At 38.6% G+C, this 72,089-nt stretch overlaps 2 protein-coding genes across 22 annotated transcripts in view; both read right to left on the bottom strand.

Annotated features, from left to right (window-relative positions):
* Positions 1-903: 903 nt before the first annotated feature.
* On the bottom strand, positions 904-34,348 carry LOC132988586 (HMG box transcription factor BBX). Of its 5 annotated transcripts, none has more exons than XM_061056057.1 (16): positions 34,219-34,348; positions 30,110-30,188; positions 23,082-23,253; positions 22,705-22,962; positions 18,742-18,946; positions 18,590-18,657; positions 18,293-18,367; positions 16,899-16,979; positions 13,897-13,962; positions 11,312-12,164; positions 11,044-11,176; positions 9,793-9,944; positions 9,535-9,624; positions 8,140-8,337; positions 7,399-7,597; positions 904-6,169 (listed from the first exon to the last, which is right to left on the bottom strand). In XM_061056057.1, exons 2-16 carry the CDS (start codon positions 30,172-30,174, stop codon positions 6,091-6,093), a joined length of 2,694 nt encoding a protein of 897 aa, XP_060912040.1. In that variant the 5' UTR covers positions 30,175-30,188; positions 34,219-34,348; the 3' UTR covers positions 904-6,090. The 5 variants fall into 5 exon arrangements, with proteins under 5 accessions (XP_060912040.1, XP_060912041.1, XP_060912039.1 ...); XM_061056058.1 differs by lacking the exon at positions 34,219-34,348 and adding an exon at positions 31,451-31,596 and having other exon boundaries at positions 22,705-22,959; XM_061056056.1 differs by lacking the exon at positions 34,219-34,348 and adding an exon at positions 31,451-31,595.
* Positions 34,349-50,153: 15,805 nt separating this feature from the next.
* Positions 50,154-72,089, bottom strand: part of dlg2 (discs, large homolog 2 (Drosophila)) — a 159,755-nt gene continuing 137,819 nt past the window's right edge. For 6 of the 17 annotated variants that reach the window (XM_061056067.1, XM_061056066.1, XM_061056062.1 and 3 more), the window contains 12 exons: positions 70,420-70,464; positions 66,270-66,384; positions 65,737-65,913; positions 64,465-64,540; positions 62,377-62,473; positions 60,785-60,835; positions 59,052-59,153; positions 57,960-57,983; positions 55,496-55,668; positions 54,710-54,819; positions 52,833-52,924; positions 50,154-51,569 (listed from right to left, as the gene is read on the bottom strand). In XM_061056067.1, coding sequence (XP_060912050.1) covers positions 51,463-51,569; positions 52,833-52,924; positions 54,710-54,819; positions 55,496-55,668; positions 57,960-57,983; positions 59,052-59,153; positions 60,785-60,835; positions 62,377-62,473; positions 64,465-64,540; positions 65,737-65,913; positions 66,270-66,384; positions 70,420-70,464 — 1,169 coding nt within the window. In that variant the 3' untranslated portion in view covers positions 50,154-51,462. Of the gene's footprint in view, positions 51,570-52,832; positions 52,925-54,709; positions 54,820-55,495; positions 55,669-57,959; positions 57,984-59,051; positions 59,154-60,784; positions 60,836-61,917; positions 61,964-62,376; positions 62,474-64,464; positions 64,541-65,736; positions 65,914-66,269; positions 66,385-70,419; positions 70,465-72,089 lie in introns of all 17 variants that reach the window. The other 11 variants (XM_061056078.1, XM_061056077.1, XM_061056065.1 and 8 more) reach the window with 6 other exon arrangements.

A 72,089-nucleotide genomic window follows, 5' to 3' on the forward strand; every position in this document is an offset into this window, starting at 1 on the left:
TCTGAAAACAGTTCCTGGCCTCAGTGGTGTTGATAGAACATTTGCTCTATTTTGATGTTTCATGTTGTCAATGCTTCTGTCCTTGGAGTCCAAACATTATAAGCTGAGTAGAACAGATAGCTTTGTAGTGACAGTATGGATTTTGATCATAGCAGGTGGACTCACCTCTGTACCGACTGGTGTGTAAATTGTGAAGACAGGTTACCTATTGTAATGTTATTTGCGTCTTATATGTTATTGCTTAATCTCCAATCCAACCACTGCAATAGTTCACTCCTTTCTTAGTTCATATGGGAGCTCTGAGTTGTATCATCGATGTGATCCATCACAAATAGAGTGTCTTATATCTTAACAAGAATAACCTGAGGTCATATGATTATATACATTTTTTTTCTGGGTATAAATTAATTTCTGCGTCTCCTCTTTCTTCTTCTCCCGTTTTCCGTCTTTTCTGTCTCTTTATCTTCCTCCTTCTCCTCTGCCTAGTCTTTGGCATTTTCATCTGTAGCATGCATCTCTGTAATCTCTGTTTTCAAGCTCTGATTTCTGTGATCTGATTGGATACAGGAGTCTTTGCATGTGCAGTCTGAGTTCAGGTGATTGCTAATTGAGTGTTCTGTCTTCTGTCATACAGGCTTTCAGTTGGTGTGTGTAGAGAAGTGTGTTTTCCAAAACACTGTGTGAAGTGTTTCGCAAAAAGTGTGAGGATGAGAATGTGCATGAGTGTGTAAATCGGGACTGTCATTTTGTGTGTCCAGTGTACCTGTACAGTTGGGAGTAAAGCTTCCATTACAAGGCTAAACTAAAATGACATCCTGAAATAACGACCCGTGTCCTGTCCAGCTGCAGCAGGTTAATAATACTGTTTGAATAAATCATCAAAAACAACATATGTTCACACAGTTGGAGTAGATGCTATTTTAATAGGTGTTCAAGAAGTAATAGTTGCGTCAGCAGAAATTGTAAAAGGAATAATAGTTGCATCGGCAAACAGTGTTATGACATAAAAGTTGTGAGTGGGGTCGGGGGGGGTGTTGTGGCATACAGAGGGCGCACAGGTGACTGAGGGATCCCTCACAAAGCAGGGGGTCCAGTAAGGCAAGGCTGCATTTAACAACTGGGCTGCAACAATCATAAAACATATCAGTCATGATGATTACTAGTGACATAAATAAGTTTTAACACGTACAAACTATCAGAGGAAAGAGACTTCAAAGATCTGGCTATAACCTCTTGTTCACAAAAAAAGCCATAATCTACATTCCAGTAAAGGGTAGATACTCTTATACATGGTCATGTATAAATGGATGCATATTCAGTTCAGTATATTTTATTGTTTTTTTTTTATTATTCAGCTAAACCTTTAAAAAGGAACAGTAATAAATAAGTTGAAACTCAAGCATTCAGTCGTTCTGTGATTGCAGGAGCGTCCCTGTTTTATAAACTGTCCTGAACAGACTTTCACTTTTACCAAAAAAAGGAAAGAGAAGTAGCAAATCAGGAAAAGCTGTTTTCCTACCATTCAAAAAATGCAAGAATCTCTCACTTAGCAGTCTCAACGTACAGTAAGTCATTTGGACCTCAAATCACAAATTTCCATCAAGTTCGCAGCACAGCAGCTATCCTGTTGGTCGTAACGAACTCTGCACCTAAGGAACAGTACATCATTATAGCATACATACAGTACAATCAAGACTGAATTAGAAAAATACAGGTACAAAATGATTACATTCAAGAAGACAGTACTAGCACAATAGGGTGTTATAGTCATTTTGGTAACTAATATAGGAATTCGACTTTATAGAAGCATTTTCTAGAAAAGTGAGGCCAAGGGGGGATGACATTATTATGGCTGTTTGGTTGATGTGTGGATTTGTTATCGACTTGATTCTCATATATAGAATAGTTAAAATGCATAATTTTCATAGAGAGGGTAAAAATTATATATTTTTTTCAAATACCATGATTATTTTGGTTTGGGTCATAAGGTGCAAATACTGTATATTAAAAGAGGCATTTAGTGGTGCCTTGTTGTTGCACTTCCAACTCTGGGTTCAAATACTGAGTCCTTTAAGATACGCAGGATGAATTGTGCTGATATTGTTACCTGAAGATTTACACACCTAAAAAAAAAGCAGTGCAATCGTTATGTTTACTTTCTATCAGAAAAAAAACAACTAAACAGGTTCTCTTTTCATTAGACCTTTCCCTTTTCTTTGGCAAATGTCAATAAACTCACTTCCTAAAAGCAAATATATTTCTTTATTTTTTTTAGGGGGGAAGACAATTTCTTTGTCTTTGCAAAGAATTACACTAATGTCCACCAGTGGAAGAACCTTGATGTTATTTTTTATCTCATATCTTAAAAATATATATATATAATTATTATTAGGATTATTGTAAAGCATTCTGTCATTTCCTTCAGTTTAGTTGGGAAACATATGCGCTAGATTTGAAACATAAATTTAGAGAGGAATCATAGATTCTTTGCACGTACTATTTGCACACAAGGGCTTACACAAGCTAAACATCATTACTATGTAACAATGCCTTCATTTAGGAAAATACTATCTTAAGATAAACAAACTTTTTTTTGTCTGTCCTGTCAGAAAGAGTCAAAAAAAGCACTCGGAGCACCTCTACACACTTATCAAAAAAACATGAAGCAGTTACAGTCAAACACACACCTCCAGAGGTGAAGAGACTGTGCATGTATCTCAGTGCCTGTTTGCTTACTGTAGCAGGTAAGCATAGAAACATGCATCATCTATGAACTTGATCTCTTTTGACAACATTCTTATCCAGTAATCTTGACCTCAGGGGAAAAAAAACATTGAACTTTAAAATACCTAAAAAAAAAGAAGAAAAAGGTTAAAAGGCCCTACTTTAAAGAGCATCACATATGCACACACTCAGACATGATCAAAGAGAAAACAAAGATCTAGAAAAGTTAGAAACGTGGTTAAACTTAATTTAAGTATTGGTCTACACAGAGGAACAGAGAGGCTGCTGGGCAAGGAGGTGAGGGGTATTGCTCGAGAGGAAGGCTATGTTCACACTGCAAGGCTGAACGCTCAATTCAGACTTATTGATGTGATACAATCATTTTGTTTGGCTGTTACTTTTGAAAAAAGAAGGCCTGTATGAGATCATGTGTGAACAGGACACTGAATGGATCCACATGCAGCACAGAAGAACAAAGACGTCACACAAAGCGCCATATGCATGGGTTCTGTTGGTTTATCTACTACACAGCAGACTGGAGTCTATTTCAACAGCTAAAAGAAAAACGTACAGAACGATTGGCATCATTAATAGATCCACGTTGACTGCACTGCATTAATAAACTGCTTGTTGGTTTACGCTCATTTACAGAATGTGGAGGATCTGATCATTCTATCCAGGTGAAAAATCACACTGTTTATAAAGTTAGAAATAGAGATAGGAGTTTTATCTGTGCGTCTTCTTTTATTCTCCCTGTACAGCTTTATGTGATAAACTGCTCACTGATCACATCTTTTACTTTAGTCTTCTCCTGCTCTTCCTTCCTCAATATGGGATTGTCCCGTAGTCTACCTCTCTAAATAAAATCACTTACACATCTGTATTTTTGTGCACAGGACCTCTAATGTCTCTCATGCTCAGGTTCATCGTAATGCATTGGAGCATTAGATGCTGTAGATGAAGATAAGCTATAGATGCTGTAAATCTAGTACTCCAATTACCCAGAATGCTCTAATGCATAAACAACAGCTTCCCATTGTGGAATGATATGACACATTATTAATACACCAGAGAAATATTTCACCATTTCTGCATGAGGAGGAGAGTTGACCGTTACTTCACATGAGCGTTGCCGTGGAAATGAGGAGACTCTAGCTCCACTGACTACCTCCATCACAGCTGTGATCCATGTTAGTGGCCCCATGCTGCCAGCGCAGAATACTGACATCACAGTCTAATATGTTCACACCTGGCTGTTGAGACTGAGGTGGTATTGATTTAGGATCACGATCATATGAATGTGGCACGAGCCTGATTTGAAAAAAAAAATCTGATTTCATGTGATTCATGCTGTTCATATCATGATTAAAAAAAATGGATCTGAGTGACATATTTGCATATAAATCAGATTTGGGTCTCTTTCTCTTGCAGTCTGAACATAGCCTCAGTGTAGCTCTTAGTTGACCTCCATTATCCCGCGGCAGCTCTTCCAGGTTCCTTCGACCCTCGGGAAGAAAACAAACCAGCAGCTTACAGTAACTGCATGCGTCCTTATTTTCACTACTACAGCTGATGAACTGTAAACAAAAGGTATGGCCAAGACAGAGGCGTGGAAATGGAATGATACGGACCTAATATCAACATAAGAATAAAGAACAAAAAAATCTCTTCAAAATATAAATACATCTAAAGATAACAACATTGATTGAATGTGACCTCTGAGTAGACCATTACTTGGCAATAAAATCTCAAAAGGCCAATAGGAAAAGAAGTGTGGGGGGGGGGGGTTGTTTTCTAATGCTCTGCCTCCATGTGAACCACTGAATAGCATGCTCTGATTTTAGTTATTTCCAAATCACTCATTTTATGAGTTATGTTAAAAATCATGTTTTGGATTGTCAAACTTCACTTTCATGTGTCCAGCTTTAGCCCGGTCCCCGAGGACACAGAAGACACTACTGAGGGGCTGTGTTGAAGAAACACTGTGACCGCTGGAGACAAAGCATTTCATCACACTTCCAAGAGCAACTTCGGCTACAAATTAGTGCAGTGTTTGTATCCTCTACAAACAAACCAAACCAAAAACACCTATTCCAGAAAAGACGTTTGCACACAAAGAGTTAACCTTCCTAACTGCTACGCAAACTGCAATAAGATCAAGTAGTGACAAAAACTGCATTTTAATATCCAAAATGTTTTTTACATCAAATTTAGGACTGTGATGGCATTGAGCAAAAAAGCTGGTCGCGAGCTGGTCGTGTGTGTGTGTGTGTGTGTGTGTGTGTGTGTGTGTGTGTGTGTGTGTGTGTGTGTGTGTGTGTGTGTGTGTGTGTGTGTGTGTGTGTGTGTGTGTGTGTGTGTGTGTGTGTGTGTGTGTGTGTGTGTGTGTGTGTGTGTGTGGGGGGGGGGGGGGGGAGGGGGGGGGGGGGGGGTGCAGATCAAGGCGGGAGGGTTAAGGCTATAATTAAATCACTTTCACACGACCTCCCCATCACAAGAAACAGTTCTTAAGCCTGACAGGAACTTTGTGAATCCACTAGTTCTGGTTAACATGACAAACAGCTTCAGCTATAGTCGACTCTAGTCCAGGTGCGTGGGGATGTGCAGGTCTCACACATTCAGTCTAACATGATTATACGGCGCTACTACGTACTGTGTTACAGTAGCATTATCTTAACAAACACTCCACCATGATTTCCTAGTTAGTTTAAGAACACCACATGAGTGCACCAAAGGGACACACGCAGTGGGCAGTTTGTAAATGGAAGTCATTTACCCTGGTTAAAGTCATTTTGGGTTGAAGCTGGAAGGAAAGGGATGGAGTAGAGCTTTTTAAATACAGAGGTATTCTAGCAGAGGTGGAGGGAACTCTTCAGTAGGCGTGTGTGTGAGGTAAAAAGGTAACGGAAAGCTGTGTTTTTTTTATCTATAAAACCAATGCTGCGTTGTGTTTACCTAAAATGCTATTATTAAATTGCAAGACTTGACCTTAAAACAGGGTACAATTAACCCATGACATCCATCTCTACAAGGGAAGCCATGCACTGGGGGAACAGTTTGGTTCTTCCACAGGCCCTAACAGAGCATCTAAAGGGGGGGGGGGGGGGGTGAGGAGTTCAGAAAAGGCATCCTTCCTCTAGCCAAAGGAAGGCTTCAGGGGAAACACTGAGATAGCGAGGAGTACGGAGGAGAGGGGCTCGATCTCCAACATGAACCCCAGCTCAAGTAAATTCACCACAAGGGGGGAAGTTGGAGTCCATCCACACTTCCATATCAAGTCTCCCTTTAGCGTAGGGTTACCACCAGGGAAAGTGAAGCTCCACTTCCAGTGTCCATGTTGTGGCTTCTCCTAAAAGCAGCAGAGTTTCACTGATCAGCACAGGAGATGAGGACCGGAGTCTGGGCGAGCTCTTTCTTCTGACTGTCGGCCAATCCTCTCTGGCCTCTGAAACACAAACAAAAGAGTGAGGAGTGTGCTCACACCATTTCAAAAACAACTTTGTCAGGGAGAGAGAGCAAGATACTGCTGTGAAACATCAGCTGAGTGGACAGTCCTGTTGTCAGCATGCCAAGTGTAGCCCCCTGAAATAATGTTTGTGTAGGACTGTGTAAATGCAAAATGCATCTAAGTTATTTAAGTTTTTATTATACACAGCAAAATATACACGTGAAATAACAATGTGGATTAATTAGCACCTTGTTACACCATACCTGTCAGGTGGATGAATTATCTTTAAAACTAAAGTGCAACATGATCTGTTTTGACATCTTGAACATTTCCTGACAGCCTGCCCCTGAAATTCTTCCAAACTTGTTATTCAAACTCAGGAATAAGAACATGATGTAAAAACGACACTCAGAATGTTTACAACATAGTCACAGTCTGTTCCTCTATATCAACGCTTTGTGTGATTGGATGTATCAACTAAAAAGTAGAGAAGACCTAACTGGTGAGCAGAGACTATAAACTTCTTTTCATGCATGACCATCTTACCGGTGGCTCACTGGTTGGCAGAAGTATGGGAGAGTCAGGGTAAAAAAACAAACAGTTTTCGATCACACATGCAGCTCAAAGTTTTAGGATTTTTGTGCATTTGAGAAAACATAAAAAGATTTTCAAAAATTTGTTGATGAGTTTAAGAGGAAAGGGCCCTTAGACATTTTAGGAGATATTTAAAATGGGATCTTTAGACAGTAAGTGTACTTACTGTAGATAAAAATAAGATTCATCCGGTGCTGAAAGGTTAAAGCCTGAAAACTATCAGGTCTTTATTCTCCTCATAAGTGTTTTTACAGCCTGTAACATCTCATGGCTTTTCATAATTCAATAAAATGATAGTGAATGAGGGGCGGCTGTGGATCAGTGGTAGAGTCATCTTTCAACCAGAAAGTCATGGGTATGATCCCCTGCTCCTGCAGTCACATGTTAAAGTGTTCTTGGGAAATTGCTCCCGTTGCTGCATCTCTATGAATGTGTATGAATGGTAAAGACTGATGGGCAGTGTGGCACTACAGCAGCCTCTGCCATCAGTGTGTGAATGTGACTGTAGTGTAACAGCGCTATACAAGTCCAAGTCCAATCACTATGAACATTGAACAAAAATACATCATTAAACTGAATATAGATGTTAAGACTCTCAACAGTGTTGTGCAGAAGCACGGCTGTGTTCCCACCTGTGAACGTTTTCCATGGCTGCGACCTCAGCGAGGGCTGCCAGGCTGAAGAAAGCAGGTAGCTCCTGGGGTGCCATGCTCCTCGCCGCCTCCGCCTCCTCTGCCCTGGGATTACTGTAGCACCCTTCTTCATTGCATAAATTCTGTTGGGGTAATGGCTTCATATCCTGTTCCTGGGTCAGGTCCCTAGATTTTTCCTCTGTAAAAACAAAAGAGGGGTTCAATTACATAGAAACTGAATTTGACCATCTTGGTGAAAATCTTAATTTTTCTAGGTAAATTAAACTAGATCAAGACTAATAACTACTTTGACTAAAAAACATCTAATGAAACCAAATATTAGCATCTGCTATGCAAAGAAATATATCTGGTCGAGGTGGTTTGCAACTACTTTCTGTACTAACGTGACTTAGAGATAACGGTTTTGTACATTATATCTTCACATTGAGACAAACATCCAAACTGATCTCATCTCAAACTTATCAATCCATTGATGCTTTCACACTTACACAAAACTCCTGAAAACTTCCAGAAATTATCAGAGTGAGCTGCATGTTTGAACACATGCGGCCTAATTGTTACCTCAACTCTACCCAGAATGTTTCCTGCCAGCTCCCTAGTTAATACATTTTCTGTGTGAAGTCAGGGTGAGCTGGTGTGAGGAGGAAGCAGGAAATATTCAAAAAAATCACATCCTGCAGCCCAGACAATGTGAGAACAGATAATGACTGCTCAACTCACCCTCAGCTTGAGACACACTGCCATCAGCTGTGCGCACCAAGTGTGTGATCTTGGTCTTCCTTGCCTTCCTCTTCTGGCTACCAACTAGCATCTCCATACTAGTGGTGCCCTGCAAGTCGGGGCACATTGTGGTAACAGGGGCACATGATTTGGCTTTAGAAACTGAATCCAGTACACTGGGATCACTCTGTACTGCTGCTGTGGAGACAAGGTTCACAATAGATGTCAAAGACTCAACATTAGCACAAAGGCTGTGATGATTTTTAAACAACAGTTCTTTCTACATTTGTTTAGTCTCAGTGTATTTAAACCAGACTTTAAAGTCTGCACATGGGGCAACAACTTAACTTGATAATTCTCATGTCTTAAAATCTAAATGAGGTTCTCACTTCTCACTGGAGTGCATATACACTTGACCAACATTTTTTGTACGATTACTTTATCACATTTTTGTTTCCTGAATGACTTCTCTTAAGGCACTAACTTGTTGAACAAGAAAAGCTAAATGCAGCAGTTTTAACTGACCATTTGCAATTTAGCCAACGCAGCTTTTTAAGTCTTTTCAACTTTTTCAGGTTCTTAAATCCCCTGACTTGATGCTTCAGGGCAAATGAAATCTGTGCGTTCAGATAAGCTTTGCAGCTCGAGTCTATGCATGATACACAGTGTAAAGATGAGGGACCAAAGTCTGACGACTAAAGAAGACGTTATGAATTCACATGGTGTGCTTTTAGAGTACGCTGACTTGCTAAGAAGGGTTCAAAAGACTTGAAACTTGAAAATCTTTCTTCAGAGTTTTTACTGGTTTTAATTGTTTGGTCTGCTTGTTTTGGAGAGGAGGAAACTTCTGCAAATAACTCAGCTCATTGGTTGAAAGAAAGAAGCTGTGCTAATGTTAGCATTAGCAATGCCTGCAGCCCTTCCTGACGTCCCGTATCTATATCATTAAGTTATTTACAAGAAACATGCTTCATTCAGTCTGCATTACTGATGTTTACCTTTGAGGTGTAATGCTTTTTGGAAAATTTAACTCTTGCAATACACTCCATTGAAGTAAATAATTAAACTTCTTCACATACAGCAGTGTTAAAGAAGCAAACAAAAATCCATTTAAATCGCAAAATAGAACGAGAATATTCACACCTCAAATAAAATGAGTTTATTGTCTGAACTCTTAAAAATTACAGTTCAGAATAAGTTTATATTGAAACCTCAGTAAATGATATTTTTGGAATTATTCTTTCTCTTTGTTTGCCTTGTTGTGCTCTCAAGCTCAGCTCTGTAACTTCATATTTAATTTGTTTCAGATAAAATCCTGCAATGTTTGATTGCTAAAGGAAAATGAAGTTCACATCTCTGCTTTAATTTGCACAGAAACCAACATTTCTAATTCACCTTTTTCCACTGCATCTGGTTTCTCCTTTTTGTGTTTTTGCTTCCTAATAATCTTGTGGAATGAAGTCTTTTTCTGAGATGGAGATGACCCTGATACAGCAAAGAAAGAAAAGAAAAAAGAGCATGGAAATGCTATGTTATGGAGTCAGCACAAGAGTGAATAACATGACTCCACAAAAGGGTGCATAGAGGCTCATGGATGAAATGAACAGTTGTTTCTTTCATTAAGTGGAGAAATCTTTGTTGTTTTTTTTGTACCTTTTACAGCTTTGGAAACGTCCTCTGGGACAGTGCAGCTGTCACTCTTCTTCTTCTTCGCCACAGTTATCCCCTTCTTATCAAACGTCATGGGGCTATACTGGGGAAGGCTGTTAAACTTCCTCTCAAACTCCTCCTCCAGTTTCCCGAGGCTGACAAGGGGAATTAACAAAGTTAAACATATGATCTATAGTGGACATCAACATTCAAAACAAAGTGCAAAACCACAACATGTAGATGTTCCTACAGAGATCAGTGAAGTCTTTGTTAATGCCTGCAGGAGAAGCAATGAGAATATAGCTTCCTCCTTACTTTTAGAATTGTTTTTTAAAAAATGTTAAATGGTCCTCCTATACTCGGTATCTTGACTTTTAAAGACCAAATATGCTCAGAACAACAGAGGGATCCACCTATCTGATGAGGGAGCCCCCATATTTATCTCTATCTATCTTTGGGGTGGCAGTAGCTCAGTCTGTAGGGACTTGGGTTGGGAACTGGCCTGTGTGTAAGAAGCATGTCTCTATAAATAACAGAGTGTAAACCTGAATTTCCCTCAGGGATTAATAAAGGATATCAAAATCCCCCCCAAAAAATATCTGACTAGTGTAGTGCTCATGAGGCCTACCATCACTCACAGCTTCAGTGTCAGGGAAAGACACTGAAATTGTTCTCAAAAGTAGATCAAGCTAACTGACAACTGAGGCAGAGTTACCATGTGATGCAAATTTTAAGACAAAGGTTATGAATGGAGCTTTTTATACAGATAAGATCACCATCTGAGGTTGCTAAACTAGTAAACAACCTACGCCTGCTCTCTAACGTGCAAACATGCTCGGCAGGTGTAGGGAATCAGAGAGAGAGAGAAAAGTCTGCTATTAAGTCTCTCCTCAAATCCATGGGATATGGAGCAATGAAATCCTGAGTGAAACTTTTTACAACAGGAGTTGTGTTGGTATAATGAGGAAAGAGAGTGTATATTAAGAGAGGAAGAAAGTGTTTGTGGATATGAGAACTCCATAGACCATGCCCCTCCCCCCGTCAGCATGTATTTCACATGTATCCAGTTATTCTGTGGGAAAAACTGAGATGTGACAATTTAATCTAAAATATATTTTAAAAAAGATTGTGTTTAACCGGTGTGAAGTGATTTGTGCACATCTTTTGAATTCTGGACTATGTATGACCTCCCTGATAAAAAATAAAATTATAAAAAATAAAAAGAATATCCATCTCTGTTCTACATAGACTTACCCCTGTGATGAGTCATCTTTAGACTTTGACTTCTTTAGCTTCTTGGGGTTATTAGGTCCCATCTGAGAAGTTGGCCAGCTGTCATCACTCCAGTTTGCATCGTGGTCAGAGGCACGGAAAGCGCCCCTCTTACCTACAGACACACATGTAGTTCAGACAAACAGGAAAACATTATTCATCAAAATGATTTAACTACATGACACTGTAAAAAGAATGGGGTTATGTATGCCTTCTATTTTTCTTTTGTCAAGTGAATCAAATTTGATACCTCGGTCGATGTTAGCTCTCAGTGAAGTCAGCATCCCTTCAGAGACCAGGGTCTTATACAGAGCCCCTTTACAGCTCCGCTCGGACTTCCTGGAGCCGCGGTTCTCTGTGCTGGACTCAAAGGTCCCTTCACCTGACCTCTCCTTTCCTTTGTCCTCCTCTAAGAGCTTTGCAGGTGAAGAGCTGCAGGGGGAGTGATCGGGTTCTGCCATGCTGCACTGAAGGTCTGTGCTTCCAAATGTCACTTCTTCTGATTCTGCCTTGGTCCTAACGTCAGTCACCTCGTCCTTTAGCTCAGCTTCAGAGGAGGTGCCCTGCCCTCTGTTCTCCTCCATCTCCTCCTCCATCTCCTCCTCTTTGTCTTTGACCAAACTCTTTACTTTGGGCTTGCTCTTCTTTCTGGGCGTACCCGAGTTCCCACTATTAGGACTGCTCTGGACTTTCTTCTTCTTCTCCTCTGGCTCCTTCCACACTCCTTTGGCCACTGCCTCGATGGTGCTGAACACACTGTCCACGTTTGACTGTGCAGGATCACACTTTTTGATGAACTTCTTCGCTGAGCAGGAGGCCTCACCTTCATCGTTCGACTTGGCTGTTTCCTTTTTCTTGCTCTTGTTTTTGACACGAGCGTTTTGGCTGCTGAGTTGTGTAGGCGTAGCATCAGTGGAGGTAGAGAGGGAGAGCAGAGGTGAGAGGGTAGGAGTGGGAAAGGAAGGAGGACAGTTGTCATCGTCTGCTTTCTCCTCCTTGATCTTGGGTTGGGCTGCAGATTGCTTGAGAGAGGCTGAAGAGGAGCTGTCCTCAGGTTGAGATACCACTGTGTCCATCTTTCCAGCTTCGGATGCTAAGCACATCTAATGAAATACAAAAAGAAAGAAAGAAGATGAACACAAAATGACATCACTATACACTGTTATATGGTTTTCCTCCTTGCAGAAAACTCATGAAAATCTCCAGATATGTGAATGCAAACAGCCACATTTTTAGCTCGGACTTATATATACTGTATATGATTCTGCAGAAAGTCTGAGTGGGCTGATGTGAGAACGCAGCAGGATATTCTCCGGAGTATTCCCCTTGAGCGAGTGGGAGGTGGTGGTTATGTATATTTACTATGACTGCTGCATGGTGAATAGACTGTCTGGACCAGACCGCTAAAGGCCCTGACACACCAAGCAGACTGCAGAGAACTGGATGTGACGAAGGCCACCTGTCTTTTGTTTTGACCAACAAGTTGCACAAGATTAGAGCACACCGCAAAGACTACAGCCAAACAACAACGTACGTTCTGCGCATGTGCGAGAGGCAATAACTCTCCATGCCAGCAGGCGGCGCTAGTGTGTAAACGTCATTCCAAAAAGGGGAAACCGGAAAAGGACGAGGAAGAACGTGGATAAATAAACCATGGAGGTGATACGAAGAGACAGTTTTCTCAACGCTGTCGCTCAACACTCGTAATATAGGAACTTCTAATGGAGAATGTCTGATGAAAAGATGAAGATGGTGCTGGCGTTGTCAGCTCTTGGTCTTTTATTAGTGGAACAAGAATAGAAGAGGTGCTTCAATATTTCTTCTCGTGCACTGGTTCTCCTGTTTCGCTTCTCTGAACAGCCAATCGGAGAGATTCCTACCCCCAACAGCAACGGCGACGGCTCCTTCGATCCTTCGTGCACATACTTAAACGTTCATGAGGATGTTGTTCTCCACTCTTTTGTTGATAGTCTTATTCCGTTAAACTACATTTAACATTGATATAGAGACAAATATTCTCACTATAGCATCATATAGATCACTATTTTGCTTCGTCCTCTACTTCTGCATCGTTCCCCCCCCCCCCCTCGCTGTGAGGTGCATCTGTGAACAGCCAGGTCAGGAGATTATCTGGAGCAGTCCTCCTGAATTATCTGGATATTTTCAGGAGTAGTAGTGACAGCAGAGCAGAAGCGCCTATTACCATAACTTTTACTGTATAAGTTAACCGGATGAAGGATTTTATTCAGACAGCTCAAGTTGACAGTAGTTCTGCCTCTTCAAATTTGCATGTGGGCCAAAGAGCATGCTTTAGCTTACTTTTTTTTTTTTTAGCAACAGGTCATGTTGTGTTTGAGAGACAGAGAACTCTGTGGACAGTTGGGCTCCTGGTTGAAATATTGGTAACAATTAAGGAATCATATTTATTCTACAATGGCGCAATATTAGTGTCCCAGTCTGTTGTGTTGAAGTCAAGGCCAAGACTACCCGAGACCTTGAATGGTCTTGATTTAAAATCCAGAGTCTGTCCAAGACTGAGTAAAAAATAATTTAACAATTCTGAGAGGAGACTTAGACCTTCAAAAAGTGATCTTGAGACTAAGACCATTTTCTTGTACTGCACACAAGTCTGTGAATTCCCGATACATCACAGGGACATAAACATTGTGCTTTGAATGGGCAGCCTTAACACAGTAATAACACAAACACTCAAACAAGAAACTTCTCCACAGATGATCTGCATTGTCTGCTTTTAGGGGGCAGCCAGTAATAATCAGTTAAGTTAATGATGATGTCATAATATGAATGTGTGTTGTAAACGGTCAGATGTCTTACCTCAGCAAGCTGGAAGAGAGCCGACTGTCTGCATGGTTTCCCTTCAGGTGATAACGACGTAGACATCTGTGACCATAGAGAAAAATGTGTTTTAGTCAGACTACACTTCTTAGACCTGAAGATGTTTTTATAATTCAGCCTCGTTCACTTTAGAGCTCAGAGTTCCCCATGTTTGTTCTTCTTGTAGGACAGATTAAGTCTAGGTGCCTGCATCATGATGCCAGTTCAGCCACATCAATGGGTTAGCAGGAACCTCCTCACAGAGAGGCTCCTGACAGACGGGGATTCAAACCAGGAACCTCCTCACAGAGAGGCTCCTGACAGACGGGGACTCAAACCAGGAACCTCCTCACAGAGAGGCTCCTGACAGACGGGGACTCAAACCAGGAACCTCCTCACAGAGAGGCTCCTGACAGACGGGGACTCAAACCAGGAACCTCCTCACAGAGAGGCTCCTGTCAGACGGGGACTCAAACCAGGAACCTCCTCACAGAGAGGCTCCTGTCAGACGGGGACTCAAACCAGGAACCTCCTCACAGAGAGGCTCCTGACAGACGGGGACTCAAACCAGGAACCTCCTCACAGAGAGGCTCCTGTCAGACGGGGACTCAAACCAGGAACCTCCTCACAGAGAGGCTCCTGACAGACGGGGACTCAAACCAGGAACCTCCTCACAGAGAGGCTCCTGACAGACGGGGACTCAAACCAGGAACCTCCTCACAGAGAGGCTCCTGACAGACGGGGACTCAAACCAGGAAACTTTTTATTTTTTTCCTGCAACAGAGATTTTATACACTTGAATACAACTCTTAAATAAAGTGTCTGAGTACATATTTCCACTCTGCTAAATAAATTAACTTTTTATAAGTGGCTCATTTATCTGCACTCACAGATATTTCCATGCTGGTTTATCTGACAGTCGTTTATCAGCTACTCGTTTGTGTGATCATACTCTAGCTCAGCGTTTGGTGACAGTCTCTGTCTCTGCTACCGTCTCCTGGTAGGTGTGATAAGTCTTTAGCTACTTCTCTGACTGCCGCAGTGGTAAATGTGAGGCTTAGTGATTTAAAAATGTATATCTGCACCATAGAAACTAAAGGATTAGCAGTTTTAGCAGCTGCTGCTTCTACAGCCTGATTAACTGTAGCTGTGTGCAGCTCTCGAGGAGACGGTACAACACTCTGAAGTCGGGGTGAGAGTGTTCAAAGGAAGCATAGCACTAAGTAGAGGAAGCCCACTGCCCACCAACCACCTCTCCATGTATCAAACAGCTGCTCTGTTTCTAATATAAACTATAGGCAGGCCGCACAGTGCTGCTATCATTGAGAACATAAACTTGGGTTTAGCAGATTGGGTACTTTCAACTTGGTTTGCCAAAAATGGAGGCGTGTCTAAAGCCTGGCTCACACTGCAGGATAATCAGGCCGATTTGAGCTCCGATTCTTCCTTCCCAACAATCTCAGGGTCGCTCCCGACTCCAGGTTGCTCGGACCCGATTATCTGCTGAGATTATCTTGTAGTGTGAGCGGTACAAAGATCCAATCTTAACGTCCCAGATCTGCCCGGCGATCATTGGGGATTTATTTCAAACATGTTTGATATTTAGAATTTAAAATCTTGACGTTTACATCATGAAAGGGTCCGGCAGACGTTGTGTGTGACTACAATATAATCACAAGAGACAAGGGAGGACTGTAGTGATGGTGACCAGCGGCAGGATGCATTCAGGCGTTTTTTGTTTTTTTTTTACTTTTCAGTACAGATCATCAGTGCAGCACTTTTCTGAAACTTGTATCCATATATCTACGATTGTATCTTTCCTCTATCCTACAACAACTTCCACTTCCTTCTCTTTCACCAACCGTCGTCCATTGTTTTTTTCAAATGAAACTTTATTAACAATTGTCAACACTCCGTCTCGATTTCACTCGTACAGTGTGAGCTCTCCGGCCGTGCCCGACAATCAGGTCGTACAGTGTGAGCTGACATGCCACCCCGACTTTTATACAATCGGGGAAAAATCGCACAGTGTGAGCCAAAGAACTTAAGAACACAGTGGACTGCGAGGGTCAATAAGGGAGTCAGATACATGTTGGATTTGTTTATTTCCCTGTTCCTGGTGGATCATCTGTTCCCTGGAGTCAGGAGATGCCGGTGGAGAAAAGCCCAACTCTGACTTAAACCTACTGACTGACTTAAAAACTTCGGTACCGTGAGTACCTGGTGTGTCTCTTGTTTGTTTGTGTTTTGATTGTCGCACCGCGAAGAGAGACGCTGGTTTTCTTTTGAGTTTGTTTCCGCATTTGTTTTCGAGGCTGCGGTAAAACCCGGAGCGGAGTTTTTGTTTTGTATTTGAACTTGGATTGAAATGGACTGAACTGCGGGTTGTGGGTTACCGGAGTGGACTTTTGCTGGAAGGGACTGAACTTTGATTTACAAACACAGACTGTGAAACACGCACACACATTCATTTTGTTGCAGTGTGGTTGATACCTGTGAAAATATATATATTTGAAATCACATTGTTGTTTTGTTTGATTGTTTTGTGGCTCTTGCTTATTTCATATTTTGTGCAGGTTGACTATTTTTTGTTTGCATTTAATTTTTATTTGTCAGACTTGACTCTGACTGGCACTCCAAATTAAAACCTTGTCAAACCCGCTACAAGATATTAGAGTAGAAAATGTGGTCATTCAACTTAAAGAGTTTGATTAGTACTGATCGCAGCACCTGCCACTGGCATCTGACCTCACTTATCTTATTCACATAATTTAGATTTTTACCCACAATTGGAGAGTGTTAATATTAAACGCAGCTTCACAGACTGTCTACAAACCAGGAGTGACTGTTAGAGCAGGGACAGTATGATAGCAACTTCTTTCAACAACTGTCTGATAGTGATGTATTCAATAACAATTTTGACATTGACCAAAGAGGCTAGTAGGTTGTAAATACTGTCTCTGTATAGAGAGATAGTGTAGATAGTACACATCATGTCCTACCTCAACTGGCGGGGAAAGGGCAGACTTGACCGTGCTCTCAGTAACGTCAGCCGCTCTGTTGGGCATTGCCCCAGACATCATCTGCAAATTAAAATATCATTTAAAAAACAAAACTCAGTTTGGCTGTACATTTAAAATATTAAATCAATGTTACAAAGCAAGACCCCTTTTTCAAATCAATCAGCTGGTGCAGTCCTTTCAGTTAAAAGTGACATTCTCAATAATCAAAATGTCAAGAAGTCAACTCTAAGAAGGAATTATTTTACAGATCTACAGTTGTTCTCAAGTTAAAGATATCAAAAATGTAATGCTAGATATCTAAAAACCAAAGTTAAAATGAGATCACTGATATGGAACCAGTGTGCAGTGTACCAACGTGAAGCCCCAGTTTAACTATGTGACAGCCAATCTTTAAAATCTGCTAGTTCTTTGATTTCTAGTCAAAAATGTCATTAAATATGTCAAATAAGGAATTTAAATATATATAAATGACAAAGAAATGTTAAAAAACAAGTTTAGCTTTTATTTTATCAATACAATCAAACTGAATTTCCCCTTAGAGGATAATCAAGTAACCTTCATTTATCCTTTGGGGTTAAAATAAAAGCAGTAAACCTGTCTTTGAAATTGCACTATGCAGTTTTAGGAATCAGCAAAAGTAGAAGTCACTCTGTAGTAAACGAGGAGGAAGGATGTGAACTACGGGAGCCCAAGAGGAGTGGCAGAGTTCATTAAGAGAAAATTGTCTTTCATTTCATTTCTGAAAATCAAACTTTTCCACAAACCTGATTTATTGATAAAATTGATATATCACCCAGCCCTATGATGACCTAATGAGGGAGAAAAGCTGTATGTCCCAGCATGCTCTGTGCAGCAAAGGGGCTGATTGCAATAGACAAAGTATGGGGTTGCAAAAATTTTGTTCATGTCATGTTGATTGCAGTGGATGATGAGGGCAGCTGCACTTGATGTCACGGGGTTGCATGTCTCAGCATTTTATACTGCTATATTCATTGTGCAGATAGGACACCGCTCACTTTTAAAATGAATAATAAGTGTTATAAATGCGTCTTATACACCGATATTTACAGTATACTGTGGGTTTGTTGTTGTGCTCATAATCTCTATCCAGTATGTTGCCTTAGATACCTGTCTTAATGATTTTTTAAATATATTTTCAACATTTCAAATATGTTTTTACAGAGAACTCAAATAATCTTCTAATTATTGAGAAAATACATTTTGAAAGTTAAAATGTAACATGCACTGAAGAGAACTATTAAGCTACCACTGAGATATATTGTTAAAAGGGCTCTCTATACAACACAATGTTACATTTCTGGTCTCAAATATACAGAGTATAGGGAGAAGAGAAATATGGGCCCTGAACACACCTCCTCCTCATGCCCTGGATAGGAGTTCCCTTCGCTGGCTGTGTCAGGTAAACTAGGTTTAGTGCTGGAAGGGATCTAAAGAGATGAACACAATTGAAACCAGTGAAAAAGAATCTTAAAAAATCAAAATCACAACATAAAAAAACACCATGGTTTTTGGAGCTGCAGGTTAAACTAACATAAGATTATATTCTGAGGCCACCTACTGGACAGCTGGGGCATAACAACATTTAATTTCACTGTGTACTTGTATATGGTTAAAATAAAAAAAACGAGAACTTCACTTGAACAACCCACCTCTCTGTTTGTGAGGGCATGTTCACCAGCTAACAGCAGCATGCTAAGGCCTCCCATCTTCGTAGGATCTGTCAAAGGATGACAGTAGTTACTAAAAATAATCCTTCATTTAACATGTTGATTCTAAAAAAGAAAACTGTAGTCATACACACCTGCCATGGCAAAGTTTAACTGTGGCATGTTGTCCGCTTTGGGCACTTTCTTGGCAGTGGTGGAGTCCTTTGCTGAGTTGGAAGAGAAGGACCAAACTTTTTTGCGGGGATTACTTACTGGCTGACAAGAAGGACTCTTGACTGGTTTGCTGGTGGTGGGACACCACTTGTAGCCAGGGTTTGCTTTCATAAAGGCATCTTTGTACTGAAACAACATCAAAATATCATTTAATCATTTGTAGAACGTTCAGGTTACAAATACTTAAATCTTGTTTAAAGTGTATCTATAATCATTATTGTTAATATAAAAACATTGATTAAAGTTAAAGTGAAGGGAAACAAAGGTATGATCCATCCAGAGTTTAACAAACACAAAGCTGATACATCAGGACTGTGTGGGTGTGGTTTGACTACATTTGATTAAAAGTAACTTTGAAACAAAAACAAATGGCAAAGCTGCCTGTGTGTTAGGTGTGGTATGACATGGCTCAAGGAAGACACAACAGGGGGGCGGGGAACCAAATTCAATAAATAAAACATGTTGATAAAAGATCTTTTTGAACCTGTAAAAGTTTTTTAGAACTTTGGCCAATTTGGATCCAATATAGAATTTCAAAAAATAGAGATGAACTAATGAACAAGAAAACACTAAAGGCTTAACTGAGATACAAAACAGTATTAATGTTGCAGGGTATCATGTAGCACATCATCAGTAACAATACATAACAAGGCTTCCACACAGGTAAACTTAGTCAGACATTACCAATAGTCAGATGATTAAATGTTTGAGAAAGGACAAAGAGCTATGGGTTTCTTTATCATTCTTTTTCTTAGTTTGCATTCTGATAGAAGTAAAAATGTTGTATGTCTGGGGCACTGGTGGCGCAGTGGTTAGTGCGTGCGCCCCATATATGGAGGCTGTAGTCCTCTAGGCGGACGGCCCGGGTTCAAGTCCAGTCTGTGGCTCCTTTCCCTCATGTCGTTCCCTACTCTCTGTCTCTGATTTCAGACTCTATCCACTGACCTATCTCTACGTTAAGGGCACAAAAAAGCCCAAAAATAAATCTTAAAAAAAAAAATGTAAAAAAAAGAAATAAAATGTTGAATGTCAGTCATTTCAAGTCTAGCTCATGAAAATAATAAGGATACATTAAGGTGAACATTACCAACAAACAAGACCTGCACTGGTTGCACCAGCTATTAGCCTAGTTTGAACATCATTTCTAATGAACAGAGTTTAGGAACTACAAAACTGTAAGTTGTTTCAGATGCTGAGTAAGTCACAGTTCAGATCTTACACCTAGCTCCAAGTAGTTATAAAGTCCTCTGAAATACAGTTGTCCCAGTGTATCGTTATGAAAGGTGAATAACTTGGAGGATGAGGAGGAGTGAAAGGTTTACCGGTTGTTTGGTGTCTGCATTGCGTTAATAGATTACATCACTCTTTGATTTGAACACCTGCTTTTGTTTTTCATGAGTGGAGAACATTTCATCAATCCATTAATAGAGTATCATTACATTAGCTTATGTTTGAGTTGACAATTTAACCACTTGATGACTCTGCTGTTATTTTGCACTAGCTGTAGATAGATGCTGTGGGCTTTATTTATCACATAATCATAATGCTTGGTCATAGTTGACATACATTTCCACCAATGTTTGTTTAGTTCATGGAAAAGAGGTAACACTGTGGAAAACACTGGATTAAAAATGCTTTTCACTGATTGGTCACATCAAGTTCAATTGTCTCTTCCTTTTTTTTTTTTTCTTTCTCCGCGGCAGCACCCAGTGACTTCAAGACGGACATTACTGAGCTGGATCGCGGTCGTGGGTGCAGTTTTACTGAGGAGGCTACGATGGAGGGTCCAGTATGTAGTTTGTGTTTTTGAAATGTGTTTCCTGTACAGTACAGGCAAAGCGATACACTGACTGGCAGCCTAGCCTGTGAGCCTGGGCTCAGGGCAACAAACCCCACCAATGTGTTTGCAGATCGTCAGACACACATTTGAAGATATGTGTACGCATTTGTGGATCTTGCAGGGCAGGAGTGTTGTAAAAGTCACGTGTAAAATGACAGCCAATGGAGAGGCCCGCCTCAGTTGTAAGCAATCATTTGTGTGTATTTTCAGGATTTACACTTGAAAAAACTCACTGCTATTAATAAATAAGTAAATATTTTGAAATTGGTCTACATATTTGCAGATTAGTTTACATATTTATGGATCTTTTTACACATTTGTGGATCTGTGTACAAATACTCAAATAGTTGTGCCACAATAATAGCTCCATATCAATCCAGCACCAAACAGGAAGGACTTAGACCAGTAGAAGCATAGTAGAAAGAAGCAGTGACAGTTAGAAGCAGGAAGAAGGAGATGCTTCTCAAACTGCCAAAAGGCCAGCCAATCAAATATTATGGCCTTAACCACTGCAGATAAATCAAACAACTGCAGACACAATGGCAGCTTTGACCAAAAGCTACTTCTGTTTCTGCTCCATTGTTTGACTTTTTATTAATTTCAACCAGAAGAAAGATGAGAAATATCTCATCAGGAATCTAGTTCTACTCTTTAAAGAGTCACCCAACAAAACCCCCAAAGTCCTATTGTTGTCTTTTTAAAGACTATAGAGGACTATATAAGCATTGATGTCACTTTTCCACCGGACCACAGCCCGTCAGCTGGACTGAGCGCCATTAACACTCTGCAACATGGCTGCCTTAGGTAGGGGAAACGACGAGAAGGTGAGTAAAACAAATATCTGAATAAGTTCACAAAAAGATCCCTCCAGTCCACCAGAGACACAGTGGTCCGTACACACTGATGTGTGTATGTGCCTGATTTCAAAGCACAGTAAGTACACAGGAGTACATAACGCAGAGCCTGAGACACACAGAAGACAAGTCTGATCAGTTATGGACTTGTAACTAAATAAACTTGGCATAAAGTAAGGTTGTAGTGATTCAGTGAAGTCATTGCTTCAGCTTTCGGTAGTCAGCATAATGATCACTGTTGTTGAACAGAGGGGTTCAACATACCCAGGCTTTCTTTAAGTATAAGCTGGCTCCATTTTACCATCTAACAAACTGTTGGTGCTTCTCATTGATTTCTTATGTGACAACTGCACAGTGCAGCCCTTAAACTTCAAAGATTTGTCCAGTAAAAACAGGCTAGCAAACACCGTCAAAGTGACATGCAATGTGATTGGTGTGCAGCAAACTCAGCTGCAGGACATCTCTAGTGAGGCAGGGTGTCATCAGTAAGGTTCAACAGATCCTAAACTGTCCCGACCACATTCTTTTTGTTGTGTTTGATCTCCTTCCTTTCACCAAAACAAGAGTGGAAGACATTCTTTTATCCCTGTTTCTATTGAAAAGCTTCATTTGGTAGCCTAACTGAACTGTTTTTTTATGTGTATGTGAGTTAGAGAGATTTTTAGATTAGTTTTAGATTGTATACTGGACGATTTACTGATTATCTGTTCTTCTCTTATCTATTTAAGCTTGATTATTCATTATAACTACTGCATTTATTTTACCTACTGCACACCACTTTATTTGACTAAATGCACTTTTCTGTTCCGTCTGAACTTTTTCAGCCTCTGGCTCAGTGTGGCTGAAGTACCTTTGTTTTTCACCTGAGCTGTGGATTTTCTGTATGTCTGTGTTCCTGATGTTTTTCCTTTGTGTATGTGTTGTGTCTTGATGCCTGCTTGAGATCTAATTTCCTGTGGGATAATAGTAAAGTTGATGTTGACTTTTCATGATTCTTTGTCCAAGCATAAAAACATATTCGACCCCTATTGTGCCTAGATCCTGGGTCATCATGGTTCTTTACTCTTTGGTTGATCTGCTGCAATTTCAGCTCCAATGTAACAACAGGAAGGTTTCATTTGGTCTCATGTAGTGGAGAGTTAAAAAATGTTGGTGTTTGCACAGTTGCAAAAGTCAAAGAGCAGTCTTACCTCCTTGGCCATGTCGGTGTATTTCTGCTTTTCTTTGGGCTCCAGCACAGCCCACCAGTCAGCCAGGATCTTGGTGGCACCCCTGTTATCCAAGCGAGGGTGTTCCTGCCGCACCAGGGAGCGGTGGCGTTTGCAGAAGAGGAGGAAGGCATTCATTGGCCGCCGTGCACGCTGTTCATTGGAATCCTCCTCCACCTCCTCTGTTGTGCTTCCACACTGCACCTGCAGGCCCTGGTCTGGCCCACACAGCACTGGCTGCTGATAACATATTCAAATACTGTGAGATTCACTGCTGGATCAAATGGTCCATCCCATTCTGGGATTAACTGACACACCTGCTTTCATAGACAGAGCGGATCAAACGTCCCGTCACTAACCTTCTCCAGCTCCTCCTCATCCTCTTCTTCTTCCTCCTCAGAGAAATCCAGTGTCTTTTTGGAGAGAAGTGGGTGCCACTGCAGGCATTTGCGTTTGGGACGCTTGCCAGTGACCTCGCCTGCTACAGGTGGTTCCTTACCCCTTCCTCCCCCCTTCATGGTACTACCGCACCTTAAAAAAACAACAGATTTGGCCCAGATAAGGCCATATTTAAAGTTAAAACCGTCATCCTTACGTGCATCATGAATAATGGTTTTCAATGGAAAATGAAACGTTGTTTACACACACATATAATAGATGGTGTTGTGATAATAACTACTGGTGTTGTGCCATGGTTAGTTTAGAGAACTTAATGACTTCAAGAAGATTTGCAAAAAATATTTTCAATTGCATTTAATTATTAGTTGTAATATTTTGACTAATACTGAACTTGTGCTTAGACAATTAAAAAAACCCTCTTAACTTCTTATACCTCCTATCATTGGTGGTAACTGGATATATCGACAGTCTGGTGTATGTGTCTTAAAATGCTCCCATAATAGCTGACAAACAAGTAAATATTGGAAAAGTACCTGAAATAAAAAGAAACAAGAATGTGTGTTTCATTAAAAAGTCCAAACAAAGTCCAAGAAAACACGATAATTAATAGAAATTAATTAATTAAATAAAAAGTGTGTTCAAAAAGGTTCACATGTAAATTTAAAAAAAAAACAGAAATGCGTCAGAGGTCCCCTTGATGTAAAGAAAATCAGAAAGTGTGTGTCAAAAATGTCCCCATTTTGACAGGAAAACAAGAAATAGTCTCCAGAATGTTAAGAAAACAAGATAGAATGTGTGCCAGATATTGTGCCAACATCGTCATGGAAGCAGGAAAGTCTGTTTGAAAAAGTGACCTCATTTTCTTTTTTTAATGGAAGCTGTGCGTATATGAGAAAATGTCCACCCTGGACCTTTAAACCTAAAGTGTGTTAAAGACCTTTACTATTTGGATTGTGCAATGACCCCGCATCCGAACAACTCGCCAAAGGTACTTAAATGCTGCTTTCTAAGGACGTACTCATGCTAGGCAATCCATACTGGGTCCACCCACGTTTGACCCCCAAAGTCCAGTTTGTTTGACTAGTGTGAGTACCACAGTATACTTCCTTGACCCTGGCACATTTGGAAGCGGTAGGCTTCAGCACGGTATGGGTTTGAAATGTGGACATGACGTATAGTTGATTGTTTGCATAATTGAGAAATTCAGAAGTCTCATAGGGACGTATCTGACAAAAATGACTCAGAAAAAGCCATAAAGTTGTCAAAGTTTGCAGTCATGTTCTGTGAGTTGTTGTCCTTTGTGCTGACTCTGAGACTTTCTTGTAAACTAAAGGATGCACCAGGATACTGTAAAACCATGTGTGAGTCGTATGACGGCGTGATAAAGTATGTACAAGAGGTAACTGTTCTCAGGATCTGGTTAGGCCTGGAGCAACATGGGGGACTGGGGAGGGGGGGTATTCATGCTTCAGCACGGTACGGGGAAGCTGGGCCTAGTGTGAGTGAGCCCTGAAACAAATCATTCAAATGTCTGTCTACCTTAACTCATTAACTTATGTGATAAATATATAGAGACCTTAACGCATTCATTATTGTTTTTTAATCACATGACTTTTCTGCTTCATATGCAAACTTACACAGAGACTCATTCACCTTCATTTATTTTAAATAAACATAAAATGATGATAACAAATCATAATGCAGACTTGTGCTCTTGTTACCAAGCAGCAGAAGGTCATTACAGACTGAAGTGTGCACATGATATAAAACTTTGTTTGATCATGAAGCCTGATGTTTGTCATTGAAAAAAGACACGGCTCCTTTTACTGTGAAAACCAATCACACAGATCCCAGTGAAGAAATGTCTTATGTGTTGCTACTCTTGACGGTTACATCTCTCGATCTAATCAATTACAGCATGTGGAGATGTAGTTTATGCATCATGACAGGGTGATCTGACTTCAAAACTGTCACTTCAGTAGACAGGTAACATCTGTGCCATGCTGAAAAAAAAAGGCTTTTCTGTTTCACACGATAAGCCATTCATTGTCTTTAACTCTCAGGCAGTAAAAGACGGCTCAACATGCGCTCAGGTACTCAAGTAGGGGAGTTTTTGATTAATTATGATTTACCTCAATGAATATTCTCTTTATAAGATTGACAGCACTAGTTCTTTGATCAACACAAATTTTGCAATATCATAAATTGCCAACAAATAGTTGTGTTTTGTGCTGCAGACAGTCCTGAGAGTAGGGCTGGGAATCTTTGGATTCAATTTGATTTTGATTCTTGGGGTCACGATTCAATTGAGAATCTATTTTTGATTGAAAACGATTCTTCATTCATGATTGAAGTCTATTTTTGGAGTAGTTAGTACTTCAGGATCTACTCCAGTCATCTGAGAGATTGGCTGAACTTCTTGCTGCTCTATTTGGCATTGTGCTGAGTTAAAGAGCTAGCATTAGCACTTAGCAGGGAGTGACTGATTAGAAGTTATGAATCTATTTAAAATCCCAGAAGATAAGAATCTTGATTTTTACATAAATTGATTTTGTTCCAGCCTCTACCTGAGAGTATGCATACTATGAAGAACACACTGCTGTAGAAATAAATATGAAGTCGCCATCTTAAGACAACTCCATGTGTTGTGTTGTTTTTTATTTTAAATGAATATTGGAAAACAGATAAGCCAATATTACAACTGTTTCAAATGATTTAAAAACTAACTTAAAAAGAACATACAAAAATCACAAAATCAACTAGTGAAGCAAATTCATAAGATGGTCATTACAGTGGTAACTATGATTGAGTTATATAAAACCAACATAAACTGAAGGACGGTAAAAGGGAAAAAGTGATTAGAATGTATAGCGACATCAATGTAAAAAATGATTTATAGTATATATATAAATATTATATTTTAATTATTAATAGATTTAATCTGCGTAAGTCTGTAGTATAAAGATCTACCCAGGTATAACCAATAAGGGGGCTAGATCCCACCATGCAGAGAGACATGAAGACACTATGAAAGGCTTAGTCTCTCTACACCTTTGAACCGCAGCTTCTGTCTAAATTTGGTTCAATTTTACATAAGCAAGGGACCGACTGACAGAATAAATTTATCCCCCCACTGACCATCTTTTCATTAGCCTTAATTTGCTAATTTTCTCCTTTAAGTTGCCTTGGAGAATCTCACTACTGCAGGACCAAAGAGTGAAACAGAGCTGTACAGGATGGTGATTTAGAAGTGATGGACTCAGCAAAGACATTTAATGGCATACCATCCACTATGATATACGAGTCTATAAGATTACACAGCTGATATATCACAGAGAAGAATAGATAACAGAGACTATCATGTGGTATAGTAAAGTCCTACTCTGTGGTCCAGAGGAAATCAGGAACAATTCTTTTTATATTTTCATTTATTCCATATTTGCCAAAATACTTAGAGCTTTTGTAAACCAGCAGAGCAGGATTTGGGATATTATGAGCACTTTGCCCTGAAATCTGTTTGAAATAATAAATAAATATGATGTTGATTCATATCATCCAAAGATGTATTAGTGGTAGAAGATGGGATGAAACTATGGTTAAAATTAGGCAAAATTTTAACTGGACTATGTCAATTATAAATACCATCTGCTGCAATTTCAGTGCTAAGTGTTTGGAACTGTTTTACCAATATTTAGTTAAAATGGACTAATCAATTAAGAGGTCTACCAGAATAAAAGAAAATAAGCAGAAAGATCATGGTAGTTAAGATCGGTTTTGGTACTTTTTACATAATCATTTGAACACATTCGTCGACTTGTGGCTAATGTGTACAAAACACTTTTGATGGTGAAAAATGTATTCTGCTTTTCACAAATGTATTTAGAATTCAGGTACTATTAAACCTTGGCTCTATACATATTTATGATGTAAATGATTAACAGGTGAAATAAACATTTTAATAGAAGGGTATGCATGTTATGTATACCCTTATACTTATGTATCACTGATTGCACATCTCCCTATGTCAATACTGTCCATTTACAACTCTGTTTTTGCACATGTACATTTAATCTTTCCTATTTAAGACTAGTAATGCTAAGTTAAATCCTGGTTGTATATATTCTCATTCTTAGTTTTGATATTTTTAGTGCTGATTTACTTTGTATTTAATATTATATTGTGTTTTTTGCTCATATTGTGTGTTTGGATAACCTGCTGCTGTAACGCCACAATTTCCCAGTTTGGGATCAATAAAGTCATTCTATTCTATGTGACTTCACAGTAGGCAGAAATCATCAGTGTGTGGTATAAAGCATTAAGACAACACCACATCAATCAGAGTGAATGTAGAGCTGCAACAACCAACTGATACGTTTAGAAAATGAGACTATTAAAAACTCATTTAATCATCTATTTGTTGTGTCGTGTGTTTATTCACATGCAGACAGTTAAGCAGGGAGTGGCCGAGTTTCCCTAACGATCTAAAGACACATTTATATTGATTTTCCTTTTTGGTCCACTGATCTTTCAACATGTTGTCCTATATTCTTTGTTTTGTCTTTTATTGTTTCTTCTTAATGTTGGATATATTTGTGCGTGTATTTCATTTTTTATTTAAGTTTAATTTTTTTTATTTTATTGCACTCGTCCATCTTAAGATTTGTTTAAACGTTCTGAATAGATAAACTTAACTTTCCTTTTTTTAATCATGTTGGTAATACCTTTATGAAGTGTTCATTTTCAGAAATAAGAGTTAATTTCATCAACACAAAGTGATGATAAATGTTCATCAACATGAAATTTGTCCATTGCTAAAAAGGTGATGTTGAATGTTGAAGAGCTAAACAGAGATCTTTGATAAACAAAAAGGACAACATGTATGTTTTGTTTTGGTAAACTAGAAATCAAAAAGACTAAAACGTCAGTGATGCATTGGCAGACACTGAGAATCTATAACCCCCCCACTTACCACACTGTCCATTACAAGCTGAAGCTCTGCATCAAAAGTGTATTTTAAGTTAAGTATTGACAGTGCAATAATATGTTTCCTGTAAGTACTTTCTGATGAAATCATTTTAACACATTAAATTAATTTAAAAAGAAAAACGTTGTCAAGTTATGAAGAATTGAATTTCCCTCTGGATCAATGAAGTTTCTATCTATGACTTATATATAATGACTTTTATTAATTAAAACTGGACTTAAATGTTTTGTGTTGTCCTCAACTAAAACTAGAAAAGGCAAAAAAAAGTCTAATTGTGACATAAACTAATAAGTATTTTCATGTTAAGACTAAATGTAAAGTAGCTGACAAAGTGTGAAATGAGGTCAGAGTGAAGACAGAGCTGTAGCTGAGTGAGGAAGGGAAATATATTTACACATTGCATAGCATGTTTGTTTGGTTTTTTGAGTAAATCTTTGGACTGTTAAAGATATGACATATGACAAGCAAAGCCTTGTCATATGTTATTTTAACAGAATTATTTAAAACGTTTTCACATGTCAGGAACTTTCAAGCACCAACCTGTTATCATTTTGAGATCAAGGGATGGAATTTAAAAAACTGTTTTTTCATTCAACAGATTCATCGTATAATAAAAAATAAAGACTGAATAATTTACTATTCAAATAATCGTTGGTTGCAGCCCTACTTGATTGTGAATGAAAATACAAAAGAGATGTCTCAAATGGGAAAGAGCTGAGGGAAGTAAACCAGATTAAAGGGAAAATCAGTCTGTTGAGCCTGGCTCTCTCTTTACCTGGTTAAATCACCACGCTAACTTACTTTGCTAACCTAACCAGGTCAGGGTCAGGTTGTGTTCAGGGTTTTAAACCAGCTGAGAAGTATTACCTGACCATGTTCTCTGTGTGCAATATGTATAGAAACATCTGGAACTGTAATTTCACCTGAATAAAGCCTCACAGTTACAATAACTTACACTGTAACTGTGAGGCCAACTTGTAAACCAAGTTGTTGGACTCTCTCTTGAGTCCAAATGTCCTTCATTAATCTTCATAATAATTTTCTCCTGTTTTTATCATTTCCACTACTGAAGACAGCCATGTAGTCTGTCACACTCAGTAAGTTACAGACATTGTATCTTTGTCTGCAAAAATACAATGACTGTAACATACTGAGTGTGACTGTAACATATTCTATATCTCTCTTCAAACTGACTCAAATATACAAAAAATAGTAACCTTTTACTTTGAAAAACCCAGGAGATGCTGGTCGACCTTACTTTGTTGGTAGTGTTGTGTGACTCGTGTTTGAACAGGATAACAGAATCAGTTCAGGGCAGTAGTTAGACCAGAACCTCATCCTTTCTAACCTGCACTCTGGTTAAAGTTGACATACTCTAACAGGTTGCCCTAGCCCACATGGATTCAATTGAAGTCAGCACATTTTACAGCTCCCGATTGAGGAAATCTTTCTGAAAAATGTCACTTTTTTTTGTACCAATAAGTCACCAAGACTCCAAAATGTGTAATGGTAAAAATGAGTCATGTTTTTAAAGAATCTCCACTTAGAAATAAATAAACAAGATAATATCTCATATTTGAATGATTCAGTTAGGCTGAACTATACAATACTTTGTTATTACTCTTCTCTGATCTGATCTGAATATCATAGAAGACTACATGGACTATGAGCCATATGTACTCATTATAAAACAATGACAAAATGTTAATGAGTCAAGAAAATATGAACGGCCATCTTCAGACACAAATACATTAACTGTAGTCAGTCTTAAAGAAGTGAAGATGTATACAAAATGATTATTTTGAATCAAGCATCATTTTATATTATCATTTAATGTTTTTAATGTTTCAACATGTTTGTGTTTGCTCTGGATGTCTATTCAAAAATGACACAGATTAAATTAGCTGTCAGTGATTGGCTTAATGACTACTCTTCTGTACATCATTCAAACTAGATGCCAGTGTTTGTATTTATGGATGTCAAGTGGAAAACAGAGATACTTACTGAAGAATAAAACTATGGAAATGCTGTATGAGTGATGAAGATGAATCTGCCACAGCCTTTGTCATGCAATGACGATGACCTATAAAATACAAGACACTGCTCTCAGTCATGCGTTAGGCTGTCATCGCTGCAACAATGTTCCAACATGAGGCTCTGCTGCAAGAGAAACATGTATGCAAAGCAACTTTAATACAACATTAGAGAGTGACAGTGCATTGAACACCATCGTCATTTTGTCTGGAGTGATTACCGATCACTTCAATCATGCACTCGATCCGCCCTTGTGGACAAAACCAAAACATGTAGGCCGAAACCCTGCGACCGGTGGATGCATTTCATACACAATAATTCATCCTAAATGAAGCAGGCACAGAGTCAGTGAGCATTGAGCTGAGCGGATGTCTGCTGGTGTTCACAGGTAAAACTGCTGATGCCCGATCGGACTGTCTTAGGAGTGAAGTGTTGAGCTACAGCACCGAGATTCTCTCACAATACTAGATTTACATGCGAATAAACGACCCGTTCCCCCACATCATGTAATCCTACCTCCACCGTGAAGCACACATTTTCGTTTCCGTGCAAAATGTCGATGTGAGCTCTGACAAGACAGAGAAGCCGAATGAGAGTCCATCTTGCTTTGGTTTGGAGGAGAAAAGCCAAGTACAGTATGGAGAATATTTCACTCCTGTCAAACTCTCCGATGACAATGTCGTCGAAATGTCTCCCACTCCGAGGGGAAAAACATCCACAGTGATTAATTAAAGTGGGGATTTTCTGTCTAGGCACATGCATCTGTGGACAATGTTTGGCTGGGCAGTAGCTCCATTTTCTAGCACTGTTACTAGGAATAAAAGTAGCTAGTTAGCCTGCTAGCTGCACAGCCTGCTAACTGGACGTGTCACGGCTTTAACATGCAATGATTTTCAAGCCAAGTGAACAGCTGCTAACTAAACGTAAAGACTAAACAGTGATTAAAACACTTGGTAGTGTCGTTTCCATACAACGCAGGTCTGATGCGGAGAGGAAGAGAGTCAGACCTCCTCACTGAGGAACAGTTTGCTTGGCCATTTCTTTCACACGGAGATATCTAGCAGGAGTGAGGAAATGTTTCAGCAACAACAACGGAGGGTCTAGGACACGGGTTGTCGAGGAAATGTCGAGGGTAAAGTAAGACATTCAAAGAGACTAGCCATCAGGCGGACATCATGTCCCGAGCAGCGATAATAACATATTTTTCAGTGACTGACTGAGAGGTTGAAAAGACAGAGAGCGGGTTCTCACGGGAAATCAATGAAAGCACATGTTCTCTGTCATCATCGTCTCCTTCATGTCCACACGTACCTCCAATATCCTGCTCAGGTGCCGGGGGGGGCCTCTCATCATTGGTGCCGTCCACCTTTTTAACTTATTGACACATCATAACAGTTCAGCACTGGCTGTACTAAACACAGCTGCGTCAAGTTAGCGCAGAGAGAGACGCGCACACCGGAAGCACAACCACAAGTTTTATCAGGAAAATCTAAATTCATCTGAGTAAACATTTGGGAATGATATTGCGCCAGACATGGGACAAAACAACAGCTTTACATTTCAGTAAGTGTCAAAAATTGAGAGTAACGCAAAAATGTGAAGAATAAATAAATAATGGTTGAAATGCGGAGAATAAGCCAATGACCACCAATCAGGTTAAGCTATCAGTGACTTATATCCGCCATGAGAAACATAATAAGAGAAAACAGATTCTTTTTTATTTCATTTGGATCTTTAAACAAAAGTTTAAACAAATACACTTGAAACTCGATTTATTTTTTTGTACCTGCTGCCTCTAAAAATTAAATTTATTATTTTGGATTTTATTCCCAAAATGCCCATTACTGGCACTAAAATTCTACTGGCTACTTATACTACTGTTACTACTGCTTATACTATTACTATAATAATAATAATAATGATAATAATTGGAGCCCGCACACTTATCGGGCGATATTATATCAAGTGAATATCGGTATTAGCTAATTTTGTCGCAGAGATGCGCCGGTATTACTGGATTTATTCACCAGTCAAATATCATTATATATATATATATATAAATAAGTATTATTGTATTTGAAAAGCAGTTTTCTTTCTCTCTGTCACCAGCAGAGTGTGCTTTGTGAATCACAACAAGCACTATCACTTATTATCACAGTGTGATGCACGTACGTGCCACTTACTTTCCAGTTGAGTAACAATCTTTTCATTGTTATAAATCTTTATTATAAATAAAGTGTTTGATAACTGTATTTACAGAAACACAATGAATGTGTACATCTACATCTTTCTACAAATCAAAGATAGATCTATGAAAGATAACATTCTCATATCGGTCTGGCCTTAATAACAATAATAATAATAATCGTAAATCGAACACCCTGATTTTTTTTTTCAATGTTTGACCCTATTACTCTTCCACAATAACTTGACTTGAAATTCAGGCAAACATCGGCCTTTGAAAATAACTCAGTGATGAACTCTGATGCTATCGTTATTATACATTTACTACAATAAGTCGTAAATTATGTGTTCCTCAATATAACGTTTGTCCAGAGCCATTTACCACAATGTATTTCAATAAGTAGGATACTGATATGCGTCCCACATTGAAAAAGAAAAGCCATTATGTTTCAGCTTTTTAGGCATGTAAGTGTAAAACTTCAACAATAGGGCAATCCAAAGCTCTAAAAATGAAACGATTGTTGCAGTCTAGTCCTGATGCCTTAACAACCTGATGTCCTTTAGCTGTGCTTCTTCAGCTGTGTGTAAATATGTAGGCTGTGGGATTAGTTAATAATGATGGACACTTTACTCTGCCATCAGTGTGTGAATGAAGTGTTACTCTGTGTCACCTGCAGTGTAAAAAGTGCTTTGAGTAGTCTGGACTGGAAAGGCGCGAAACAAGCTCATGTCTATACCATCTAATGACTACTTAACGTTTAACTTTCATTATGTACAAGAGAAAAGTTACAAAGTTCCCTAAAATAATACCGTCCAGCTCAGCTTTTGTTGGAACTATATGATATTGTGTGTAGGATGTAAAATGTTTGATAACTCTTCATATCATGTGTTTTTTAATTATCCAATCTCTGTTATATTAGTGAACTGTAGTATTGAAACGTAACAAAGCCTTACATTTTTTTTAATCTTGAATCATATTTTAACCAAAAGCTGCTTCAAGCGAAATAGAGACAGAAAATACACAAATACAATGGATATATTTCAGTATCGAAACACTCACAATCTTTTTGTGTAATTTAGTGCAAGAGTTTGCCTGCATTTTTTGGTAATCCATAAACAAGAAGCCCAATTAAGTCGTCTAACTACTATTTTTGATACAATGGAATAAACCTACAGGTATCCCTAACGTTTGATTTTTACTCAAATTTAATAAAAATGTAAAAATGTGGGACAACACTATATTTACATTACAAGGTATTTTGGACTACATATGTCAAATTGTGTTACACCTTAGGTATACTGTTGATACTATGATATATATCGTGCAATAAAATCTGCATCCAGCGTCAATTGAGTTCAACGGTCTTATTTTGATAGGTAACCGGAAGTGAGGTGTATTCTAGTGTTGAACTTGACGGTGGTACAGAAACGCAGCACTTCACTTGATGATGAATGTTACTGTCAACGAGGGCGACACATTAAACCACCTCACCCAACTCAAAACTAACACCACGGCGCGTTGATCCTGGCTGAAATACAGACTTGTTCAGTCATATAATGCATTAAAAATCACTTTCGTTTTCATCGAGGTGGGAGAAAATGTTCATCTCAGTTATATCCCTCCCCTCCCCCGGTCTGCAAAGTGCTCAGAGCCCGAATGGCCTGTACTCGCTAACAACATCTCTGACCAAACTTTGTCTCTCAGCTCTTTCTATCTGTCAAAGGTCATCGAAAAGGTAGGGGCTCCATGAGAAAAGCCCGATAAGGACTCACAAAACGCAGCTTACAGTGTATCAGAGGAGAGAGGACTTGTTAAAGCTTCCTGTGTGTTTGTGCGCCTGATAACTAATCCAACATGTTAGAGAAAGGAGTAAGGAGAGTTCTGCAGCACTTACCTTTAAGAGACAACGGAGACTACCTCTGGCTCTCTGCCTCAACCTTCTCTACAACCATTTTACTGTGAAATTATCAACAGTTTAGCAGCATACAGTACACACTGAAAATATCCACCCCGGCATGCAATGCCGCATGTGAGTGGACCATTCATTTGATGGACATTTAGACTCCACCAATGAGGAGCAACGTTATATTCCAGTGCTTCGAGATTAGTGTAACATCCTCAAATATAATGTTCAGTACACGTGTTGTAAATGTAAGGCTAAACAATACATCAAGACTCAGTTAGCGTGTGTGTGTGTGTGTGTGTGTGTGTGTGTGTGTGTGTGTGTGTGTGTGTGTGTGTGTGTGTCTGTGTGTGTGTGTGTGTCTGTGTGTCTGTGTGTGTGTGTGTGTGTGTGAGCTAGTTTACACTTTTGTCCTGGAGGAATGTCATAGTATTTTTTTAATCCTCTAAAGAATGCTACATTAGCCTTTATAATCTGTGAAACACTAAAGTAACTTTAGCCTTCCGTAGAAGTAAAGGAGACTTTAACAACAGGGTGTGAATGATTTTGTAAGCATCCTGCTCAAACATTTGATCTTCTGCATCAGTAACACATATATTTATCAGGTAAATGAAAAGTTTTCAATGACAAGACTTTGCTCACCATGACATCTTAAAGGTTGTCTTCATTATCCCAGAGAGAGGACAATTTGTCTTTCTGTCAGAAGTCAAAAAAAAAAAAAATGCAAACATCCATCCAACAATCAACATACAACATAAAAAGACAGCAAGAAAGATATATTTCAAAGTGTGCCAAAAAGGCGACATTAAACATATCAGAATCAGAATCAGAATCTGAATCTGGGTTTATTGTCGAGTACATTTACACATACAAGGAATTTGACTTGGTGTATTGGTGCTAAACAATTAACAAGGAAATAAAGCAGAACTAGCAACAACTTAAATAATACAGAATATGAAGATATTACAATATATATAATTTAAAAATGTAAAATATAAAATATAAAAAATAAAGATAAAAAAACACAAAATGTACAAAAGGTGTAATGTAGGAGCTGTGTAGTGGACTATGAGAAAAAATCTTTGTGTGTGTAACTACTCAGAGTGCATGTAAGGACGGTACATTTTTAAAGTCAAGTGTACAGCAATATCAATCAGTGCCATTTTGAATTATTTTTTAATAAACTTTACAAACACAACAAATAAAGCAGCCATCATTTCCTCATCTTTAGTTACTTGTATGCAGTGTCCCCACAACCAGTTAAAGACATAATTTTACTCTGCTATTGTATTTTATTTTTTCCTAAAGCAATCAGCATCAATCAATCAATCAATGTGTGTCAGCATGTGTGTTTTAAGTAATGTATTATCACACCTCAATGCATTTTAAATTAGTATATAATGCAGTCATTCAGTTATGTTGTCAAAGTTGCCTTCTTTAGCTTGAAGTTAAATGATAGCCTACTTAACTTATAAAGTCAATAAAATGGTATGTTTGTGTGTGTGTGTGGTGTGTGTGTGTGTGTGTGTGTGGGGGGGGGGGGGGGGGGGGCTGCATAGAGACTGCATACACTGTGCTTTAAGAAAATGATAACGCATTAGACACAGTGTTAAAAAAAACATTGCAGGGCTTCACATAAAGTAAGGTACATTTCTGTTTCCCTGGAGCTGATACATGTAGATGTGTTGTGCAGGTAGAATCAATGTCCAACACGATCATTACATCACATATACATCAGAAATACAGACTGTGTGAATGATATTAAGCAATATGTGAAACAGAAGAAATGCCCAAATGTCACTTTGCCTGTTTTGAGGAGTGAATGTCTTTACTTTCCCCAGAGCATCTCTTGTCAATACATCAAAGATATACTCAAACACACTACTGAGACTGCACATAAAGTGAGGAAACTAGAATATCTCTCCAAGTGGACTCTGTGAGACACACCACAAGGAAACCAAGAAGACCCTCACATTCAGAAACTGAGGTGCAGGCTGCCATGTTCATACTGTAGAACTTCATAAAGAGAGAAGAAACCAAATGACTGCCATTCAAATCTCAGGTTCATAGTTCAGAAAACATCAGCAGCAAAAGTCAGTCAAATCATAAACATGCAAGAGTAGTGCAAGAAATATAACCTGAGCATTTAAAATGCACTTGGGATAAACAGAGTGTTTTGGTCTTCTGCAGCAGTGTCCTTAAACGAGAGCCAACGGGCAAAAAGCTCAAATTCATAGACATGTGTCAGCTCTTATATTTGAACAATGGGAGCTGGTGTTATGTTGCTGCTTTGCTAACAGTGATTTTACCAGTTTTTTTCTCCTCATTAGGAAAATAGAGAATATAAAAGTTGTGTTTGCATTACGTTATTGTTGGTACATCTGGTTGTTGTGTACGTTATTATTGATAGAAGGTGTTTTCTGCATCTACCTGAACAAAATAACTTCATATCCATTCACTTCATATGCATAGTCCAAGTATGGAAAGCAAGTTTTGGATTATTTTATTTAAGAATCCAGGGGAAGTGTATTTGATGGACAATAATCCCATATCAACTAGTGCTCCCAGAACAGAATCACGTCTGCACTGTAAGGAAACAGGAAGCATGTTTTGATACTCTATACACGGGGTTCTCAAACCTTTCAGCCTCTGACATCAAAAAATAAGGGTGCCAGAGACTGGAGCTGGTTAAGGACTATAACGTAGCGCACAGCCACACACATGCTATAGGCCTATCAAAACACACACAAAAAAGAAAAGAATAGCCTGATTTATTGTAAGAAAGATTAGAATCAGAATACTAATATTCATGGGTAGAGATTAGAGTGGACATTAAAACACTTCACAGCTGTGTGTATCTTAACTTGTAAAGAGCAGCAGACACCCATGTTGTTACTGTCATGTACAAACTTACATTTCAATTAATGTTAGAAATTCTATATATATTGTTTTTTGTTTTTTTTACAATACTGGGTTAAATATACCATTTTAAATTATTTAACATTTGTATTAGTTTTTTTGTCAAGCATCTCGGGGACGACAAATTCAGTTAAACTTCTGTAAATACAAGTCATCTCAGAGGAAACATTGAATTTTATTGATTAAAGAATGAGCTTTTCTTATGAAGAACACTCTTGAAAGCACATATTTGGTTTGGTTTAAGCCCTGATTTGATTTTAAAAACACTGAAGCTTGTGCAGCTTCTGATATGGTTGGGACCCTGGTCTCCCTCACATTGTTCCTGCAGTGTGACACACATTGTTTAAGTGGTGGTGTCTGATCATGAATGAATAAGACACACGTCTGTGAAACAATGAAAACTGTCTAAGGTCAAGGGATTAGACTTATGGTAAATGGACTTGAGCTTTTCTAGTCTTCTGACTACTCAAAGCGCTTTTACACCACATGTCACACCTACACATTCACACACTGATGGTAGAGGCTGCTGTGTATAGTGGCCATCAGTAGTAACTAATCCATTCATACGCCGCCCATGAAGCAGTGGGAGCAAGTCGGGGTTGAGTGTCTTGCCCAAGGACATATGGACATGTTGCTGTATTTTGTGTCACTTCTAAATGTTTCAGTATGAAACAGTACATTTTGCTCCTGTTATTTCCATTTCCATCTGTATGAAAAAGGAAATAATCTTCAGAAAAGGTAAAGGGGTAATAATGGATTTGAAGTGTCTAAAAATGTAAATTCTGGTTGGCGTTTTTTGTTTTGGATTTTGAACATTTAAAAAAAAATCAGAGAATCGAATAAGACCAAGTACTTTGAGATTTATGTTGTATCTTTCATCACAAGAAGTACACTGCAGGAGCAGGGGATCAAACCTTCTGGTTGAGAGACGACGACTCTACCACAGAGCCACAGCCGCCCCATGATGAATGATGTTGGTGGTAGCTCCTTGGTGTTTGATCAATAACTCTCAGAGATTGTTTGTAGAGGGTGTATAATGGTTTCAGAGTGCTCACTGACTGGGACCAGCTAGTGACTCAGTAAGATGAATGAGAGAAGTGCATAAAGAGCTTAGCAGCAGCTGAGGTATGTATACTCATAGACAGCAACACCTTCAGTTGAATTTAAATTTATTTATTTAATAGGGACAATGCAATATTAACATAATTTCAATACAAAGCATGAAACTGATGTGCTGCATAAAGAGTATATAGCTATTGCTAATTTCCAACTCGTGTCCCCAGTTGGGCCTTTGTGTAAACAAACAGATTAAAATGTACAACATTCAGTTACATAAAACCCCATAACACGATATGAGGATACATTAAAATACATCTACAACAATACAAATGCTATGAACCAGTTTAAAATAAAGTTTTAAGATACTAATTAAAAGTGGGTACAGCTCTGGTTTGCTTTGAGCATTTCACCTGTTTTGTAAAAGATTTTAAGTCCGATATTGATTTTATTTCAGGTGGTAATGTGTTCCAGAGTTTACAGCCTTTGATGGAGAAGGCTGATTGACCAAACGTAGATCTACGATGTTGTATGCTACAGTTTCCATTCACAGTGCTTCTTGTTACCCTGTTTCCGTCCTGTCTTTGAACACATCTAGAGAGAGGTTCAGGGGCCATGAGCTTTATACATCAACATTAGAAAGGTCATGGATGTCATGCACTTGTTTATTTTGCCTGATGTGTCTAACATTCATCAGGCTTACTCTAACACTTCTGAAGACATGTTTCATATGTTTCTTGAAGTTTAGGTTAGAATCAATGATTATCCCCAGATACTTAAAATGCTCAACCATTTTTATTACCTCTCAATAAAATGTCAGGTTGATTTGTATCATTTGTCCCCAAAGAGAAGCACATGCCCACAGTTTAGCTCACTGTAAGAGTTTGACAACATTGATTATCTGATACTTTGCTCAGTGCTGCAGAGAGTTTGGAAGCAGCTTGCTCTCTTGTTTTAGCGTGGGTGTAAATAACTGTGTCATCTGCATACATGCTTATTGGGAGTTGGAAGCTGGTCTAAGGCTACTTTAACAATGCAGGAAAAAGTGACCCTAATAGATTTCTTTGCTGATATGTGACTCAGATCAGAATTCTGATCAGCACAAGTCACATGAAATCTGATGTTTCCTTTAAATTTATTATTTTCTTAATATGGGGTATGAGTTGAAAGCAGTAAGAACCTTAGTTTTTTATCATGTATCTACAAAAAGTTAAAGGTTTCAATGCTTTGATTAGTCTCGGTTGTAGGATGATACCTTTCAAACTATATTCTTAACTTTCACAATCATGTATGTTATGTAGAAATCATTTCATTTCATTTTCCATTTATCATACAGAAAAGTTTAAAAGTAACATTAAGTTACAGTTTATGGCCTGACTCAGTTTAAAAACTGGTTTCCAGCAGGTTCCTGTTCTGCACTTTGTCTCTCCTCCCCTCCCTCTGTGATCCAGAGATCTGATTGGTCAGTATATGGAGTGTCATACAGGTTGATTAAATATTACGATTATTATCCAGAACATAAACTGTTCTGGAGCAGGTTAGGTGTTCAGCATAACAGTCGCCATGGTGATCTACCAAAGAAGTCAACCATCTTTGTCGTCCTTAAAAAATACGATTTCATCCTGAAGTTACCTAAAAAACTGTAAAGGTTGGCACTTTGTTTTTCTGCCGTGCTGTGTTTGACCTCTCTGTTGTTCTTCTTTTGTTCTTCTGTCAGTTCTGTCACCAGTTCACACAGGAGTCTCATACAGGTAACATTTATAATAATGCTCCACACTAACTGTTCACAAAAAGTGAAAGTGTACATAGTGTATATTCATAGTATTATTTTATTGAATTACTATTGCATATTTCTTCGTATATTTAATTCCTGTAAATATGTTTGTTTTGAATTTTTTGCTGATTCTTTTCCTCATTTATTGAGCTGTTGTAACAACCAAATTTCCCCCAATGGGGGATCAATAAAATGTATCTTAACTTATCTTAAAAACTCATGTTAACAGCTGAACGCAGCTTAAGGCAAGCCTGAGCCACCCTAACTATCAACATTATCAAAAAAGAACGTTTGAAGACTACTCTTCAAAGTAAATGATAAATGGACTTGAGCTTATATAGAGCTTTTCTAGTCTTCTGACTACTCAAATAGCTTTTTACACCACATGTCACACCTACACATTCACACACTGGTGGAAGAGGTTGCTATGTGGTGAGACTATCAGAAGTAACTAATCCCTTCTGAAAAGTCTTTATAGACTTGGTGGGGCAGCCTGATAAAAAGAAATCATTATGTTCCAGCCTTGAAAAACAAACACAATATTTGTCTTACAGAAATTCACACAAATCTTCAGGACAGACTCAGCTAAGAGATAAAAAGCAGAGGACTGACTCCTGAACAGAAAAAGTCTTTCAACAGATGAAGAGCACTGACAATACACCATGAATTGCTCTTCTTCCTCCCAGACAGCTTTGCAATATGTCTGTTTTCTTTTTGTAGGAATGGTGACATGTGGCTGTGAACGATGAACATTGAAAAAGAATAAGGTATTTCATGTTCGCTGCGATCTGAAAGAGGTATATAAACAGTCTACTATTGAAGTTTATAAAGTTTCAGCGGGGTCATTTCACACTTATTATCAGCTATAAGTAAATCAGTGATCATCTGAAGTATGTTCCAAAACAAATGTACACACTTGTGAATCAAGAACAAAAGAGGTTTAACGTCTTTTTGCTTTTGTCTACAAAATCAATAATAAATAATAATCAAATGAATTAAACTCTATAATAGATCCTGTAATGTCAGGTTCAAACTCACAGCAGAAGAACTGTTTGCTTTCCTTTTTTTGTTCTTAAGTAAATTCTCTTCTTTTGAAGTATTTACGCAGAGTATTCTCTTCTGCCCTCCTAAAAAGAAAGAAGAAAAACTGAGCATCCAGATGAGTTCATGCATTAATGTGTTAGAGTAAGAATGGAATGAAGCACCTGTAAAAAGTGAGTTATACTGATTGATAAACCTCCATTTTTTATTTCATTTATTTTATTTTATTTTATTGGACTTAAAAAGCAAAAAAAACAAAAACATAAACATAATAGATCAATGGAAAAACAGAAAGTACATAATGATTAGTTTATTAACAAAATATACATTTTGAAAGAAATGTGCTGGAGGAGCCAAATAAACCCAGAGGGGCTTGTCGAGTGGCCCTCCTTAAGAGAAACATGTAACACAGAGACATATTATTAATGCAGTCCAAGAAAAAACAATAAAGCTACTCAATTAGGTGTAAAGGAAAGCAAAAATGGAGTTTCCACAAGAAGAAGAGTCATCTTTGACTGCTGTTCACTGTTAGCTTTGAATATAAGTTTGTTATCAGGTTTTAGTACATTTCAACACTTTCAGTGGACTGGTCGTTAGCATCCAGTGTAGAGATGGTAAACTCTCCAATATCTTTTAAATTTCTATCACTTCTTTAACCGTCCCTCTTTCCTGTTAAACAACTATCAAGTTTAAACACATTTCTTTGGCTATAACATCAGTCACACATACATTGTGTCCCCGACTTGTGAAGGCAGATGTGTCAAATAAGAGACATTTTGTGCAGGAGTAATTCAGATATCAGCCAGTAGAGGGCGATGTGTTCTTTCGAGTGGAGCAGAACTATCTGTGCCTCAACCTCTAACGCAGAACTTTTTCATACCAAGGACCCCATACAGCTTTAAACTCAGGCGGGGAACCCCTCTTGCATCATTATTACATTTCTTGGACATTACGATGAAAAAAAATATCAACCTGAAGAATTACCAGGAACACATTCCCTTCCTGTCTCTCTTCAGCTGTCCTGTCCACTAAATACAAAAAGACCCAAAAATAACTTTAGAAAAATACATTTTAAAATCTATTTGTCACAAATAATGTTTTTAATTTTTGTTCCATCTCTTCCCTCAAAGTTTCCGCGACCCCCCTAGCACTCCCTGGCGACCCCCCAGGGGGTCTGGACCCCCACTTTGAAAAACACTGCTGTAACGTACTGGTCCCTGTATTCTGGCCTGAAATTCATTTTTTAAAACACTCTTCATCTGAACAAGGTTTATTCTAAGTCTTTACATGAATACTATAGACCTTCTGGTTTAAAGGGTTTCAAAGGTTTTCTAATAAAATGGTTGAAGGTTGAAGGCTTACTGTGAACCTTGAGGTTATGATCCTTTAATGATATTTACACAACCTTTCTGAAGATTTATCAAACATTCACTAAAGATTTCCTGACGGTTTTTGGAAAAAGCTGTGGCTCCTTTCCTGCATGTCATTCCCTACTCTCTGTCTCCCTGATTTCTGACTCTATCCACTGTCCTATCTCTACAATAAATGCACAAAAAGCCCCAAAATAAATCTTTAAAAAAAAAGAAAATCAGTGTCCTGTGTTTTATTAATGCAAAAAACAGAATAAACCCACATTAACATTCCTATTTGTGGAACTTGATTAAAGGTGAAGTCAGTATCATTTTTTGATGCAGCTTGTAAACACAACATTTAAACTGGGCCCCCCCGGGCTCCTGGTCCTCAGAAGAGTTTACTCAATGCAGGAAGTAGTGTGTGTACATTTACTGCTTGTATAGGCTACACTGTGAGCTGCCGCACGCTAACACAAACTAACCGCTGGTGTCTTGCATGTGTTTGGCCCCAGCCTGTCCAACAGAAAGCAGGACAACTCTATGTCCCCGGGTGAAAGCCAACACAAAAGTCACCCTGGTTTGGAATGAGCTTTATCCGCTTGGCGCTACCTGATTATTCTTACTGCCGCTACGTTCATGTCCATCATCCAGCTGGTTTGAATCATCCACCATGGCTGGGGAAACACACCATGCTCCCCACCCAGAAACATCCTGTCACTGACACATAGGTCTGACACAGTCACCTCCACACATGTAAGTGATGATTGAGCGACATTACTTTTGTATGTCTGAGCTGCTGACTCTGCCTTTAATATGTGGGCCTTTATTACGCAAAACATACACATGCATGTCATATTGCACACATAAACACTTTTCTCTGATAAGAGGAAATTCAACTACAAAATAAAAAAACACACAAGAGTATCTAAAAGTGTCAGTCCTTTTAATTCCATTTTGAAAAGCAGTTTGCTGTAATAAATATATAGGCTATACACACACTGTGATGCTCAGTTAGTTAAAGCAAACAGATGTGAAGACAATAACATAATGCAAACACAACTTTTATATTCTCTATTTTCATAATGTGGAGAGAAACAAGTAGGCTACATGTTGTGTCTCTCAAAGGGTTCACAAACGACGCTGAAAACAAAAACAGAAAGAAAACTTCACCATCTTCATGATGGATTTCATGTAAACAATTCTTGTGTAAACCTTTTTCTTATGATCACAGGGGGAGTATTTTTTTCATTTTAAAGCCATTTTACAAAACGACAACATTTATTAGAACTATGAATACATTTAAAAAGATGGACTTGGAGTGAGCAGGTGTAACACATAAGACTTTGAACCTGCAGCAGGTGAACGACGAAGAGGATGATAGGATAGGATAGGACTTTATTGATCCCCTGAGGGGAAATTCGGACATTACAGCAGCACAGACAAGAAAGCTCAAAAATACACATTAAACAGAATAGATAAGATAAATAAAAATAAAAATAAAAACAGGGGGTACATACAGTACAAAATGAATGATGAAGTTAACTGGGGGGAATTGAGAATTGAGACAGTATTTGCAGAGAATGACAAGATTAAAGTGACTTGGTATGAAAAATAGCAGCAAGTAATGTAAACAGCAGAGAAGAGAGGCAGTGTTGTACCACAGTAATGCAGAGTGCTGTTATATAATATAATGTAGTATAATATAATATAATATAGTGCAATATGAACAATATAGTGTAATATAATGAAATGTTATATAATATAGACTAATATAATAATATAATAAAAATATATAGAATGTACAGTAAGAGGGCGTCAGAGTTGTGAGACCAGTCCAGTTTATTGTTGATGAGTCCACCCTCTCCACCTCCTCCCCCTGGAGGCAGGGGGCCTCTTCTTCTTCCGGTAGTCCACTACCACCTCCTTTGTTTTGCTGATGTTGAGCTTCAGGTGGTTGCTTTCGCACCATGTGACGAAGCTCTCTAACAGTCCTCTGTACTCCTTCTCGTCGTCATCAGTGATGCACCCAATGATGTAGATATTGTTAAGGCAACAGTGTCCCTGATAGGTTGTATGGCATGGCTGTCAAGCTAGTAAGGGGGGCGGGCCAATTTAAGATTTAAGATTAAGATTTAAGATTTACTTTTATTGATCTGAAATTTCAGTTTTTACACTCTGTAAGTCATGAACACACACATGCACAAACATGATCCTATGGACATGCACTAATGGAGAGAAGCCAGAGTGACGGAGCTGCCCACAGCGGGCGCTCCTGAGCTGATGGTGGGGAGGAGGTTCGGTGCCTTCCCGTCTTCTTCTTTATTAAGTCTTTTGAGTTATTGTCGCGTGTTACTGTTAAATAATGAACTGTCATCTGATGGAGGAAAGCGTTGGTTTGAACCGAGCAGAGTGAGCTGGTCCAGAGAGTGACGCGTAGAGAAAAGACTGTAACAGGTAAGGTCTGTCTCCCGCGGGCAGCAGAAGCCTGGAAGCCTGAGACAAAGGTAAAATCCCAGGGTTGTGTTTGACAATATAAACTGAGAAACACATACCAGCAGCAGAATCATAAGCTGAGTGAAGGTCAGAACTGCTCTCTGAAACAGAAACAAAGCTCATTGGGGCACAGATGGCCTAGTGGTTAGGTTGCACCCCATGTTCAGAGGTTAAAGTAGGTGACCAAGGTTCAAGTCCGACTTGTGGCTCCTTTCCCGCATGTCATTCCCCACTCTCTATCCACTGACCCATCAAACCCAAAAATAAATCTTGTGAAAACATAGAAACAAAGCTCATTATTCTAAACACAGAACTGAATTTTTGATCAGACTCTGGAATTACTTTTAGAGAACACAAATTATACGACTATTTCATATCCTCTTTTATATATGTATGAAGTCCACTTAGCTTCTCAAATCTGAACTAAAGCTAAAAATGAGCTTCTTTTTAATCACTACCTGCTGATTACTGTTAAATGCAGACCCTGTTCCCGTCATACCATCACCACGGACATGACTAGGTGCACAACACATTGCAGAGAGATTGAGCTGAATGTAGAAACATAAAATTGAAAAAGAATGTAAAAGGTAAGCTGTGTTTATATGGAGTCCTTCAAACTCTGCATTTCTCGTGTTTCTCCAGCAAATGAAGCAGAGACATGCAACATAAATAGATCAATTTTAGACTGTTAGAGCATGTGACATCATGCTTCATCTATGACTTACTGCTAAATACATGACTTGAAAAAAATCACAAAATGTATGTTTCATTGTCACAGCATGAAACTCATCACGTATGTATGGAAGCCCATTTCTGCCAGTTAGAAAAATAAGAATGAAAACTTGGCTTTGTTGAGATTTTTTTTTGCCCATTATGAGATAATAAAGTTATAATAATGATATAAAAGTCGAAATTATGACTTTATTATTTCATAATGGGCAAAAAAATATCTCAACAAAGCCAAGTTTTTTTTTTTTAACTGGCGGATATGGAGCTCAGCGTAAGACAGGAAGACTGGTTATATTATTTCACAAATTCATTCATCCTTTCACGTCAACTTAAACTACTTCCTCTGTCTACCTGCTCTAGTGATCAGCTCATAATGGGCGTTTATTCTTTAAGTAATTAACTAACCAGATTCATGCACAACCTCTCTCAAACAATCATCCTGCTGCAGCAAAATGCTAAATCAGTTCTCTCTCTTCCACAGTCATTCTGTCATTTCAGGGCAACCGCTACAACCCACCACCGCCCCAGTCACCTCCATTCCAGCTCAGCAGAGTCCAGATCCAGGCTCATCATAGCCTCCATTCCTCTTCACCACCACCAGTGTCTAGACTCCATAGGGGGGTATCCTATCCTGCTGTCGGCCTCATTACCCCTCCAGGTAAATGAAGTCATCACGATGGAGTCTAATCCCCCAAAGACTTTGTACATTCAAATCTACATTGTTGCACATTTATTGTTAAATAAATAATTGTTCATTCTCATTTAAGTCTCTCCTGATTGAAATGGGCTTCCATACGTATGACATGGTAACATGTATTGTTATAACACAAAACAGAACAGTATAGTGTCAGAAGTTTGATGTTATAAAGGACAGTGACGCGGAGTGCAGGAGCCTCATCCTGAAGAGTTCCACGGCCAGAATTAAACAAATAGTGCTTTGCAATCTCCAGTTAGAGCTGTGTCCATAGAAACTGTAAACCCTGTAGCCTTCATAACATGAGCTAACCAGCAGTCAGTACTCTGAGCATTTCCACTGATGGTGAAGTGAGACAAGGTGAACACAGCACCTGGTTGAGTTCTTCAGCCCTGTCATGACTGATTCTCTTTTTTTCACCAGTCATAGTCAGTACCATGTTCTGTTCTGTGTTTACTTCATGTGCCATCTTCAGTTCTGCATCTTCAGAGTCTTATAGTGCTTTCACTCTTTCTGCATATTTATACCATTTTTTTAAGTCAACCAAAATGTTTAAGAAAAGTTCAATTTCTTTCAATATATCAAAATGTATTTCTTAATTGATGTCTTTGTTTTCACATGTATTTTAATTCACCTCTTCTCTTATTTATTCATCTTAATATTTCCACATTCTTTCTTATCTTTTTAAAGATTCATTAATTTTAGGGCACACCATGGAAATCAGAAATAATGAGGTTGTGTTTACTAATGAGACTATTGAAAAGGGAAAATGATCTTAAGAAAACAAATTGCTTGGACACCAGCTCTTACAACAGTGTTTTTATTTAATTGCAAAATAGACACAATTTGAATGATTCAAATAGGTTCCCCAAAGCTTCAGCTGTGTTGAATATTGCACATCCACAGGAAACAGAAGACTGTTGCATCATGCATAGGTCAAATCCCCACTGGCCTGTAAAATACCATGTCTTACAATGTTTACAACGACTTTTCAGCCAATATATAAAGTTAGAATTTATTTTACATCTCGTCTTATTGCCGACCAAAACACTCTGAAAACAAGGGTCCAAAAGTTGTATTACCAATAAGGATTTTTAAAAACATGTCCTTTGTCGCCAGAGAAAGGCTCATCTCTAATATAATCTTACATAATCATCTCCTTAGCCTTTGACTTGATCAGAACAGCATGTAAACAACCCTAATCATGAAACACACAGTGGATGTGATTAAGCATTGTTTTCACTAAATGAAGATGGAAAAGAAATCATAATTTTAAATAAAACATTGTTTTCTCATTTGTAATCATTGAGTTCTGACGTACAGTAAACTTACTCTGTTAAGGCAAGTGGTGACCAACACCTTATGGAAACTTTGCAAAGAAATAAAAGAACTGCTGATGTCTTGAAACATTTTACAAAAAAATGAAAGGAGAACATGAGTGTTGAGACAAATCTATCAGAAATATCATACTTCAATAGTTTCTCAGTTGAAATGGTTTGTAAGTTTTCCACTGGCCACACATCTCAGCCAGTTTGTGAAATTATTGTGTTCACTTAACGTAAATTTAATTCCCCAAGCACACACTTGTTTCACAAACCATGTGGTTCAAATTCTTTCTGAGCTGACACAGGAGCAGTATGTAGTCCACACTAACAGACGGGTCAGGTTTCACACAAGAATCAGTGGATTTGACTTCTATTGGTTCTATTCATTAACCTCAAACAGTGCCTATTTTTGTTAGCAAAAACAATGAATAAGTGCACTTTTGAAATGTTCCATTGATAAGAAACATACCTGCTTGTATTGTGACTACTATCTTAACTTTATCAGGTGAAACATGCTGAGATCAAACGGCAGGAATACTAGAATATATACGTCATTCACAAATTATGATTGTGAGAACCTAACAAACAATGCAATCAAAGGAGAGGGAGGTTATTACACTGTTAAATGCATTAGTCATTCTGAGTGCTTTATAAATACATATAATATTGGTAATCCTTCATTTGAACAAGGAGAGGTACTGATTGGTATGCCCTTTACAGAAGGCAAGCCTCTGGTGAGTAAACTAGTGGATATATTGTAACGTGCTGCTGGGTCAGTTAAAGCATCTACTCAGGACGTCTAATCCACTTCTAAAGCCAACGGGCAACACATCTGACATTTGCTTTTGTTTAGTCTTCCTGGCTCTCTTTGGCTGATTCAAGATGGCCCTTGTTGCCCTGTCGGGAGTTCTGCTCAACAAACATGTTCAGATCTGACCTGGGATAGGAGAATCCCAGATCAGAAATATCTCACACATTAGATGATGATTGTCTCATCGCCACTTGAAGAAGGTCAGCCATGATTGTAGCTCTTTCCTCCTTAAACTACAGTCTGTAGATGTTCTTATTAATGTTAACAGACAGACCACATGAGGTGTAATATTGGCAGCAGTCAGCACCACTGACTCTAACATGTACAGAGTGTTTTTTTAAATTAAGCTTTATCGTTTGGCCTTTCGCATGCAAATTGTATTTTAGGTTCCTGATAACTATGTCTATGGTTGTCATGGAGACAGAGGAAGTTGAAGAGCCAGTGTAGTCATTGACATGCCCGTTGTCACTTTGTGTAGCATGCGTGCTCCTGCAACAACAACAGAAGCAGACAACCCTTCCTGTTTGTTCATCAGTCAAATAACTGTAATTAATAATAATGACAGACTGTTGTTTATGTTTTTAAACATACTGACAATGTGAGAAAAGCTCACTAAACATACTCACAGGTACTCCTCTACAGGCTCTGCATGTATGTTTGAGCATCTTAAATAACTTTGGAGTCTTGTGTGGACAGATATATTATACTATCAGCTTTAAAACGTACCTTTGTGCATGTCAACAGGGCCTAAAAATATCCATTGTGTCCCTTTTCACTGTGTTTAAAATAAAAATATTAAAGGAAAGGTTGACAATTCTTAAAGTCTGTTTTAAAATAAATTTCAGGGAATCATATAAACATTGACACAGGTTTAGCTGGCCCTAATAATTCATTCTGTTCCTATAGGCATTAAGAGGTCTCTTTCTTACAACATTAAATAATGTTGCTGTGTCGGGCTGCAAACCACTCTCATGTAACCAGTTAGTCATTTATTTTATCATAACGCAAGTGCTGCAGAGCATAAGTCTTACAGTAAGAATAAAGACCACAGTGTCACCGCTAAATGTTAACACGTTTTCCATAAATAAAAACTGAGTTGCATACCTGTTGCACCTGCTCTGTGTAACTTCTGTTTTAAGTTATGGTGTAAAGTCCACACTTTGAAAGTTGTGTCATTGTTTGGTTGCATCACAGAGATGTAAGGTTCATCTTAACTAGTAGAGAGTAACCTCCAAACAAACCAAAAACAGAAATGATGTAATACCTGCATGATGAGACCAATCAGTAAAAGTATTTTTCTCAATGCAGCGTTTGTTACAGAGCTGCCTCTCTGGCCTTATTGTCTCTGAACAGACTAACAGCTGAAAACAACTTATACAACAACCATCCATGAACATGTAAAATATGACAAAGCATTACAACTAAAGCCTGGAGCCTTGGTGTGAAATAACAACACAGCATGCGGTAATATAGCTGCTTGTAATGCTCAGTGGATGAAGCCATTTGATTTGAATCTTTTACTATGTTCTGAAATGTTCCAGTGGCACCATATTGTTAAGCGGGGCACAATCTATATGGAAGGACTGAGGATCCTGTTTCCATTTGTGTCAAGTCAGATGTAGAAAATACATATCAATAAAGAAGAAAAAGATCAATAAAGTAAATCTGAAAACAAAATGATGTAATGTAGTGTCCTGCCCCCCCCAATGCCACAGTTTCACTGCATCCTCGCTGTGACGTGCTGTCTGGAAACACAGACGGAAAGCCAATGTGCAGGAACAAGAGGGTCAGGCTGTGAGCTTTACTTTCATTCATTATTATCAGACTTCTTAATATTCAGAACTTTGGAACAGCCTGAGGAGAACAAGGCATCTGAACCAGAATCTCTTCAAAATAAAATCACCTTTTTATTCTTTTGAATCAGGAAAGACTCTTTAATGCTGCTACACATTATTCTGAGTTATTCAGTTCTTTTACACTTTATCCTTTTTCTTTCATATATTTATATGCTTTTAAAAACTATTTGTATTTGTCCTGCTTTTGTCTCAAAAGCTAAAAAGTGTTTCAGTAATAAATGTAATCACCCCTCCGACCATCCTCTCTACCCCGAGTCTACAAAACACACTGAACATCAAATCCCCCTCTCCCCATAACTCCACCGTGTTAGCACAGACACAACATACTACATCACTCCAACAGAATATGCTCCTTAAATAACCTTTTAATCAAAGTTTAATTCTCACTTATAAATAATTCTGTGCTTTTTTTTGTTTTGAACCTCTGGTAATTTAAGTAGCAAAATATAATGTTACATCTCTCTCTCCCTTTACTTGTCATTGTCAATGCAAAAGGCAGATGTGTAATGTCTGCTTCAATAAATAAATAAATAAATAAAAAACATGAAAAACATTTTACGTTTGCCTTACATATTGTCAGAGAAATAAATACAGGAATTCAAGGAAGAAAAGATGATGTAGAAAAAAAGCAAAATCAGACAAAAACCTTAAACTTCATATGGATTTGATAGATCCTGCAGTGTGGAGACAGGGTAGGGCTGCTGTAGTCTAAACACCTACTGTCCTCATCAGTGAAGCAAAGAAATCTGCATTCAAGCTGCAACCTTCAGTTTCCTGTTTGAAAGTCCACACTGTGCTGATGTGGACACAACCTGGAAATTAATTTAGTTTTACTACATTTTCCTATTTGGACAAATTAAAGTGAACAAAATATACAAACGGATCATGTTTCAAGACCTGAAACATCCAAACACTTTGTGGTTTACATTCAGGAACATTCATATTGAGTGAAAAAAGAAGCAATAACCAAACAAAAGACAAACAAGGAATCAAACATATTCACAAGTAACTAATCATGTTGAGTGAAAAATGAAACAATAACCAAAGAAAAGACAAAAAGAAGAAATCAAACATATTCACAATAATTATTCATGAAGACTATTCACCGCCATACAGTTACCATATGTTACAACTTATTACTAGTTCTCTAGCAGTCCAGAGTCCTGATGAGAGGGTGATGAGTTATTATAGTTTCTCCTTTGAGGGGATCCAGATATAGGGTCCTGAATGTTCCTCTATGACCTGTTTGCAGAAGTTATAAATGTCCTCTAAGGTGTCTCCTTGAACCAGGGCTGCAAAGCAAAAGGGAACTCTTTATGTCATGAGAAACAGCACATACATGTTACTGTTCATTCATACAGTAGTTATCAAATCCAGTTTGAGGGGTTTTGACTGAAAAGAGTTTTGACAGTTTTGCAGATTTACTGAAACATCCACCAAAGATGTTTTCACAATAAATACACTTCTGAAAATGTTGTGAGAATTTCAGGCAGACTGACCCTAAACTCCTGAGTTGCTCATATACACATGACAAGAAAAGTTTGAGCACCACAGTTTGCTTGTCTAAAGTTGTCTTGTTTGGTAAGTGCTTTGTACAAGTATTGAGCTGGATTCAAACAAAGTCACACAATAAGACCAACAGCTACACAGTGTAGGTATAGGGCAACAACTCCTGTGTTGTGTGAGGTATAATAACTTGAGCTAACAGTTTACAGCTCGTTCATTTACACAATCATGAACTTTAGCCGATGAACACTGTACTTATTTTATCAGCTTAGTTTGGTGGTAGTGTTACTGTCATGATTTGTTCTTATTCAGTTTTATATTTTGTTAATTTCAGTGTGTAGAATTAATTTCCTGTTTTATCTTGTATTTATCCCTCTTTGCTTTAATCCCAGTGTAAATAACTTGTGCTTCCTGTTTTATTTCCTCATTTGTATCACTGTGTTTCTCCTTTCTCTGTGTGTGCATTTCCCTACTTTATTGTGTTTCCTGTTTTATTTTGTCATTACTTATCCTTGTGTTGAGTTCTCTGTGTGTCTTTAGTCATTCCTGTTTTATTTTGTAGTTCTTGTCCCCAGCCAGGTCTTAATTCCTCCCTTTGTTTGGTTTCTCTCCAGTTTTGATTGCCCTGATTGTCTATACCTGTGTGGTTAGTCTCACCTGTGTCTACTCAGTGTTTCTTCCTTCTTGTTGTCAGTTCATTCATCTATAACCAGTGGTCATACATAAACCTAGCCTGTGTTTCTTGGTGGACTTTTTGTGTTACCTTCCTGTGTGGATTCCTCTGAATACCCTGTCTTCACATATGCGTTTGTCTTGCTGACATTTTAAGTTGGACATTTTTTTTGGACTTCAAAGTTGGAGAAAGTCAACTTTAGTTTTTTTCCTTTTGGTCTTTTTGTTTAATCAAATATTTCAGTTTAGATCTGAAATTGGGTCCCACTTCCTGTTTTTTCACTTCTCAACACTTTGAATGTCTAGCTCTGATCAAATACGTTAACATAAAAAAAGAATAACCTGTCAACACTTTATTATTGTTTTCATCATCATACCTGTGAAGTATTCAGCAAACTCCTGCTCCAGCTTCATCGCCCTGTCGAATGTCTTCTTGGCTTGTTCCTCTGTCAGTCTCTTATTCATGTCCCTGAAAACATTCAAACACAACTCAGCTGTGGACAAAACTCCAAATGAAACTTAACTTAAAGCCCCCCCATCTAACATCCATGACTAGTATACCATTATGAATAATGATTTAATGATTGTAGCACCTAATCCTAAATATAAAGTATTAATGATGTTAGAAGCAGGTGTAAGGACATTAAAGTGTTAAATATAAAAGTACAGTATTGGACACTAAATCCAAAGTTCTTTAAAGGTCCCATATTATGCTTGTTCTGGTTTTATATGCCCTTTAGTGTGTTTTTTTAAGTGTCCTGTCCATGTTTAGGCACATCTATGTGCAAAAATTCAAAGTCCGCGGAAACGTGGCTTCTCCTACGTCCTCCTGTTAGCTGTAGCATTAGCTGCATGTAACGCTCGGTTCTAGCCCCCCTTGAAAAAAAATTGCCAGGGTGACATCTTGTCAGTGTGAGATCACTGATCTAAGCCCATTGGCTCGTTGTAGTGATGTGTAGTTCGTGAACGATTCGTTCAAAACGAACGAATCATCTGGGTGAACGAACTGAACTGAATCACTTACTGAAAAGAGTCGTTCATTTCTCAACTTCAGTTGCCCTCTCCTCTCTCCCGTCTCGTGTCTCTCTCTCTAGAACGTAAGAGTCGCTCAAAGCCCGCCCTCCCTCCTCTCCTCAGTCAGTACAGTGTGTGTGTGTGTGTGTGTGTGTGTGTGTGTGTGTGTGTGTGTGTGCTCTTGTTCTCGTGTGTGAGCTCTCGTTCAGTGAATGAACTGAACGAGAGCTCCACCTCCGAGTCACTCTCTTCCTCTTCTTGTACTTAACGTACTGAACAGAACAGTCGGGGAAAATAAATGTGATTGTTTTAGCAGCTTTCAGTTTGCAAACTGTAACTTTATCCAACTAAATTCTCAGCTCATTGGTTTATTATTCACCACCGGCTGTTCTCAGTACGATCGCGAGCAGAACTAAACGTTCGGCCGTGTTTCAGCTTATTAAATTCTGATTCACAGACAGAGCTGCAGAGAAGTACTGAACGATTCAGTGAACGAATCTTTTGAACGAATCACTTTACTGAACTGATTCTACTGATTCAGTACACTGAAAAGAACTGCTTTTCACATCACTAGCTCGTTGTGGCAAGCCCAGCAGCTCATGTTGAAGGCCCGTTAACTTCTGTAGCACGCCCACGATATGCTGTAGCCTGCGGTAGCACAGTAGTGCTAAGGTGCTAATGTTTTTGCTTCCCGACCCTCAGAGCCAGAGTGGCTGAGCGACTGACCAATTACGGCAGAGCCGACAGGCCGACCAATCAGATCAGACTTGGCACACGTGAGGACTCTGAACGTGGGCACTTCAGAGTCTTAGAGAGAGAGTCAGAAGAGAGCCGGTGCATGGAGCGGCAGTACATGAAAACAGACACTTTTTTAGAACTTTATCTGTTGTGAACATACTTTAGTAGGTACATAGATTAAATATATGATCCCCAAAAAGGGCATAATATGGACTCTTTAATGAAGAGCTTTTAGAAAAAAAGATTACGCACATGTTTTAATATATTATAATTTATTGTCTGTTGCTACAGCAGCCCCACATAATGAATGATGAAGAGGGGTTAGTATTATTTGGTTCTTGTTTTTTGTAAGATTTGCTTACAGATACTTTTCTTTTGTTATAAACTGTTTAGTATACTTTAATGTAAAAGTGATTAACTAAGAACCATGCACGCTAGTAGAAGATTGTTCCAAAGATAAAACACATGATAGTTTGTAATGAAAAACAGGAAGAATACTTACATTAATGAATCAATAGATTTAGGTTTAATGAAGATGGCGATGGGATAAAGTTGTGCTACTTGTAGTCGTTTGATGGCGTTTCCAGACACATCCAGGATGCAGTGCTTACCCTGAATTTAAAAAGAGACCCACACAGAGATATTAGATATTTTACTCCCTTTGGTATAGAAACCCCATCCCCACAAACTGCACAACTTCAAGGCTCCTAAGCTTTGTGCAGACACAAAGTCACACACATTTTGTCCCTGAGTTTCTCACAGGATTTTCTGTTTTTTTTTTTTTTATCTACATATTTTTCAAATCCACAGTCAGTGAACATCCTGTCCTTTCCGATATGTCAGACTGAGCTGGATACAAGGATGAACTCTTAGGACACAATACAATCTCTGTGGCTGGATCAATCAGCACCAAAAATAAACTGATTTTAAAGTTATTTAATTTTATTCATATTCCATTAAAAAAACTGTATTTCTGCTTTAACACCACAAGGCAGACATATAACTTTTAAAAGGGTCATTTCTGATGAAGTATATTGATCACTTCAAATGAAACCTCAGGATGTCAGGAGAATCACAGTTCTGAGAGGTTTTAAACTACAGCACACTTATATCTCTCCTGAGTTAAAAAAAAAAGAACATTGTATGGATTTTTTCCACAGGTAGGAATTCACATTTTGCATTAAATTTGTAAAAGAAGCCTAAGAAATAAAAACAGCTTTGCTTCTGAAATGTATATTTGACATCTCATGGTGTAGTTAACATTCAGGTTTCATACACAAGGTCTCACCCTCTCTGCCACATATTTCACAGACTGGACACTGGTTCCATACAGATTATCGTTGTACTGTCCCGCCTCGATGAACTTGTGCTCTTGAATGTCCCGCTCCATCTGCTCTCTGGAGTTCACAAAGTGGTAGTCTCGTGTGTCCACTTCGTAGTCCCTCTTCGGCCGAGTCGTATCTTCAGAGCAAAGAGAACAGTTATGAGCTCGAGGAAATAAGACAACAGGACTACACCAGGAGACATTTCCTACATGTGTAAGTGTGAATAAACACAGCATATTAACAGTCTATATTACAGTCTAAAAGGTCATAACCACAAACACAGGACAGGTGGGATATCTTAGAGACTCACTTTCAAACTGATGCGGTTATTTACACTGTTAACAAAAATGTCTCAGGTTGCTCTGACACCTGGAGCTCATCTGCTTTATTCTGATTCAGATGATAAGATAAGGGGTCTTTTGTGTTCACACTGCAGTGTTGTAAAGCGGGCCAAAGAAAAGAACCAATGCAGGACGGTCTTTATGCCCTTTTTTTTAAACAGGTACCACTACATAGGTAAATATATACCATAGGTACTGGCTGCACTTTGTATTGTGTGATGGCTCCAAGACGCCAACATTAGCCCGTTAACCTACCAACAAAATGAGTCACAGGTTGACTTTGAGCAGTGAGGACTCATTCATATTTATAAATGCCAGCTTGGCAAACGTGGAGGTTCTAGTATGAGAATGACAGATTCCCCTTCCAACAGCTGGACTAATTCTCTAAACTAAACCAGCTGTTTATATTATGGAGTCATGTGATGTTTCTAATGTGAGGCTAGCATTAGCTCTTCTGCAGATGTTGAATTAGATAGAGACGGTGAGTAACATTAATCTTATTTTTATGATGATTATCAGATGTAATCAGTATTACCTTGTACTGTAGTTTCAATACTTCATCTTATTCTAACCTACAACTACTGCAACTACTTCTACTATAACTACTGCTAACAACTACTACTACTGAGTCAACACATTATTAGTTCAGGGTGGATTTTAAGGTTCTCTCTGCAAACAAACTGCTTCAGGGTTCAGTTGGAAACAAGCCAACACCATCTCTTGTAGGGGAGCTCAGCTGGTTTTGTCCTGCGTCAGGGTGCTGTGTTCAGTTGGGTCTAAAATTCACATCTCTGGCTGTGATCCTAATATATATTTTCTCTGCGTTGTTTCCCTGTTTCCCTTTCGTCTCTTCCCCCTGTCTTTGGAGGAAGGGGCTTCTGCCATTAGGCTAAATCACACAACTGACACTAACCTCCTCATCTGCCTCAGTGTAAGAACCCAGGCTTCACCTCTGCTCATTGTCAGATTACTCCCTCTTCTCCAGTGGTGGCTTCTATGAGTTACTCTGGACTAGTCTAGTCAGAGTTTGTTCCTAGTGCTTTTCAGTGTCTCTCAATGTGTTTTTTCCTCGCTTCCAGATTTCCACCAGTGTCAGCTTCTTGTGTCTTTGCTCCACCTACAAACAATTAGACTCTCCTTCTTCCTGCATCTCCCTCTATCCCACTTTCTAAGACCAACACAGTTTCTGCAGATAGCTGTTCGTCATCAGTCTGGTCATGATCTCTGACTCTCCACTTTGACTTGGTGCTCATGCTGGATTCATGTTGGGTCTTTGTAGATAACATACAGTAAAAGATTAATGTCTTTACCTGCTGTTTGTAAAGTGTCTTCAGATAACATTTGTTATGAATTGGGGCTACAGCTCTAAAGATGGATGGATGGATAGCTAGATAGATAGATTGACTGAGTAAATTCTCAGGATGCCTATGAAACTCAATCAGGGCTGAGGGGGGAAATGCCGCCTGTTATGGAACAACTTATCCAAATGATCCAGGTATAAAAGCACCCTTAGTAAAAATAATAACACTAATTAAACATGTTTCTCACTTTGTGTAGCATCTGCATTTATTTATTAAGAAATGCATTCTGCAGCTGAAATAAATCCTGACCGCTGGCAACCAGATTTTGGTCCATTGTTTACGCCACACACTGTTCTGAGTCGTCTGAATAACTGATTTTAAAGATATCCACACACTTTAAAGTGCGTCTCATGAAATTTGCATCAGAGAGTAAATAGAGGACCAGATAATATAATGTGAAAAGATTTATCAGACACACCCTGCTTTCTTCAGAATGAGATGAAACATGGAGGAGAGGAGGTATTGTTTCATAAACTACAACAAATGTATCTTCTGTTTTGGCAAATTAAGAATTCCTTTTCACACATTATTGGTTGTGCTGGAAAATCTGTGAACAAATTTCACTGGATATCTTTAAAGAAAAGAAGACTCATTATTGCTCCTAAAAGGAACAAGTTGTACAATCATCTGGTTCAAACATTTATAAATGTTCACACTCGTGTCCATAACACAACACAATCTCACTTTCTACAAAAAGAATCAACTCAGCTTTTCCGCTCACTTACCGTCTCGCCCTGAATTGTTGGCTGCTTCATATGGTTAAAAAAAGTACATTGAAATAAAAGAGATGGATAAATTAAAACATGCAAAAATAAAAAACTGCTTTTGTTGATGATGAAGACATTGCACAGCGTACAGATGAGTCCTGTTAGCAGGGTCAAAATGACGTTACAGGTACAAGCAGGCGTAGCACTTAAACAGTAACACAAAACTAGAATTAAAACCACAACAATAGCTTCTGATTCTCCATCCTGTTTATGAAAACATTACTGTTCAAACATCAGTCTTAAAGCAAGCTTCTCTTGAAAAAACATTGAAAATTAAAAGAGAAAATGAGAGCCAACAAGGAGCTGATAATGGTGTGTGATGAAACTGACTTCACTGTTTATCATGATCACAGACTGTATAAAAACATGGACGACAGAACATCTCCCCAAAAGTGAAACCAAAACGTTTGGAGCTACACCTACTGACAGGCTGCAGTATAGGTCATGAACTCTGCCTCCTCCATGTTACCAGATGGAACATGAATCAAACTATAAAATACAAATACACGTCATACAACATTTTTTTCTGGAATATGTTTTGTCATTGTGTGTCAAATGAGTTCTTATCATGCTGATTTATGAAGTGGTCATTTTCCTGAGAAGTTTCATTAGTGATTTGAAGCTATGAATAGGAGAATAACGCCATGATTTACATCTCTTAATGAACACCAACACTAGAGTCATTGATAACAGAGAGTGGCTGCTTTAATCCAGAGCCTGTTCTGCTGTGGACTGTACCCCCCTGAGGGATCTCTGTGCTTATATCGCTGTGTTAAATGTGTGTTTCGTGGAAGAAAGCGGGGATGACAATACTGCAGCTCTACCAGCCGATCTCTACTGCACAGACTCTGGTTCCATGTGACAGATATATCACACACAGTGCATCTTTATATACAGTCAAAGGTCATGATCATGGTCACCAGGACATATGTAGCAGGTAAATTAATAAACACAGAGGGGCTTTACTGAATGCTCAGAGTCATCGTGTCATACTAATTAAATTATGATATAGCATGAATTCATCCTGCTCTGTTTTCATGAACTACTTACGTGGCACACATGAGCCAAACTTGTCAGGGAACTCAGAAATCAGATCATCATTGATCCTGTCCTTCATCGGTCCAAGGATGATGACGGGCCGGGCGTAATCAACTGGAAGGAAAAACACAACTCAGTGTGTTATATGACGGGATGCTGTGGGAAGTTTGTGAGTCTCATAAGCGTTTTAATAAGAGTAGACTTTCTCTCTCCCTCCCTTCTATCAACATAAACAGAAGATTAATGTCATTAAAGAAGGAGGGGGCTTTCTTAACATGAAAAAAAAGAAGCAGTCCCTGAATCGTTTCTGTTTCAGAGAGAAATCTCAGCAAAATGATGTGGGTTCATCCAAAAATAGAATCCTGGCGCTGCACCAGTTATATTCTCTTATTAAAGGGTAAAGGTTTGTGGCAGCCTGGGTTTAATATGTTAGATTTATTCTTGGGAATATCATGAGCAGAGATGAACAGCCACACAAACATGGTAACATGGTCTTTCAGCAGTTTGAAACTCACAAAATGAGATTTAAAGCATCTTGTACAAGTTTCCCTTTTATGTTCTTTTGGTCAATCTGAACTTTATTTCTAGGCTGTGACAGAAAAGCTCCAAGAAGGCAGAGGTTATATAGAGAAAGGAAGGTAATTGTTTGATGCACAGGTGAATTATTTTAACTGTGCCACCACAAAAGAAATACACAACGGGCCTCATTTACCAATATCTTTCAAAGTTTTTTTTTTTTATAAATTTGGTCTATAAATTTTGATCCAAAGAAAAGTGCGGTTCATGGTTCAGTCAGGTTGAAGAAAACTGTGACCACAGTGCTTTGGTTTGGTTGTAAGTTTATAATTTAACATTTTTTAGTTTAGACTTATCACTTCATAATTAAGATAAGTTTATTACATTTAAACCACATATATGATAATGTAGGTTAATGATATAAATGTCTAAAATTGAGAAAAACACAATAACATTAGTTTACCAAAGTAAAATTCTTTGTGTGTTTAAGCAGGCCAATAAAGCTGATTCTGATAACTAATGATTTATAGACTACACATGAGCTCATGACTATTCCTAGATTTTCTTCTACACAAAGAGCAAATCCTGGATGAGAAAATTTGAAGTGAATCTTTCATGAAAACTGAGTAAGTGGGTTCCTGGTTCTTTCATATCAACACACCCACTCACACTCTCAGGTCTTCTTCTTCCATTCACCTCACTGCACCACCCGCCCGCTTGTCCACCATGGGGGTCCAGAGCCTTCAGCCGCTCTGCCCCCCACCTCTGGAACTCTGTACCATTATTAATCCGTAATAATGACTCCCTCTCCTTTTTTAAAATCTCATCTCAAAACACATCTTTTTAAACTGGCATGTTCTGTTTGATCATTTTCCATCCTGTCTCATAAATCCTCTGCACAAAGATTTCATACTCTGTAAATTTCTCTTTTTAATGTTAAATGTATCGATGTATTGTTACTTTGTTGTTTTAATCTCTTTGTAAGGTGACCTTGAGAGTTTTGGAAATCATTATTTTACAAACTGCTGTCACACTGATTTTAAAACATCTGCCTTGATGAAATGATGACAGATTGTACAGAGCCATGAAACTAACTTTAGTGTTGTTTTAAATTCCCAAATAAGACTGATGAGTTAAATGTTGTAGTAAAGATTATGGCTTGATAAACTGTGATCCACATAGAGTAGGTAAGCTTTTATTGACACACTCACTGGGTGGTTAAAACTTACTTTCTTGCCTCATCACAGGTTCATATGAGATGATGACATCATCTTGACTTCCTGGGGGAGCAAACAGTGAAAAATGTTATTTGGACTAATAAATCAGATGTTTCAGAGTTAATATCTCTGCCCATGCTGACGTCAAAATGCATAAAAACAGCTCATGCTGAATAAATTCATCATTACAGTAAACTATCACATTTCAAATCAACCAAATGTCCTCTGCTTTAAAAAGGTTTTGGTATTCTAATGTGTTAATTATCTCCCATATCTCTGCATACATTTACATACTCAGGAAATTGGTACAGTATGACCCAAATCTCCAGATGGCATGTCAGGATACCTGGTGCAAAAGAGGTCCGAGTGACTGTGTTGGCCTTATCAGGAGCATTACCCAGGAGGGCTGATGACTTCTGACTGGAGAAATGTTCTTAAACATTCAACAACTGTTTCCATTTATTCAGCATTTAAACCCAAAATATTTAAAAATAGGACTCAGGTGTGGAAAAAAAAAACAGGAAGTCCTCTTTTGCAGGTGCTGTATACAGTATGTGCCTGTATATGTAATGTATCTAAACTTCACTCCAACAGTGAACAAACCATTTCAACTTAATACACTTAATACTTAACTTATAAAACATAATTCTACTTTAACCTGGCATGCTCACAAACAAAGACAGAAAACACATTAGTTCTTCATGCCCATGCAAACATGCATTAAAGCAACCAAGAGAACGGTCAAAAGAAAAGTGCAGGACGGGGTTCATTAAAACTTTATAAAGTCTGTTAAGCAGCCAGTAAACATGAGGGACGCTCCATTCCAGCAGAATTACTCATCACACATGGAACCAGGGTCATAGTCTGCAGGTGGCATGTAGGGCCTCTGCTTCTTAAAATACATTGACAATAATGTCTGTGACACTCTAACAAAATGAATAATGAATCCTAAATTTAGACCATGTTTCACTAATGACTGGTGACATCCAAAGATTATTATTGAAACATTTTTAACACACCGCAAACTGAGAAGCAGACAAATCCATGAAATGCAGCATGCAGTCAGTCGTTTGGAGCTTGCTGTTGTCACGGGAGTTGGGGGAGGGGGTAAACAGAGATTAGGAATCAATCCTGGACTAACTTACTGAAAGTCTTTGTCCCATACCCATCATCACCTATCCCCAGGATGTCCTGTGGGTCGTCCACAGAGAGCCAGAACAGAAGAGAGAGAGAGGAAGAACGACAGCCCCAACATGAGACAAAGGAAAGAGCTGTGGAGCCACAGATCAAGCTCTGTGCAGCTACCATCAGCCAGCAGGGGGAGCCAAATACAGCATGATAACCAGCAGGCTGCTGAGATTGAACCTGAATGATCCCTGAAGGAGAACTGGGTCAATATTATCACCATATGGGGAGATATCAGAGGAGATACAGCGTGGACTTGGCTTCTCCTGCTGACTGATCAGCACCTGAGCCACAGTGTCTCTGATCCAACAGAAAGAGAAAAGAAGACGACTCTGCTCCGTCCACCTGTCCAGAGACCTACATGTGACCTACATGTGACCTACACTGACTGTACTACGTGTGTCTGTGAGGTTACTTACTGTCCGAGTCACTGCCATCCTGCTCACCCTCTTTGTTCTTGTAGAACGGGAACTTTCGTGTAAAGATGAAATTCTTTCTACGTTTGTCATTGAATGACTGTGAAGGGAGAAAGAGCATGGGAGCAAACAGGCAGATCACGGTCATGCACACAACACTGCACAAAGTGAGATATCAAGAATTTTTTAGAGTGAAAACGGGTTATCTGTTCCTCCCACACTACAAAAGTAGTTTTCACTAAACTATAATACACAGAAGAGATTGTTGGGCCAGGTGTAAGTACATGTCAGAGGAATATATATATACATATATATATATATGTATATATATACACTATGACTAAAGTTTAAAATATTTAGCTTTTGACTGCAGAAATGTGAAAATGTAAAATGTAACATATTTAGTATTCATTTAAATGAAGGCTCAGAACATTTCTCTGCAGATTAAAAATAAATCAAGATACATAAATTCTGCAACCCAATATCGGGTTATTTTCTTTTTTCTGATGACCAAAAATTGCAGACAAACTAATGCACACTGTCTAAATTTCTCAAATACACATGTAATATGTACGGTATTTTATTATTTTTAAATGTGTGGTCTCAAAAGTATTTTAGGAGAAAAAGATAGATGACCTAAATTAAAGCTTTTAATGGGTCATTTGTGTAATGGAGGTGTGGTTATAGTAATATCATAGGTTTGAATGAGGCGGTTGTGGAGGGGCCCAGACATCCTTGTGATGCCCCTTTGCTGCAGAGTTGTTTGAGAGTCACTGTGAGGAGGTCACATATACTCAGAGTTCATTTTATACTAAAGTTTTATATGTTATATTGAACCCTTCAGATGTTTATCATACTGTCTGATCTACAAAACGAGTAAGTTAAATCACACTTCTTCCTCTCATCCATCTGAAGTTCTAACTGCTGCAGGTTTGTACTTCTTGATGTGCCACAGCTGCAGAAACATTCAAAGTAAAGTGAAAGAGAGGAGTTACTGAGTTCCTGCTGTGAGCAAAGATACATCACCAGGGTTTAGTCAAAGGAAAGATTGTCATAAGCACACACACATAAAGCATGCAGTGTTTGAAATAGAGGATGAGACTTCATAAAGTGAGTTTAGTATCATCAATGTGTAATATTTGTACAGTTATAGGTTTGAGGGTTCTTTGTTCAGTCATGCAAACTTCAGACATTTCTTCCTCATGTTCATGTTTGTTATAACAACTGTGAAAGTGTTGACTGGTGAACATTTGACATGTGCTTCAAGTTGTCACCAATGCATTGTTAACATAGTTATGTTAGAGTAAACTTGATCAGAAAGGCCACTAGGTTTAGTACCTTAACATTATTAAAACATAACTGCATAACAACTCAACATGGTTAAGACCTGGACCTCAACATCTGTTTACTTTTTCATGTCGGGGTTCTGAACATGCTCCATAGTCAGACTTCTGATGATGTTAATCTGGCCCTCTGGATTTACTTATATACACAAAGAGATTTAATAAAGCTTTATCACTATCAGGTAAAACATGAAGATGGATTCAGTCTGTCTTGCTTTAATCAAGGACGGTTGTTGTTTTGTTTGGTTCCCACAGGTTCTGAATTTTAATGCACATATCTGTTGATTACAGATTAATATCACAAAACCAAACATGAATTAACATAAATATATTGTTATTTTTTCAATACCGAACTTTTTGCATTTTTGGACTGATGCTCACTGTTTTCAATCAAATCAAAATAAGAAATAAATAAACTTTACTTACTTACAATAAGAGCAACAGAGCTGAAGAACATCTGTCATTTAAATTATGAACTTATAATGAAATAATGTGAAAAACTGTATTTAACCCCTTTGGTTCCCAAATGTAATAACTCTTCATTAAACAATCAACATTAAAAACTGAATAAATTATGACATCATTGTCAGTTATTACATAAATAGTAGATTTTAAATGATCTGCTGCTGTAAACTTTCTTTCATACACACCTGAAGTTGAAAGTTCTGTCTGATCTTTACAATAACTCATAAAATAATGTGGTGAATACTGAACATTTCCACCATGCAGCTCTGGGAGAATGACTTACCCCTTTAGAATCAAACGACCCCGGCTTGGAGTTGAACTTCACCGTCTTTAGACGCGCCCGCTCTTTCCTCTCCACTCTGTCGAGTAAAGAGCTACGTCAGTCATGAACCAAAGAGAGGGACTGACACTGACATATTATATAGAAATATTGTTTGAGACTGTGAGGACCAGACAAGCAATCACAAACTCTGTCAGTAATAGCCACATGCCATTAAAGTGAAATAATTCTTCAAAGAGTTTGTGGAAAGTGCTGGACTTTAAAGAGGGATGATAAGAAATATTATTGTCTGTAGGCTCCGTAGAGTCAGCAAATCAATTCCCTTATTATTATTTGAATCAGGGGCACATAGGGGCTCTCGTATACAGATGGGTTTAGATGGTCCGGGGTGTAATGTAGGATGAGAATATTATAATATCTGATCTGCTCTTTTGTGTCCAGTCCACACAGAAACCTGAAAAACCAGCTTCCCTCTCCACTCTGAACTGGTGTCTGAGTGAACACTGCCTGCAGAGAGCAGCTCTCAGCAGAGGGTGGAAGTGCTCACAGCTCTTTTCAGATGCATAACAGGCTCAAATTGAAATGAGCTTCTGCATCACACGCACAGGTTGTTGATGCTGAAATATCAATGAGGCAATAAACTGTATGAATGTGACCTTGAGACGAGGTTGATAGTGGTGACGAGGGATGTGCAATTCCCCGAGCCATCAGCAGACACAGACTTTACTTAGTGAGTTCCCCCAAGTGTCATCATACCGTGGGAGAAGACTTTTATATTGAACATTATTTCCCCCATGTATGTGCTTTGTTAATCTTAACATCTGTGTGTAAACTGCCCATTGTTATTGGTCCACTATGAGTGAAGAAGTCAATCTGAAGAATAAGTGTTGCTTTATTTCCATAAACAAAAAAAAACAGCCAATAATTACTAAAAGGATTTTTTGTCTAAACATTTTCTTGAGTGTCTGGAAATAGATTTATCCTGCAGCATCCGAGTCATATCTTGAGGCATATCTTTTATAAAGCATTATTTGTTCCCTGCAAGACAACACATTGATATAGGGGACACCAGAGGCGTTTCTGTTTCCTGTCTTTCATAAACTTTGTTGAGAGAATCAATAAGTTGTGGTCCATGTTTCAAAGAACATATCCTCACTCATATTTACTATGCTGTATTGACTAAACACAACTCCTCTTATAGGACACAACACATTCCTCACACATTATTAACACTATTCTGAAATTGTAATCAGGGTGATTTTCTACTCTGCTCACCTTCTTTTGCTTGGAATCACACCCATCTCCTCACTATCCCCATGTGGGGTGACGCGGCGGGCTTGCCACCACTCGTCATCTGAGGCGTTGATGACATGGAGTATGTCCCCGTACCTGAAGCTGAGCCCTTGGCTGGGGAGGCCGCTGTCCTTCGACCTCTCGTAGTCAAACAGCGCCCTGTTGAGTGGAAGATATCAGGATGATCGAGAGCAGATATGAAAGGCATAAATATCCAGTTCTCTTTCATTCCTCTGGGTGACGGATTTTCTAGCTGGGTGTAAAATAAACTAGCGGCTAGGCATAGTGACAAGGTCTCTGAGGGTTACTATAATAAGAAACCTGGTGTGACAGTAACATATATGTTCTCTCTCTATCCAGCCAGTGAGTGACATGAGATACATAAATCGTCTCTGGCATCTCTATGAAAAGAAAGCTGTTAAGCTGTAAGAAGGCTGTTATTTTTGATTTTGTGGACTCTGTGAAGTTAACTTAACAAGTAAAACTAGGGTAAAATCCCATAAAAAAAGACCAACCTCACATAGAGCGATCTCTTCTGATTGGTTCGCAGGGAACCTGAGCCAGAGCTCATACTGTGGTTCATCATCTGTTCCCGCAGGTCATGGATTTTGGCCTCAAAACGCCCGTACTCTGCAAGACAAGATTAAACTGGATCAAGAACGACAGCCAGGACTTCACTCACGCTCCAGTACATGCTGGGGAAGAGGAGGTCATTCTTATCATGCTCCTGAAACTGAGAATAATGATTATATAAACTTCATCAAATAAAAGATTAAGAAAAGGAGAGCTGGCATTCAAATTGTGTTTAGCATATAATAGTGACAGAGTTAAACTGAGTGTATCTGATGTACACTTTCATAATATATCTGTATGAATGTATACAGTAAATAAAATATAAAGCTATGTTTATACCACGACAATATCTTCAACCTGATATCAGTTTACTGTGCTCTACGATGGTGACATGTTACTTGTTACCAAAACTTCACCTATAGTTTTATTTCTCAGCAATATAAGCTTCACAAAGAGATTTCCCTAGACAGTATATTCAAATGAACAAAGCAACAGCCACCTGGAAGTGAAGTCAAAAGACCCCCCCCCCCCCGCTAACTGACTGCAGTAAAGGTCATAAACCCCGCCTCCTTGTTGTAAGACATTGGTCAAATTATAATTCAAAATGTCAGACACAGTTTGGTCATGTTAGTTCTTATTTTGTAAATGTAAATTTCCCCATTGTGGGATAAATAAAGGATTATCTTATCTTATCTTATCTTATTTTGCCAGTTTGTGTTCAAGTTATCTATTTGGGAGAGGTTTCTTTTGAATTAGCTATTTGATGCTAGAAATCAGCATAACATGCCATGATTGACAGCTCTGTTGACCAATACGGCACAGGACTAGCAGAGTTCAGCAAATGGTGAGAGAAAACAAAGAACCACTACACAAAAATTAGAAAGCTGTTTGGCTGGAAACATTCTGTGTCAGGTCAGAGTTCAAATTTAAGTTTTTTTTCGTCACATATAAAAAAATTGTCACAAATGCATCAATTCAGTTTCCATGGTAACACTTTGAGGGGTTTGACACATCCCACAAATAAAAAAATAAACCATTCCACAAAGTAGTAATGAATTACTGTTTACTACTCCAGTGATAAGAACAGCGGTCTTTTTTTGTCTTTACTGGATAGGACAGCTGAGAGAGACAGCGGAGGGTGACATGCAGCAAAGGGTCATGTTGGGATTCAAACCCAGAGACGCTGTGAGGAGGACTACAGCCAAAGTATTTGGGGCACGCGACATAACATCCGGCAGTGCTTAAATTGAACCGTTTTACTCAGACCATATTGCATTAGTGTTTTAGGTGTTATATTTAATTCATATAATATTTACTGTCAACATCAAGATTACATGTCTCACAATCATTTTCAGCAGCATTACACACAAACTGTATGCAATGAACAGTTTTTGACTTTCATTTGTTTAGTAGTTTTATTTTATATTAAAGGTCTGGTGAGTACATTTTGGTTAATGTGGATTTTGGCACCCCCTGTGGACTAACTGGTAGATTTTACTTTTTTGCTGATCTTGTCAAATAAATGTGTAAGTTGGGTTTTCTGATTTAGGGTCTTATCCTGATTTGTTTTGACAGCCCTTGTTGTCTCGTTTGCTCTAAGCATCAGTCTTGATTTAGTCTGTTTCATCACCAGCTGAAAACTCCCAAGAGGAGCTTTAAGTAGTCAAGCACATCATGTATGAGTTATCAGAAATCTTAATTTTTCATTTTGAAGGCGATTCTTGGCGTCGCTGTAATCACAGACCTCAAAGAACAGAACACCCTTGACATGATTCATTTCTTTTGTTTAAAGTGATGCACTAAGTATGACCCAGCAGGATTTTCAGGCAGTGACGTTTGAGGCTGTGGACTGAATCGCCCCCCCGACATTTAGGATGAGGATGTCAGGATGTGAAAAGCCGTCTCTCTGTGACGAGTGTGCTCCTCCTGACTGTGCAGGAACTATGACAATGAACAAGATGATAGCTGGAGGCATGGCTGGCTAATCTGTCACCTAAATTAAATCAACATGAAAAGCTCTGTTATGGCACAACCAACAACTGACTACACAACCTGTAGGCTGCAAATCAAGAATAGATGAGAGACGCACTGTAAATACAGCTCAAATACTACCACTGTTGTAATGACATTGTTCCTATATTTCAAGGCAATTGATTTATAGCGACAATTGAAATAAAGCTGCCTCACTTGAATCAAACTCTGACACACTTCTATCCATCTCTACCATCCTACCAGCTAGTTCCAATGTAAACGACAAGGCAGAGATTGAACATTTAAGCAAACAATATCTGAACCCAGGAGATCCCCCTTCACATCAGATCATTAATAAACCACAATCTAACTGTGAAGACAGAATCTTTTGCAGTATAAACTATTATCTTTTCTTTCTGTAATAGTTTCACCTACCTTTCTGCATGTTCACTTTGGTGTTATATCTTCTTCTGCTGATACTCTTTTATAAGCTGTGTTCTTCCTGGGCTGTCCTCTCTGCTCTCCACACACAGTGTAAATCTGTGACCCTGCTGAGCAAAGCTCTGAGTAGAGAGAGGGAAACACCTCTCTCTCTATCTCTCCTGTGGCTGCTTGTAAGCTCCACAGGGGCGGAGACGAGTGCAGCAAGACACCTCACAGGGTGATTGTTTTCTAACCATGGTTCCTTTGCTATGACATTTCATCTATCTTTTGTATTTTATCCTAAATCTGAAGCTTAAATACATAAATATCAACTATTGTAAAATCCGGAATATTAGCCGCACTGGTGTTACAGTTTAAAGAGCGACCATTTGAACTGGCCACTCTCAGCTGAATGTGTCTGTGGTTGTTGTAGTTATACAGAATGCTGCTTTGTTTGTGAGTACATTATAATAAAAAACAAACATTTCTTAGGACTTTGCATCTTCATCATCTGTTGCAACTACAACTACTACTACAGACACATTCACCTGCATTCAGTTAACAGGATAACTCTTTAAACCGTATTATATAAAGCATGGACGTTGTCTCAGGTTCGTCACCCTTTGGCTTCTGAGGTAGACTTTTGAAGCCCATCAATGGTGGTCGCCATATTAGAAATGCAGCAGCATGCCCTCCTGTAAGTCAGATCAGCCTTACCCCTTATTATGAATAACTTCTATCCTTCAGTAAATTAAAACGGATGAGTTTTAAAAAACTTCACCCACCATACAGTATGTCATACAGTATGTAAGGAAAAAGAGATAAGATACTCACACAGAATTCGGCATTTTAACATGGGTGTGTATGTGACATCAGGGGCTTTTGCAGCACCAGCCTCAAGTGGACACTCAATGAACTGCAGGTTTTTGCACTTCACTTTGGCTTCACTTTTCAACACCAGAGGTTGCCACTCTTTCTCAGCATTTTATACTGCTTTATTTGTCGCACACAGCCCACTTTTAAGAAGAAAAAATAGGTAATAAAAGTGCTTTTTATACACTAAATTTTACCGTATGGATACCCATTGCCTTTAGGATGTTTTGTTTTTTTGTTCAGCCTTTTTTAGCCTGACATTCTCACCAGTAAAAACTCCATACCTATGTTCAGACTAAACCAAACAAATATTTTGCCTCACACATCTTACTTGAGTTTTACTGCAGGATTATTTTTTTTGTATGCTTTGGTCAAAGCTGATATTATATTTAAGATTAACAAATCATTTGTGCCCTTTAACCCTGAAACATTAACGGTATCTCTCTGTTTTTGGACATTGATTTAGAAAAGTTTAAAAACTGTTGACTACTGAGCTGAACATCAAAGTCAAGCATTGTAATAACACCAAATAAATACTTCACAAAGCTATATACTGAGGCTCATAAGGGGAGGTAGTGTGCACACAGTTTGAATGGTCACAAGCACAGAAACAAAAGGTAAAGTCAGGAGGGGTCTCAGGCGTGCATGTGCAGTGGGAAGGAGTGAGAATCAAGCAGTTTGGGAGAGGAGGTTCAGGTGTGTTTCAGAGGGGTTAAAAAGGTAAGCAGATGGTCTGTGATCACATTCACTAAGTGACTCTCACTTAGCAGAGCCCTGGTGAATGATGCATAAATCAGACCAGCCAAAGGTGCCAATGGCACAAACCTGGTGCAGGAGAGTGGGCCCGTCTTGGGGAGCATAGAGCAAGTTCTGATGGGTAAGAAGAGAAAGCAGTTGTTAGTCCCAGAGGGGTTCAGGGCCCAGTCTGTCTGGATGAAAGTGGAATCATGTTATTTTGGGGCCTAATAAATCCTCCTTCTCTTCCACTTTCTCCTTCACTTTCTGCAGCGAGAGAAATGGAGCACAACTTATCATGTGCAAGTTTTTACATGATGTAAAGGACAGCATTTCAAAACTCGGTTTTATTATGTGCTTTATCATTACTTTCATATGATGTGTAATATAACGTGCAATATCCCTTTTCTTTATTATCATGTAGTATTTTTGATGTGGTCACGACCTGGAGCTTGCATAAATGGAGCCTGGGTCTGAACTGTCAATACTGCTGTCTATAATCCCTTTACTGTCATGTTCTGTACTCTTTGCTCACTGTGTTACTTAAAGGTCACATATTTTACTCCTTTTCAATAAGTCTCAGAGGTCCCTAAAATATGTCTGTGAAGTTTCTTGTTCTAAATCCACCTTGATCCTGTATTTGATCATGCCTATGAACCCCTATATTTCAGCCCTGCTCAGAACAGGCTGTTTCTGTGTCTGTACCTTTAAATGCTAATGGGCTGCGTTCAACCACGCCCATCTGGAAGCGGATGTGACTTTCTCGCTCCATGCCCTATTGTTACTGTGAGGAGGTAGACTCAGAGGGGCAGAACCATAGACTGTAAATACTGAGTGACGTCACCCATCTGTTCCTGCAGGGGGTTCTGAAGGCTCATCAGCAGCAGCCGCCGTGCAGGAAGTGATGTCTCAGTCTAACTTTCAGACAACCTAACGACAACCTTGCTAAGCGCCCACCTGTCAATCATGTCAACTACATGCCTAACTATGGATAACATGTATTGTTCATTAAATCAAAACAGACACCCAAACAACAGACACAGAAAAATTACCCCCCGTCCAGTGTGTGCCCATGATGACAAGAACTAATCAGACGTATTTTGTTTTTTGCACCAGTCTGTAAACATGGTAACACATTTTTGGCTGTGGTGTGTATGTGACTTCCTGTGTTCCTGGAGCCAGCCTCTAGTGGACACTCAGCAAACTGCAGGGTTTTGCACTTCCGCATTGGCTGGAGGTTGCTGCTAAGGCAGAACAAACACCTAGCTGTGGGAGTGTCACCCACCTGGGGGAGGGGTTACTGCCCTTTGTTATGTCATGAAGGGAACATCTCCAAACGGCCTGTTTGAGCACATGTTTTCTGAAAAGTGGAGCAGGCAAAAGATGGAGAGAGGATGGACTTATCTCTTGAATGGGAGGTTTGCAGACATGCTAGGGACACATATTAGAGTTAAAAAAAAACATAGTAAAGAGCATTTGGTATAATATGTGACCTTTAAGTCATAATATGTCTATTTATCTTTTTTTTATCGACTTAATACTTAACAATACTGGGGGACCTTATCTTATTTTATCTTAACTTGTGTATAACACATTTTATAGTTGCTCCAATATATTGTTTTAACTGGCAGCTGCAAAATGATTATAACAATTGCAACTTTCTGGACAAAAGCTGTCAATGTAACCTGCAGAAAATGGAAGTTGATGGTCAATAACTCTTCAAGTAGTTAGTTTGTCTGTATTGCTGTGTGACTTTGGTG

This window comes from Labrus mixtus, chromosome 14, assembly GCF_963584025.1.
Source record: "Labrus mixtus chromosome 14, fLabMix1.1, whole genome shotgun sequence".
Taxonomy (NCBI): Eukaryota; Metazoa; Chordata; class Actinopteri; order Labriformes; family Labridae; genus Labrus; species Labrus mixtus.

What these genes read in the sequence shown, in the direction of transcription:
- LOC132988586 (XM_061056057.1), bottom strand. Translation starts at nt 30,174, where the DNA reads ATGACAAAGGCTGTGGCAGATTCATCTTCATCACTCATACAGCATTTC. An exon ending in ATGCCCTCACAAACAGAGAG is followed by an intron (nt 18,368 to 18,589) that starts GTGGGTTGTTCA and finishes TCATCTCTTTAG; the next exon opens with ATCCCTTCCAGCACTAAACC. An exon ending in CTCTCTTCCAGCTTGCTGAG is followed by an intron (nt 12,165 to 13,896) that starts GTAAGACATCTG and finishes GTATTTCATTAG; the next exon opens with ATGTGCTTAGCATCCGAAGC.